We start from the raw sequence: 72089 nt of genomic DNA on the forward strand, positions 1-72089 counted from the left end.
ATTTTTATACCTAAAGTATTATGTCCCTTGAAATATATTTCAGATTATCAATTACCAGACACATTTCTCTCCTGGTTTGTTGTAATGAATTACTTGTCTGGTGAGCTTATCTATCTCCCAGTTTTTCTGTTTTAAAAGAGTAGGTATGCAGATATACTTGCTTGTCAAAATTGTAAATGGCACAAAATAATGAAGGCACCAAACATTTGTGGTGAACATGTATGAAAATATACAGGATAAATAGAACATACATTTAAGATGCTCTTTTAAATATAAATTTTTGCATTAAATTCTTCCATTTAAGTGTGTGATAGGATTGTTGGTTTTAATGTCTAAGAGAAGTTACTTGTAAATCATTAAATAATGTGGAATAAGTAATGATACCATGAAATTCATTGGCTCTATCAATTTCCTTTACTTTAAAGTAGGCAATTTCACAAATGTAATTTGACTTTTATATTTTACATAAAATTTAAAAAAGTGTTATGATCTTCATTAAATATTTTAACTATATAGTTGGTGACAGTCTGTAGCTGCCGCTCAATATATCTCACGTTCGATGACTGACATGAGATAGGAAAGTCATCGACATAGAGCCCATTTGCAACAATAAGAGGGAGTTGTTCAGTGATGGCATTAATCTTTATACTGAAAAGTGTGACACTCATAACACAGCCTGGAGAGACTCTAAGTTCCTGTAGAAAAGAACAGGAAAGTGTCGAACCCACAGGAACATCGAAACTCCTACCGATTAAAAAAGTTTCAATAAAAATGGGCAAATGGCCATGTCGCCCATATATATGGAGGTCTCACCATACCTCCATGTTGTATCATAAGCCTTCTCAATGTCAAAGAGTATTGATATAAGATGTCATTTGAGAAAGGCTTCTCTGATTGACATTTCAAGTCAAATAAGGTGGTCCATGGTGGAGCTCTGTCGTTGGAACCCACACTGGGTGGGCAAGAGGAGGTAGTTTGTTTCAAGGAACCCAGGCGAGAGATAGAGAGAACAAACAGTGATAGTACGATTCAAAGAAACACAGATGGCAACGGCCTTCAAGGGTGTGTCGAGTGGCAAAGACAGAGTGGGCACATACTGATCAACCATTAGTGTCACCCCTCCATGCACCCATCCATCACATAGCCTGTCATTTCTGTGCAAAGAAACCTGCCGAAATGTGACTGTATCACCAGGTTTCAGAAATGTTTCCTGTAAAGATATACATACAGGATGGTAGGAAGCAATCAGTGTTTCGATGTCACCCAGATTAGAACGTAAACCTTGACAGTTCCATTGTATCAAGGTGGCCATTTTTATTTATGTGTATGCAAATTGGGTGGAAAACCCTTCTGTTTATGACCACTTCTTTTTTCTTTACTGTCTTTATTTGAGGGAGGTCTATCGATCTCCATGAATCCTGTCCTGGGTCGACTGGGCAGGTCTTTGCAGTTGGAAGAGGATTCCAGAGACTGAGGACATGAAGAAATGATTGTTTTGCATCTTCGGGTTGGAGAGATATATCCGAAGAAATACCTGTACCTGTAACCAAAGGAAATGAATCTTGTGATTTGTTGAAATGTATGTAAGGGACAGAGATGGGTGTTGAAGTTGATTCATCAACTTTTTAACCATGGAGGTCAAAAGACTTTTCCTTTGTTTTGAGAACAATTCTTTTGGAGGCACAGTTTCACATAAGGTCATAACAACTGAGTTATTTGTTTCTTGTATTTTTTTCAGTTAGCTTTTGCTGTAAACAAAACACAAATTTTGTTGATAAGTGTAAACTGTTTCAGTCACAGTTGTTGCTTCATGCAACAAATGTATTCATGTTATGTGTACATATTTATCTCTGTAATTTAATCAGATCCTAGAATTGTATTCCACTTCTAAAGTCAGAATTTTTAATTAGTTTTTCATAATGTGAAGCAGTTAAATATGTTCTTTGATGCAAAATTTAAAAAGTAGAATTATCTAATGATTTTGACAACAAAAATACTAATCTTTGACTCAATAAGAACATTAATGTTAGTGTGAGAAATCATCAGATTTTAAAGTGATTATAATTTTATACCCAACTAAAAATTACTTTTATGACAAGAATATCAAATATATATTTTATGATTTGTTAGATATGCTATATTAATTTTATAATGTGTCAGGATATTTTGCTATAGAAGTAGTTGGAAATAATGGAAGAACTCAACTGGTACATTGAGGCCTCTGTGAATCAAGAAAGGCCTAGTAACACCACAGCAGAATGCCGGTAATTTATACTTGTATATGAAATTATGTAATAATCCACTGATATGGCAAGGTGGTTGGTGTGCTTGATTCACAATCTGAGAGTTGCAGGTTCGAATCCCCGTCACATCAAACATGCTCACCCTTTCAGTCGAGGGGGTGTTATGATTTCACGATCAATCCCACTATTTGTTGGTAGAAGAGTGGCCAAAGAGTTGGCGATGACTAACTGCATTCCCTCTAGTCTTAAACCACCAAATTAGGAACGGCTGAGTAGATACCCCTCGTGTAGCTTTGCGAGAAATTAAAAAACAAACAATCTACTGATATTGGACTTGTATAATAAAATCTTTGAACCAAACGTTTGTAATATATACGCGAAATTAAATATCACCAGTAGGAAACTACTGACTTCTTGATTTCTTTTTGTAAAATTACTTAACTTTATTGCTTTTGCAAAAAAAAAAAAAAATGGTACTGCTTTCAGAGCGTGAGCTGCACTACAGTACTAAGTACTATGTTTATTGTAGATATGTTGGAACATAAAGACCATTTAAAAACGTGAACTGTAACTTATGAGGGGGAGAACCCAAACAAAAGACTTGTTCCAAACTCGGAAAATTTTTATGGACAGTAACGTGCTTTCTACGTATCATGCTAGACAAATATAGCACTACAACTGAAAGCATCGTTAACAACGAGGGTACCCAGTTGATGATTTAAGACATTCTAATCATTACAGATTTTCTGTTTCTTGGTTTCTGATTTATGACATTAAGTACTTCTGCGCAGTTTGTTATGTGGTAGTCTTAGGTGCACTGATGTTCCCTAAGCGTAATTAGAACATGTTACAAAACAAATCTGGATTTTCAGGCGTTATCTGGGTGTAAAAATATAATGAAAGATACTCATACAACTTGAAACAAAATTACATAAACTTTATTCACTTTACAGAGACAATAAAAAGAGCACATTTTACAAATGACAGTATCCTTATTGGAGAGAGGATTTGGGATTTCTTTTTAATCCTTTATTTTATTTTTGTATGAGGAACATAGTAAATTAGAGGATTAGGTGATTTGTGTGATGCATTATTGTATTGTTTTTCTTTTTGTAACCATTAGTGCTATTGAATTGAAACACTGGGATAGTGTGATTTTTTACTGACTTTGATAATGTAATGTAAGTTATCTGTAATAATGCAGTAATGAAGAGAGTCACTACTGAAATAATTAGAAGAGAAGTTATTGATTTTATTTTTCGAATTTAATTCTTGAATAATTTTCTTATAGTTAAAGAGAAGAGGCCACATATAATTACTATATTTAAAACTAACTGTAGATTGTAATTATTTGATGAGAAATATTTTTTCCTGAACACTTTTGCCCCCCGCTAGTAGAGCGGTATGTCTCCGGATTTACAACGCTAAAATCAGGGGTTCAATTTCCCTCGGTGGGCTGAGCAGATAGCCCTTTGTGGCTTTGCTATACGAAAAACACACACACACACACACACACTGAACACTTTTATGAACTAAATAATGTAGAGATAAATCATCACATACTGTTTCAAATCTATTATTATTTAAAATTTTTCCTTTCTTTTTATTTAAAAAAATTAAAAGATCATTCAAAAACAGAATCTAATTCTTTACAAAAATTCTCAAAATTAATCCATTTGTTTCTGTTTTTATCAGTATCCTTCCTTTCTTCTGTTTAGTCCCCCGCTAGTGCAGCGGTATGTCTTCGGATTTACAACGCTAAAATCAGGGGTTCGATTCCCCTCGGTGGGCTCAGCAGATAGCCCCATGTGGCTTTGCTATAAGAAAACACACTTCTTCTGTTTAATTTTACAATTATTTATTCAAAATAAACGTCTAATACAGATAATTTTGATTTAACTAATTATAATCAGCACTTTTGTTTTGAAAATCCTGGTTTAGTCATAAGATTGAAGAGATTTTTTTTGAAAAGAATTATTTTCGTTCCATTAATAAATGTGTATATATACCTATATATATATTATCATGTTTAATAAGCGTTTCTGACCATTTTGGTTTTAGCCGAAAGATGGCACGAGATTGAAAAGGATGTATGAAAGGGTGACAGTTTGGAAGTAGTAAAAATAAAGGGTGTTTTTTTTCCTACTGTAAGAATTTTTTTTTTTGCTTTTTATATCTTACAATATTAAGAAAGGTGGAGGTTAAGAGTTTTATATTGTACAGACTTAGAGTGGTTTCACTCTAATTTATGATTAACTGTTTTCCTATAACTGGCTGCACACAGCGAAAATGCCTCAGGAGTTGAGACGTTGTGAGTTCAAGCACTCAACTCTCAAACCCTGACTGATTCTTCTTAGTTGATGATTAGTTTTACATCGGCGTTCGGATCTTGTCCAGTAGATGGAATATCTCCATTGCGTTTGGGTGCTATAACCGCAAACAATTTCTACCATGTCTTAAGAATAAAAACAAGGACCAGTAATTGAAGAATAATTCTGATTGTTGATGTCATTGAAGTGATATATATACAAAAAATATATATATGTGTGTGTGTATATTTTATCAAGTTCAATATTAAGATCATTTGTCTAGTATGTGTTATCATGTTTAATATTAATAGCACCTGTATAGTACGTGTGTATATATATATATATATAATATCATATTTAGTATTAAGAGCATTTATATAGTGTCTATGTATGTATGTATGTGTGTTTATGTTATCATAAATAGTATCAAAAGTACTTGTATTTTATTAAATATATATTTTATCATGTTTGAGATAATTTGTGTAGTTTATATAAGTGTTTTTATTTTTGTATTATGTTTAAGAATTGAATGTGAAGGGTTTGTCTGTGCACACCTGTTGGTTAACTACTCTTGAAGGGGTATACTATCATTGTTAACTGATGTTAACATGTTTCAATTTTTCAGTTGTTGTTGGTTTTTTCACTATAGTGTATTTAATTTTTGTACAACTTTAGTGTGTTAGCTCCCAAAGTGTATTGTTTTACAAGGCTGCTTTTATCTCTGCTCAAGTTAGTGTTGCTATATAAGTAGTTCTCCTGGGGCAAGGGCTGGTTACTTCGATTTAGCAATAAAAGTAAGATAGTATTGGGTGCAGCAGTTTAGCGAAAACACAGTAAATGGAACAGTTTGTTAGAAGTCTTGCTAATGAAAACACTAGTTTTGACTCATGAGGAATATGCTAGTTTTAACACAGTTGTGTATGATCTTTAGTTTTTCGTTATCTTCTACCAGTAAAACAGGTAAACAATACATTTTTAGAGCTACGTAAGTTTATCCAAACATCGTTAAAAAAACTAACTTCAATTAGAATAACAATTAAAGATAAAAAACATAGTGTTTATATTATACCATACCAATCATCAAAGACATTAAAACAAACAGCGTTGAAGTTATTTGAAACCAACAATAATTTTATACAAAACATAAATCGAAAGCTACTTAATTAAAAGCCTGCTTAATGTTAACACTTTTCATAGTCACGTTAAGCTGAACTGCCTCCTGTGTCTTTAAAAAGAGTTCGAGGTTCAGGTATCATCTCGACGTTGTTATAAATTTTCCTGCAAAAAGACAACGCGAAACTGAAGAGAACGCATACAGTTGTCGAATCTTCATTTTGTAATATCGCAACTTCTGATAGTATGTTCCATTTACTGTGGTTTTTCACTAACGTATTTCTATTCTTTGACCAACGCGTATTTGGACTTTTTAGGAAATTAGGGTTGCTTGTCTGACTGGCACAGATACACAAACTGACTCTTTGGATTTTTGTAAATCAATAAACTACCGTAACAGACTTACTAATTAAATGACTCAAATCGTGCCTTGTTATTTCATGATAGTTATAGTAATTACACCACGAGTTCATCTTATGACATCAATTTTCTCTCTAGTCAACGCTAATATCAACATATAAATGTGAAAAAAACAAATATAACCTTCGACAATAGCCTTATATCTACGTATATATCTAAAGTAGGGGTGTGATGAGTAAGTGTCTTCTTGATTTACTGTTAAGGTGAAATATGTCTATTTAATGATGTGCTCTTAATTTAGTGAATCGTTTGTGTATGTTTTGTTTTGTTTTTAATAAAATCGTATTTATAGATTTTATACCATAGATAACATCAGCTATGGCCGGGTCCCTGATTGGTTACTGCGGTTATTACCTCGTTTGGATAATACAGCTCATTTATAAGTTCATATAACAATAACAAAACTATGTTATTACAATACCTGCTAACAAAGCTGTATTAACCGCGTATCTCATATAACTGTTAGCCATTCTATATCCTGATACTTATATTATTCAAAAGTTATGTAATATTCCAAGCTTTATTTATCTGTAACAGTTCAGCTTTCACACCTCTAAATCTGTTTCTTCAAACTGCTAGCTTTGCGCGAAATTCAAAACAAGTTAAATTGCAACGTGCCTCCAGAAGACATCGGCTCTCGTTATCTCTTTGTTCTGATGGTATTCATACACAAAACATTAATGAAAAATGACATTTACATCTTGCTAGCTCGTCTTTTCCATACGAATACAGAAAGGTAATTTTACAGCCATGTGTTTGATTGGCTAAAGCTAGAGGAGCCTCGTTTCTTTGTTCTCTGATTGACCGTCTGTGTCTTTAGGTACTTGTAGTTGAACCAGTTTGATCCTGATAATGAAACCATTTTTCTTCATCCAGTAAAGACCAGTTCATCTATCGTTTGGTTCAGTGATACAAAATAGCCAATCAAATCGGCAGTGTTATTTCAAGTACACATGTATTGGTGTGTAACATTTTTGTTTTCACCTCATAAAATTAGTTTTTAACACTAATTAGCTAGGTATTAATGATGAAACTTATCTATATGTATCTGTACTTATAAAGACACAAAGTAACAGTTTCAAATTAAGAATGCCTGCGAAAACCTTTACCAACTTCATATATTTTAGTGTTTTAAACTTTTGAACCGTAGTACATTTTCTTTGTACTAAGGGTTTTATAGTTCAAGGTTCGAAACGAACCAAACCTATAGTTACCTAGTCACTACAACAACAAGAAGTTCGTGGGTCTAGTACTTCGAAGGATAGGTGTATAGATTTGTGGCAGACGAAAAGAGACAAGACAACGTGCAAATATAGAACAACAAATAACTCTAAACACTTTATCGTCAAGAATGCGAAATAAAAGCATGGCTGAATTGGTAACTGATCATCTAGTGGAAGCACATTGCTATTGTTTTATATGGTTAAAATTGCGTAGAAAGAAATTGTGTTCAAATAAAAATAAAATGTCATCCCTAATTTAGCAGTGTAAGACTAGAGGGAAGGTAACCAGTCATCATCACCCACCGCCAAATCTTGGGCTACTCTTTTACCAACGAATAGTGGAATTGACCGTCACATTATAACGCCCCCACGGCTGATGGTGAGCATGTTTGATGTGACGGGGATTCGAACGAACCCGCAACTCTGAGATTAGAGGTCGAATGTCTTAACCACCTGGCCATGCCGGACCTTTCTCTATAAGCATCAGAAACTGATTGGCATAAAAATGTCTTACAATCCATATTATCTTTGTAATTGACCAACCACAAAACTGAGGCACATAATCTGGAAGCATCTCTGCTCAATGTGACATTTGTTAAGCAGTCCCGAGACACAATACATAAGCAATGTGTCATATTATACAATTATCTCGTGAAGCAGTTGATAGTCTCCTTATCTTATAAGGCTTATAAAAATCTTAGTACATAAAATAACACCTAGAATTAAATTAACACATGTAATGGATTTGCTATTATACATTTATCTTAATATTTATGTTTGTTTCAGTTTAATATATATTTAGAAAAGTATGTAAATTATATTGATAACTTTGTCTTGCGAAAGTCTCATCTGTTCTCTAAATTTGTGGACGATTCTCGAGTGTAAGAATCAACAATGTATTAAGTATATGTATAATACTAGTGATTACCAGCATTACGGCTAGATGAATTTTCGAAACTCTCGCCTTATGAGTATTAAACGTAGCCATAGCAAAAGGCGAGGATCTAGTATAATGTTGTTGGGTTGCTACAGACCGTATACTATAAGTCCCGGACGCTATAATTGTAATAAACGCTTATTAATCGGAAAAACTTCAGATATTTGACCAGGAACGTTTATAACAACTTCAGTGAATTAACTTCGGACGTACTTCTTAGAGAACATTGGATATTGTCGTTACGAAAAAACCTCAGGTGTGAAGAATAGAGCTAGCTAGCATTCCCGTCAGTTGAAGTGTATCTGGGTAATTTGTGCCTCGTGAACCATTTATAAGGTATTCAGTTCCAGACCGGATAGAGGACTTAATATTGTTTGTGAAACATTTGTATATAAATTAGAATTAATTCTTTCTCCATAAACATCACTAAAATATTCAGTTCTAGACCAAATATTGTTTGTGAATTTGCAAAATTTCTATATATAAATTATTATTTGTAATAGTCGTTATTATAAATTGTATTGTTGTTTGTATATTAACATATACTTGTATTAAGAAAAAATTGCGTGTATTAATTTCTTGATATCCAATTAACTTCTAAATTCAAATTCCAGTTTACGTTTACACTGCACAACAAAGATTTTGCTTCTTGAACACTGTTGGGTGTTCCATGTAGATTTTTGGCTGCTGATCGCGAAAATCATATCAAAATTTGCCCATCACGTACCGTTTCATCGAAATCTTCAGTTTCACCAGGACATTGCTACAATGGGAAAATGATATCAGGGTAACTGGGATCCGTCAATGCTTGCTGACTACTGTTGGACACTGCAACGTGATGCACCGAACATTGAATACAAACGAAAATCAAGAGCAAAACATTTTTAATTATGTTGACCTTAATAGCTTATTAGAAACATAAACGCAGTTAAATACGTTATTGCCGGTAAACAGTTAACTGCCTATTTCTCAGGGTACCTATGTGATGAAGCAAAACCAAAACTATATTTGTCCATACCAACCACGTAACTGTCACAATCAGCAAAAACTTTTCAAAAAAGTTGTGCAGTGTAATTTGAGATCGTAATGCATAACGTACATAACATAATAAATCGGAGATTCGTCCGAGATTAATTATAATACACACACGTGACTTCTAACCAGATTTGCCACGTCTTGAATTTGAACTCTGAAATCTTTTATAATGTAAAATATTGCTATATGAGTGTGAAAAACGTGACACCGTTCATCACAAAACATCCTCTTCAAATTTCATAAATCAGCCAGCCTCATAACAGTTTTGCTTAAAGTTTTGCTCTTTAAATGACATAATTATCATAAAAAATTCATTATATTTACGAATATAATACACCAGACGTAATCCTATCCACGAAATTCTAGTTGCATACAGTGCTTTAGAGAAGTTTTGTAATGTTAGTATCATGTACTTTGAGCTCACCGTTAAGTTATCAGAGGCTTTCTTGTTACTAAAAAATAACAGACTATTTTAATTTACTTTAGTTTTATTGAAATAGGTGGCGCTAAGAGAAAAACTTAGAATCCTTTAAATTTGTTATTATAAGAATAATATACTTAAAACTTAAACCTTTATTAGTGTTCATAATAATTCGAAATTAAATTGAGTAAAAATAACATTTAATAAGATAAGTAGTATTTATGATAAACAAAGATTTTAGATACCAAATATAAGAGTTAATAATACCGTACCTTGTTGTTTTATCTTTCAGGTGGGTTGTTTGAAGTTCCTGAGGAATAACTTTTACTACTGCCTGAATGCGACGGAAGTGAAAAGCTTAAATAGCTGTGTTGATAATTTTTTAATATTCACGTTACGCAAAAGCAGTAAAACGTTTAGAGAAAATGTTTGAATATAATATCGTACTTGCGAATAAACTGTTATTTATAGGCGTTTATAAATAATCTGTAGCCTTAATTCATGTAATATGATATCCATGTTTTTAATAACGATTGGATGCTAATCAGGATTTCTGTCTGCAAGTAAAAAGTATTTTAGACAATGTTTTACAGAGTAGGGGGCAGCGTGTTCGATTTGGTCACGCCTTACAGCAAGCAGACAAAAGGCGAGGGAACTATATGTTGTCGTTGAGTTGGACTGAGGAACGTATTGTGGTGGGATAAGGTAGTATATTTCTTTTGTTGGAAGTGGAAGTTCACTCCTTCTCAGAAATTAAGTAATTTATTATTTCTATGTTAGTGTTTCGCTTTTTGTCTAGTTATTATTTGTACTTTAGGTTGCAACAAGTAAAGTTTTTATAAAGAATTAATTATTTTAGTTATAAGTAACGACTAAAATACAAAGTCGGTAACAGTATCTATATCTGTTTTTAACAGTTTGTAAGTCGATGTATGAAGTTTTCTTTTTCATTTTTTTACGTTGTGAGAAATTTAAAAATGGATGTAGTAAGTGAAAGTGTATTATTGACTACGTTAACATTGGGCGACCTCTGTTTAATTAATTTCAGTGAATATCTACAGGGTGACCCGTAAGTCCCTACCCATCCATATGTCATGTGTATCCAGTGTATGTGTGTGCTGTTTCTTATTCTCGCTGCATAATATTATGCGACGCCATTTTCTGTTAGGCATTTTCTTCAACATAGCAGGGGTTATTGTTCCAAATGCCGCTGCAACACCTGTCTTCAACTTATCATTAAATATAACTTAATAACATATGGATGGGTAGAGACGTACGGGCCACCCTGTAGATACGGAGATGCCCCAAAGACTTGGCGAAAAGTCGAGTGCGAATTTTAAATATTTATGTGGAAGTTTTCAATGAGAAAATCCTGGAGCAAGAAGAGAAAATAAGTTATTAAACTTTTTCCTGTCTTACTCTTGCAGTGAATAGTTTTAAATATGTGATTTATTTAGATAAATTAAAAAATGTGTGAAAAATTGTTCAATAAAAATGTTTGATAGAAACGGCCTAAGTTTCAAGGTCAGAATGACATTGGTTCTATGACCGGTTACGCGCCTTCTTCTTTCACGTGGTTTTCAACAGCCAAGCAACGATTATGCCCTTGATCTTTTTGGTATGACTAGAGAATCAGCTTCTCTACAATACAGACTTGTAGTGTATGCATATTTTTTCGCCATATAATATGGTAATTTTCTTGTTTTGACGTAAGTTATGAGGAATATTGGCATCACCCCCAAAAACAAAAACTTTACATCAAAAATATTTTATTCCGTATAATACACAACGACAGGGTGAAAGCTTAAAGCTCAATTTTGTTTAATTTTCGAAATATATTTCAAATTTTATTCAAATATTTCAGCATATTAATCAAACAGTTTTATCTAGTTTCTTCACCATTGCTACCTTCTGCTACAGTATTGGTATTATGGTAGTTTGGATGTGAAACAATGTACATGTCTGAAGATTAATTTTTTTACACTCTGTAAATTCATTGGTTATTAATGTATACGTTAATTTATTTAACGGAACAACAAACCATACTCCGTTCTTCATTAGTATGTGCCTTTTGTGTTCTTAAAATTGCTTCCTTCGAAGAGGTTTGAAACTACGTGTATGTAGTTCAATATTTAAGTATCTTCGAATCGTTATCCGTTGCGATACTCGTGATGAACACATCAAAGTAATTCGCGAACATTGGATCCCTTGAAATCTGGGATATTTTAACTTCTTAATTTTTAAAATTACTCTCAATATACATTGCAACCATAAAGGTTGTTTTTTATTTTAATGCAACTCTATTTTAAAACAGTGCGACTATGATGTATCACTTTTAACTTACTAAAAATTAAAGTTGACTTGTAATGATTTTTGTAATGCCGTTTAATTCTAACAGATTAGATTATTGTAACGACCCGAGTTAATCGCTGTTTATAAACCTTCACGGAATTTGGTTTTGAGATAATTCAGTTCAATATTAAAAAACTAAAAAAAACGAAAGAGGTCGTTGACTGAACTACTGTATATTGTTTTAATGATGTTTGAGAAACTGAGACAATTATAAAGTTTCTGTTGGTGGATGTGACAATACCGCAGTTATCCTACGGTAAATATCTTTAAGGGTGAAGTTCAACCAACTTTGTTTTTTAATCTGTACTAGGAACTAAATCGTCGGAGCAGGATTTGTAGTAAAGTATGTGGTTTAGAATAACTGAATAATATACTGTATCTGATATATTACAAATTATTTGACATTCATTATACGATGTAAAGTTTTTTACTAAACGACCAATGGCGAACTTAAGGTTGTGCGGGCCCTACATCACAATGTAATTTTTATATAGAATAAAATTTTAATGCCCCTCCTTAAAACCATGGTTCCTGGGGCTGAGATCCCTCTAGCCCCTACTTAAATACACCACTGTGACTTACTGTAGTAAATTGAATAATGGTGAAATGAGATGTGATGTGTTAACATCAACATTCCTTTAGGCCTGAGCGCGTTGTTGTATCTGTTGGGCAGGGATGAAACTTCCCCACTCAACTATCCCGCTTCTTCCAGTAGAATTAAAACACCAGTACTCGAACTTCATTAGTTTTGTGACCATTGTTCCAATCTTAATTTATCAGTTTAGTTCGTATAAAAAGTTGCACAGAGCTTGTGTGAAGGTTCTTATTTCGATGAGCCAATCGGTCTTGCTACTTGTTAACAAGTATGTAAACATCAATGTTCAAATTTCTAGAAATTTGAGAAACTTCCTAAAGTAAAACAAGTACGAAACGTTTGTAACAATATCTGACACGTGTATACTGTTACCCCACCTCGTCTGAAATATACAGTTGTGCCTGTTTGTCACTTCACGTCGTGACCCTGTACTGACATGCATTTACGGTCACCAGTGAGTTATTCTGGTGGTAGTTTTATGGCGGTTATATTTAGAAAAAAAAAAAAGTACTAGGTTGTTAATGTGTATAGGCAGTCCAGCATTTTAATTTGGAGTTCTGTATGTACATGTAGTCAGTATTTTTGCAAAATGTTTTTAAGTTAGTAGCTCATGGTTACTAGTAGTTTTAAATATTGAAATAGAGGTTAACTTGTTTTTTGTTTGGGAAAGTTTTACTAGAGCGCGTTCGAAGGCGACGTTTTGAAAGAATGCTCTTCAATTCATTGTCTCCTTTTTTGTACAACTAGTGTTTTTCAGCGCTTAAGAACATTTAATTTAATCTTTGACATGGGCAGTTAAAAATTATCAATCTTTAATGTAAACTGCCTAAATACATGAGCTGAACGAGATGTATGAAACCAGAAAATTTAGCAAGTTGAGAGTATTTGGAAGTGTCTTACTGTTACAGTTTATATTAGTTTTCGACTAACCGGTTTTAACAACTGTGCTCCATTTTCTGAGTCATACGTGACTCGCGGGTATCTGAAATCATGTTTATGCACAAGTGACAATTATTTTTTTAATTAGACATGTAATTAAGTCTTGTACATTAAGTCAAAGGAAATTGCTTTCAACTGGTTACACACGTACGCCCACGTTTGCTGATCTAGGTGGGATGTTCGCTGAAATTTTGTCCTCCTGTAGCAGATGACGCTGGCCAGACTACACCACAAAAATCTATCCATATAGTTTCTGACCCATGTCGAGACTGCGTAGATTAAACAATATAGCCGGGTCTAATTTTATATAGAATGGCACATCTTAAACATGGACACATTACTATAGCCACGGGCTCTGGAGTGCAGGTTACTTTTGGTGACAATCGATCCAGCACTTGTCACAATACTGTCACTAATTCACTCGCATCTTGAAGCAATTCCATATTTGTTTGCTGCGTTGATATACAACGCAAGTTGTAAGTATAAATACTTGTTACTGAAGGTTTGTCAAGAAGTTTGTGAACATTGTTATAACACATCTGCATTTGTTGGTTCTGTAGGTTAAGTAATTAGTATAACACCTAGTAACTTGTGCAAAATCCTGAACATATTCAACTTTTCTGAAGACTTTCCCCAACAAAATTCGATAATTCAAGAATAATTTTCAGTAACTAAAATCTTCTATAAAGAAAGGCCAATATTTATTGCATATATTAATGAGTAGTTACTATATATACATAAGACTATTCAAAGTTCAATCGTGACAGTCGACTAGTTTTTGTACGTGATGTTCGTGACTAGTTAAAAACAGAAGTTTAGTACATGAACTTGATATGCGCTAACAAACTTACTAGTTTTTATCCAGCATATTGACAATAGGTAGTGTAACTGAGTGGCGAAGTAAAGTATTTAATTTTAACGTATTTTGAACGAAACTGCACCAAATTCTACAATGAAATACTAAGCTAAAATAGCTTGTAAGCGTTGACGACATGAACACGAGCATTCGTGTGATTGTCATTCAACAAACGTGAAATGCGTAGAAAGTTTGAGATCCTATATGCATATGTTGATCTCCAAAATGACTCGTTAGTGTAGAACATGTAAACTAAATGCTGTTCGCCTTATTTAACCTAGTTAAGCTGAAATCGGTAGTATGACAACTCGCGCCATTGTCTGTACTCAAAACCACAAGGAAGCTAAGCACGTGGATTACAGCTGTGTACAAACAGCTTGGACTTGTTCGTTTTTACATATTAAATGACGCAACTTTAAACTCAATGCCCAAAATGTGCTGTCCAGTGTGCTATATAATAGCATGAACCTATGAGTAAAAGCAAAGGAGAACAATGTCGGTTAAGATGTCTCTACAGGCAGGACGAGATACACTGAAACTAAACATACGAGAATTCGTAGAACGCAAACTATTAATCCTAGTTTGTTACTTTTGCACCAGTGGCTGGACTGCATTCCGAAGACTACTTCAGGGAATAGTCGTAAAACCCTTCTGTAATGTAATAAATCTATTCTCGACACCACTTCTGCACGAGTTCTAAAGCTTCTAAACAGTTTTAGATATGCACTTAGTTTTATCTACTATAACGTGCAGCGCTACTTAAGCGTCTTAATGTCATTGTTATTGAATAAAAGAATTATTCGAAGTATTTTAGATATAAAATGAACGTCTAATTTATATGCAAAAACGGCTCGTTTGGGCTGAGAAAACACTTTACATAGCCCACTTTTTCTCAGCCCAAACGAGCCGTTTTTGCATATAAATTTCTCAACAAGTGGGTTTCTCGTCATCACTGAAAATGAACGTCTGTTTAAATATCATAAAACATCAGGTCTTCTCTTCCCAACATGAATACTGACTAACTCTGTATTTACTTCTAAATTTCTTTATTAGATTTACTATGAAGTTACCTTCGTTAGAAACACTTCACTGTAATCTTATTGTGATGTACGTTTTGCTGGTTATTCAACCATCATTGTATAAAGGTTCGTCTGCTTATCTATCATTAGGTTCAAAAGTATCAAATCTTGCAGGAAAAGTCATCCAAGAAGGTTTATAGTGACGAATGTGGGAGGAGTCGACTAGGTAGGATGCATAATTATCGTAAATTCTGAATCGCGCCGTTAATTAACTTTTTAATTACATCGCGTGCCAGTTCCCGTTTAGTCTCTCGATAGTTCGTCTCGTGCTCTTCACATGAGAGCTCGTGACAACACGTTGGCTGAAGCGATTTCAGAGTTGATTATCCTAAACCTTTAGTAGCAGTCCAGTTATACCTGGAATTTTCTCTATGTAACAGTTTTCTGATGTAGAATGTGCGGTTGAATGTTAACTTGTGTTTTCTGCGAATGATGCTGTTTGAGAACAATTTTGATGTACCTTATGACCCTGCAGTCGCGTTAAATAGATAAGGATCTTAACGCTGTTTTCGTGCATTTTTGTAATTTTCAGATTAGTCTACGGCATTAGTATGGATCGTGGTGATGCATACACAACACTTTGGGCATATAATTAGTTTTGAGGACAGACTTGTAGAGATCCTTATGAGTAAAATTTCAATAGTGTATACGTTCGCCTCACAACCTACGTTTAATATAGAATATTTTAATACTAAAAAAATATTGAAAAAGTGAAAGTACAAAAAGCGAGTTTAACTCTTTTGAAAGTCTACACTTGTCTGAGTCAAAGTAGGGATTTCATATAATGTACGTGTACATGTGTACATTAACAAAAGAAAAATCAGTTGTGACTTTCTATCAAAGCACTTCTGTATTGAGTTCTGAACCTAGTAATCCATCCATTCTTATGTGAAATTATGGAGTGAATTTTAATATTTAATTGACAGGATTACATTTTCACTCATTACCATAGGTAAGTCGGACTTCGAAACACGCTGATTCTGTTGTGGAAACCAGCTCTCGTATAATGGTAATACTAATAAACAAACAAAACACAACCACTAGTTTTAATGTACTTTATAACAATTGGAATAGGCTTAACAGTACCTTTTTGTTTTTGCCTGAGTTTGTTTTACTTTCCTAATTCTGACTTATCCGCTTTTACGTAACCTTTCGATTAGAGCGAATCTAAAACTCGTTTTCAGTTAATTATACTCTCATTTCTACTAAATGTTCTGGATATAGTTTCGGTTCAGTATCTCCTTTGCCTGTGACAAGTTTGAACAATAATTCGAGTAGTTACGAAATACTCTATTTCACTTGTGTAACTTTTATTTTCTTTTATGTAAATAAAAGCGCGTAGTCGCGTGCTGGCAATTTGCAAGTAATCTAGGCTATTAATTTGCTCATAAAATAACTGGAGATACTTTACAGGAAATCCTCTGTAGCAATCCGCGGTATTCCTAAAGTATTTTAAACAAAGTAATTGATACTAGGTAGTTAAACTACCTAAAATACTGGTGTTTGGTATATTCGCAAGAAATATATAAAACCTGACATCTTAGGCGCGTGGCGTCGGGTTAATACCTCCTCGTATTTCTCTCCCCCCGCGGTAAAAAAAAAAAAAAAAACTCATTAATTTTCATCAATGCATTTGATCAACTTGAAGACTTTTTTTGTGGGAAGTTAATTTAGAAAATGTAGATGGCACTCTGTAGGTGGCTTGTACACTGCATAGTGTTTAGTAGAAAGTGTCGACGCCATGCTGACCAACAGAAATGGTTCGTATTTTATAGGACAAGACTTGTGTTGGTGACTCGTAGAGAACTTGGTATTATAACACTTCCCCCTTTGAGCTATAGAAAACTTTGATGCAAACTGAAACACAAGTATTGTAGATTTATTTCGTTTGGTTAGTTAATTGTTCTGTACGTTTACCACTACTGTTGGTTTGTCTCCACCATCTGCTGGTCCTATAAACCTTTTTCCAATATTTGAATGTTTTTTGCAACTGGTTAAAAAACAAACACAATGTGGAAAGTAATATTTGTTGTTACCCTAAAACTAATGTTGGAGGTACCTTTTTAATGTTAAAGCTTGCTTTTATTGTTACCCGTAACAGTGCACATTCAGAACTTGTTTTCCTCTACAGCGGACAACTGTCGGAAAACCAGCAGTTAACTAGGGAGGAGTGTCTCCTTTATCTAACCTCCGTCTTGTAATTTTTCTACGAATCTGTTGCTCGTAGCTTACCAGCTGTCCTTCCAGAATGAAATAACTGAACGTTTGTCTAATAGACCTCAGTTACTCACCATTAAAACGTGGTAGTTCCATATTCTAGGTTTTATGGCCGAAAGCCGTATGGTCGTATGTAAAATGTTTTTTTTTTTTTAAATAAACTCTCTAAAGCGACTCATTACTTACCCAATTGTAAAACAACGAATTTAGTAGTATCAAATTGATTTGTTAAACGTGAATTTGTTTTGGGAATTAACTTCTAATAAATGAGCCATACTTCATTAGCGAAGTATACTCAGCAAGAGTTGACGTCGAGTGCTGCTGACTAATTTTTCCCTCTTAAAAAAATAGACGGATAACACGATTGTCCTCGAGCACCATTACGCGAATATTGTTAAAAGAAGCTGCTTCTAGAACCACTTTCCAACAAATTGAGTAATGTGACTCGCTGCACATTCACAGCCGTAGAATTTTTTGACTTCTACTTAGCGATTATGAGGGGGGGGGGATTTTCGACATCAGCCCTTAACTACTAGTCCGTTACATATGATCCCAAGTCCTTTGGTGAGTTAGCGTTAAGCTAAATCCTGGATCTGTTATCCGCAGTGGGCAGAGCGCATATAGCCCACTTTGTGCGTTAAGGCAACCTGCCCATAGGAAAATAGGTTGGGTACTTAAGTTACTGGAAGTCTTTAAAGAATGACATCTGTACGACTTCCACAAAAGACCCTCGTAATTAAAAGCCAAGTATTAACCTGTAGTTGCTTTCTTAATCAATGTTTTCTCGGCCTGCTTGTTTGGTAAGAATAGGTTGAATTGACTGCAACATGGCACTGATTCTGCACAACGCCGATACGCAACTAAGGAAAATATCGAGTGCATTCACTCGAAGCATTCTCAGTACAACCATCGTTCTTATTGTTTGCGGATCCATGTTAGCCAGTGACGTACTTGATTTTGCTGCCTCAGGCTCACTCGGAAGTGTCGTTCCCGCGCCATCATGTACCGGACATAGGCATGACCATAAGCTGTCAAGGAAAATAAATCGGGACAACTGGGTAGAGAAAAATGTAATCTCAAGAAGGACTGCTGGAAGAGAAGGCTAGTGAATTTAAGTTTTAACAGCCGCATCTATTTTTATCTACATTTTTACTACAGCTTTTGAGCTGTTTTATCTACCTGGGCTTACTCGACTTGTGCAGAAATTCGCGAAGAATAAAGTGCAAGTTTTCATATTCTTGAGATTTAAATGAATCTTAAAACCAGCACGTTATTTAGTGATGAACTGTAGTTTTTGCCGAGATAACTGTCGTCAGTCGAGTTTAACTTCTGATATTCCATACCTTTTTGTTTCCTTGTTCAATTCTTTAACTTCGGCACGTGTTTTGATTTCAGTTAATTAAAAAAAAAAAAAGACTCTTTACCAATGTCGGGTTATCTTTGTCAAACTTCTAAATATTGCTTAAAATGTTAACCAGCTGCAAGTTACCAATGTTTGAGGTTAAAGTAAATAGCTCTACATACTGTCTAACGGGTAGTTCTCATCTGACCTACCAGTTGTGACTAGACTGTCGTATTTGTCTCGGTAAACATATAAAATAACTAAGTGGAGTTTTGTTTCATTTCTTGGTAAACTCTGCAGATGTTTTGTAGACTCATTTCGGTACAGTCTTCTAACGAATAATTACGCATCTGGATTTCGCAATCAACATTGAAAACTGACTTGCAATTTTGAAAGATGAAGGAAAGTTTTAATTCCGTTAGATATTGATATCTGGTTCTCAAACACTAACTTAAGACTAGTTAGTTCTGTATTTTGTGTTGCGAGTGTTAAATCTAGTTTTAACTCTTGGTGCGTCTTCAACCCTGTTAATCTGTAATGTCTTCTACAGTTTCAGATATAGCATTTCGTCCATATTTTTTGTTCCTTACCACTTAAACTTAATGTTATCTTTAATTGGTTCCACAGATCTTTCACATTCCAAAATTTTCAATTTCCTGTCACGTTATTTTAACACTTCGTTTTTCCTCTTATTTTCCATTCCAGTGATCTCTAACAATTAACTTCGAATCATCAAATCTTTTAATTTTACTTGCCATAAAATTAGTGGAACTGACAGTCGGGACAAAAATCTTCATAGGAAGGAAAGGCGTTTGATACTTGGGTCTCCTTTTAATTTTGTACTGTATCATATGTAGTCTGTGTGTGTGTGTGCTCGTAAATTACGTGACACCATGATTTAGATAATGCCTTGTCACTTCAACATGAAGCCGGAACTATTTCCGTTTTTTAGTTTTGGGCGGAAGAGTACAACGGAAATAAGTCGCTTGAGCGGAAGTAAACAGTTGTGTTGGTCTGTCCTAAGTCTTGGACTCCAGAAGTTGTTTGACTTTACCAATAATTTATATTGACGGAAAATTTTCTTCTGTGAATGTATATTGATTTCACTATCTTTAACATTAGAGTAAAATAATAAACACTACGAATGCTTCACAAGCTACTTAAACTGCACGAAAAACCTTCTGCAACAAATTGGTTGTGAAGCTTCAGCAATTGCACGAAACGATTGTGAGGGTGATAAACTTGTGTGCAAAATGTTGCATCTTTTTATATTTCCCAGTTTTAATTTCTGTATTGTTCTTTAGATACAGAAGTGCTCGCTGAATGAAAGCAATTGAATGACACTAAGACGCATCTAATTACCTTAGATCTAGCATAACCAGGCGGGGTTTCAGTAATCCCTTTTTCAGGTGCTGGCTCATAGCAGTCGGAAGTGACTTCAACTTAGTTACGAATGTCATACATCGCAGGACTCTGCTATAAACTACAGGTTATTAATTAACGGGTGTTTATTAAACTCGTTGAAGAGCTAATGTCCAGTGGCATTTTTATTCCGTTACTCTTTACCCTAAAAAAAAGTGATCCGCAGTTTATAGACGTTGTTGAATATCAAATCTTATTCAACTTAATAGCTTCTGGGTGAGGATTTTATATTCTCTATAGACTGTCAAAATCAAGGACAATTGGGGCAGATGGCTTTTGGTAAGCATTGCACGAAATGCAACAAAATCCCTTTGTTGCAAAAAGTTTTTCGTGCAGTTTTTAAGTAGTTTGTGAAGTATTCGTAGTGTTAATTATTTTGCTCTACTGTATGTGAAAATAAAATCAATATACAGTTATGAACAATGTTAAAGTATTTTTGTTTTTCTTTCCAGTCTAAACGCGTACTTGAAGCTGGTATAAGAGTATCTAACATCTGTTAGGCGCTTTAAGTTAGTTTTTTTTTGTTTGTTTTAATTTCCTCCTTTTGACACTAGTTATCACTGAATAATCTCTGAAACACTTTCAGAAACTAATACAGGAATATCCGCGTTCGAATAGTAAGTGATATTTCACTGGGATTTTTAGTAATGAAACTTGCATACTGTCAAACTGTTTGATCCTCGGTTCATTCTTTCAAACCTACTCTCTTATGACATTACAAATTTCAAAATTAGTTTATTTTAATTTAAGCTACATTGGTGATATCTGTATCCTTATATCTGTAGTCTGGCGGGATGGCGGAGAACGATCATCTTGTGAAAAACAACTCGAACGTCCCGTATAAACTAACCAACTGCAACCAATTTCTAATTGCTATTTATTTCATTCGGCTATGTATTGTGTATTTGACTGCCGTTTCTGTAGGGGTCTCCACTACATAAGATATCTCGTGTGAAATGTAAATGAAGGTTATCTTTTATGCTAATAATCCCGTTCCAGATCCGGCTAAACCACTTATCGTACGCAGACTAGTATAGTAAACTGTCAGAGGGACGCTCATGAAAGCAAACCAGAAACACTTGTGTATGTGTTGACTGTTTCGTTATGTACTACCATCAGATGCCAATATTTATACTACGAATTTGTAGACAATTTCAAAGAAATGTTCTGTTACTCTGTACACGTGATCCTAATATACTACCACAAGGGGACGATTAAACAGTTTATCTAATTGAAAGTTGAGAATGTCCCTTAAATCTGAACACGAAAAGCCCACATACATGCAAACAGAAACATGATGTACTATTCCCAATGTTTAGTACGTAGTTGTAGCAAATAACTTCTGTATAGTAAAATCGTGTTCATTGAGAGAAACTAGTATTGTGGCCTACAAGGAGTGGTCACGCTTTAGTTGATCATTGGGGGTGCTGAATAAGTGTTTTTGTTGCGATTTGTAATATGGGTCACAAGTTTAAATACCTCAAGTTGACTAATCCCTAGGAAAAACAATTCTTGAAGCTTTAAAATGCCTCACCTCGGTTCAACCCCCGCAACCCCATTTTAGACAATGTTAGCTTGGTTTAGTTTTTGAAATTATAAATTTCGTCAGCTAGTTTAAACATTGCATACCTAAACATGTTCATTTATAGGTTACTTTTGCTGAATTATAATAGTTTCGTAACTGACGCACAATTCCAGTTTTCTGCGATTATTGAATCGAACTTCCTAAACTAAGCTTCTAAGTCTAAGCATTTGAAGAGTAATTATCCTTCTAAAAGGGGATAGGTATTTATCCTATATTCTGTTAGTGTAAGTACTACTACTACTTACTTTTGGATTCCGTGGCACAAACAAGACTTTAACCAAGGTTTAAGTTAAATTTGTAAGTATTGTTTGGAGTTTTTCTTACCTTCCTATTGTAAGCACTTGGCTGACAATATTTAAATATTTCTTCGTGCTTTATTCACGTACCTAAAACCACCCTATATGTTAAAATGTTGAGCACACGCGCAAATGTAAGATCAAATTCATTATTTCAAGGTTTTGGTCTCATACCACCATCAGCTTTCATCAGAGTAAATTTTTATAAAATGAGGGGGCCTGAAGAACGACCGTTTTCCACTTGATTTTTTAACACTGTGTACTTAATTTTCGTATATTTTAGGAAGGTTTAGATTCAAGTAATTTCCACTTCATTCATGTTTTAATCTTAACTGTTGTGTCGGAAGCAAGTCACTGCAGTTTCCAAAATATTTTAAGATTAAACTGATCTATTATCTTAGTACCTCGAGGTATTTTTTCGCCTGTTTTCAAATTGGGAATTTCATTACATATAAATATTTGTGTAAATCTTAGCTCTCATCTTAAGACAACCAAAAATTAGTGATGAAACTTAACATCTTCAAACCTCACTGTACAAAGAACGATTTTCAGAGATTTGACTGGATGCGTGTATTAACTCCACAGAAGCTATAGTGTCTAAAGATGTTCTTTATCTTCGAATAATCTTTTTCGTTTTCTCAGTTATCAAATTAAATGCTTTACATCATTAAAGTTGTTAAAGAAACTTCCTATTTGACATGGCCAGGTGGGTTAAGTCGTTCGACTCGTAATCCGAGGGTTGCGGGTTCGAATCCACTTCGCACCAAACATGCTCGCCCTTTCAGCTGTGGGGGCGTTATGTGACGGTTAATCCCACTTCGTTGGTAAAAGTAGCCCAAAGAATTTACTCAAAATATATGCCAGTGTTGATTGTTTTTAACATCTTTATTCAATTTAAAACCCTCGAAATTCAAACAAGGAAATATTTAACCATATATTTAAATTTCAACTTTATACTCCTATTTTTAATAAGTTACTCTTTTTAAATCTTAATTGATCTAGAACTTAATACAAGTTATTACTTTTAGAAATCTCTCGTCGTAAGAAATTTTGTGGACGAAAATGGTTGTTAGTCTACTTAAACCTTGTAAAGTACTAAAACTTGCATTATTTCTAGGAACTAACATTTTAATAGGTTTTTTCTAGAAAACATAAAAGGACTTATTTTAGTCATTGAATAATCTAAAGGTTGCGCAACATTTACCGGAAAACGTTATTATATTAATTCCTTAAGCCTACCGCGACTTCCTAACCTAATTTTCTTGTCTACTGCACACATTTCTAGTAATAAATTGCTTGTATAATAAAATTTGCTACTGTTAAGGTTGGGAATGTCTTCATTCAATCGATAATATTTATTGGAAGTTAATATTCTAGACGGTTGATCATATCATTAATATGCATTTTTTTTCTCTTAAACCATTAGTTTTTATGAATTTGTCCAATTAACTTTTTTTCGTGCAAACACATCAAATTCCTTTATGCAAGGGTCCCAAGGACACATCATTGGTAGGTTATAGCCCTCGGCTAATGACACTGCATGGTTACGTCAGAGAGCAAGATAATAGTTTTAACGTAGGCCACGCTTCTCACAATTCAGAAAGATGAGACTAAAAAATGGGATAAAAAAAATCTCTTATGAACACCAATACGGAATGTCTTTATTAAACAAGTGATAATATAAGGGAGGTGGGATGAGCGTGTGAAAATTTTTGAAAATGTTAATTTCTACTGGACTTCAGATGCCAGGTCCTACAAAAGAAATGCATTCGCAAGGGTTAAACTTGTCCCAAAACTGTTACGCAAAAACTATAGTGAGTTACCGATTCACTGGATGTATTTTGTAAATATTTTGTAGAATTAAGCTTCTTGGAACTAAATACGTGAAAAAGGCGTTAAATGAATCAACAGTTCATACCTATATAATGAATAAAACCATACAGCCTCACCGTGTTGTGTCCAAATTCCAATTACTGATCTGCATATTTATAAAGTTTCAACGAATCTCTAGAGAGCTGTTTACTAACTAGCGTTTTCTTCCACTATAATAGTTATACGCTATTTATGTTGCTCCTTTTATATGTATAAAATTTATAAATCCAAATATGAATTTTTAGTAGTAATCGAACAAAGGATTAATTTAATTTATTTCGACGCTTTTGACGGCAAATACATGAATCCTAATGTATGTTGATATAATCAAAAGTCTAAGAAATATGGGTTAAATTTAGTTTCTAAAGGATAAAATCTGGTCACATGTAAATTTCCTTGTCATAATGCCACTGTTGAATATCAAACAGGTATGCACGCTCTGCTAATCTGTTTTAGAAATATCGCCGTTTTTAAACGTAACCTCGTAATTAACTTGGGTAAGAAATTTACTTCGAACTTAACATTCAGTTCTTAACTGTCTTCAGTTTTATTTTTTTGCCATCAACTTTTTAAACTGGAATTAGTGTTGTAAATTCTTAATGAAATCCAACTTGTCAAAGGTGTTTAATGTCATGCCATTTATGATGTCCTATAAAACATAGCAATGCTTCAAGAATTCAATATGTTCGAAAAAGTGCTATTTTTCAAAGATGGTGTTCTTGAAACCGGTGTTATTCAGTTGTTAAATGCGTCGGTTGTAACTGATTCAAATAAATTAAGCAATTAAAATTTTCTGAAAGATGCTTAATAAACAAAGCCCAGTTATTAAACTGCTTTACAGATACGAATGAAATGTAAATAGTATATGCTTCTACCGATTTTTCCATCAGCACCAAGTGGCATGAACGTTTATATAAGGCCTAAATTTGTATAAATGTGAGACGCTATGATTATTAATTGAAAAACAACTTACAATTTCAGCATGACTTGACGGTTAACCAAACTAAAATTGAATATTTTACTTGTGAAATAAATTACTGGTACCAAGCTCGTTTTAATTTTAATTTTTTACTATAATTACCTTTAGATTTTTCTGTTGAGTTCGATCGATAGCCATGTCTAGCCCAAAAAAGGAAGATCTCCCAACTGTTCCCTCAGCCATGAAGGACGAACTTGCTAATTTTGATTCTGCAAAAATGAAACACGCACATACAGTAGAGAAGAAAGTACTCCCCTCTAATGAAGGTGAGTTTTAGTAACTTGTATTTAGAAAAATCTTAATGGTTGTTCTGGATGAGCGTAGGTCATCCCGTCATAATCGTCTAGATGGTTACTGATATTTCGAAAAAAACTATGCATATATAAATGGTTTTTTGCTATGCTCGACCAATTGAGGAAAGTATCAAACATGTTTTTGGTAAGGAAAAGGCTTAAAAACTTAGACTAAGGAAGTGTGTATTTGTGGCTAGGTTTGAAATGGTAACTTTGGTTGCGACATAACGGCTATTAGAATGACTTCAAGTATAGACTTTTTTAGCTTGTAGCTCCATAATCTGACCAGTTTATGTAATTACAATTGTAGATTCAAGAGGTCAAACCCTCTTTAGTGGTTTTTATCATGCCCAAGATATCGTAGATTAATTTATTGTTATTCTGCCTAAAAGGACTTCACATTGAGGGTAGGCTGGTAGACCATATGTACATTGAATCGGATATGTGTGCCTTGCGTTTGGTATTGCTGGTTCACAAAAATGTTGTCTTGTAGATTAATTTACTCTAATTCTGGTTAAAAGAACTTAGCACCGTTGCTACTGAGGTTCCCCATTTCTTTAATCTCGGATGAAATGATTGCCGTTAGTGATATCGTTAACAATCTTTTGAATGTTAGAAACTGAAATGCCATTGGATATTTAAGAGTGAAAGTTTTGAAGTCAATACTCAAAATGAAATTGTAAATAGTTTGCACAATAAAACTGAAGATTAACAATCGAGGAACTTTAATTCAGGCGTAATGGTTTCAAATATTACGTAGTTAACGTGTTATTGTTAGTAATAATAAATATAAATAGCCCATAAACTATAACTACTTTCGAGGGAAAATCTTAGGTTGGATGTATACTAAACTGAATTAAATTCTAAGTACGATTGACTTTAAATTAGATTTTACTGAAACTTAAACCCTATAGACAATTTAAATTTCGATTTTAATTATTACCTTAAAAATAAAAAGGAATAGTTTAATACATGGAAACGAGTGAGGGGGGGGATATCCTATCAGTAACTTAAGCACCATTTTACAGAACTTAAAGCTATGTGAACTTGTTATATAAGCTTGATTTGATTATTCTTGGTAACTTGAACTTCTGAGGATTCTGCTATTTGAAATCAAGCGTTAATTTAAACTAACTAAATGTCGCAATTGTAATCGCACGTAGGCTACTCCTTCTGAAGTGTCAGCATTTGGAGCTCTGGCATTTCAAACCAACGTTTCGGAACTGGCTTAACTATAATTCGTAATCTTTTAACAAGATACATTCTACAAACATTTATAAATTGTTAGGAATATCTTTTGTAAAAGGATGTGATTATTAAACGTAAATAATAAACTACATGGTAATGTGAGCCTTCAGCAGGCGTCTCCTAACGGTTGTCAATTTTCAGTCAAGTACTTGTGTTAACTTAACCCGACTGTTTAGAATGTTAATAAAGTAGGAACGTATTCAGTTTTGACAAGCACTATTAGAAACCCGCGCTTATTTTTGTCAAGCTTGTGGCCAGGGATTTCCTCTGATTTAAATGTTAAATTTTCTAGCCAATAGTTTTTCTGCTTGGGTATAATGTAATAACTTTAGAAATAGTCAATAACTAAAGTGTTTTGAAAATATGCTTAAAACATTTAAAGAATTGCGGAAAATAACAATACACTTTTTTAATATCTGCGTTAGTATAGCTTTAGTTTTTGTAGTAAGTTTACATTGTCCAGTTTACGTTACCCTAGTGGTTAAGAAAACCTTGTGTAGGGTATAGATCCAACAGAAGATTCACTGTAATGTTTATCTGTGGCCCGGTAAACACCATTGATACAAGTCAAATCTCATATTACATATACATTGTATTTATTTGTGTTAACTTTTAGATTGCTGGAAAATTAACTTTCATAGGACAGTAACTGAAATCTTCAATGATTATAAAGAGCTGTGTATAGTCTAACTGTGCACTTTGCTAGATGAATCTTTACAGTTGAGCAGGCACTACTGAGTTTGAATTTAAGTGATTATTGGATGCCTTTTAATGTTTGACTTGTGTGGGGTAATGTTTCATGGTGGCAGCGTGGCTTAATGTGGAATGTTCAAGTTTTAATTCAGTAAGTTAGGGTTAAAAAGTAATGCTATATGTAGAATTAGGCATATCGTTACTTTGATTAAACTGGAACTAGCAGCCGATGAAATAAAACGTTTTCATGTGTTATGAAATAAACTCGATAAAGGGTGTAAAGAACTTTAAATACGAAGTTATAACAGGCTAAAATACTGAGTCCTACCAAAATTAGTTTTGTACGAATATGCAACGTTAAACAATTACTTTCTATAAACAATTAGTACACTTTAGCATTGCTTTATTTTTTGTTAGAAACTTCAAACGTGAGATCCCAGCCAAATCGACTAGATTCTCTAGAATATTATAAAGGAACAGATTTTCTTAACGCTGAAATTTAATGAGTCTTAAAATCCTAACTTGTGCTCTACTCGACAAAGAGAGCATAGCCTGATACTCAATGTTTATGTTGACATTCAACAGGACAGGGTGCGTCAAAATTTGATTTAACTGGTAGAACAGTAACATTTCGGCCAACACTCAGTAATAATAAAACCTTCCGAAGGTTGAAAATGTAGTCCACCAGTTGTACTGCGACTGATTTAGTTTTTGCTGAACAGGCTGTAGGGGAATTGTTTTAATGCTAATTGGTTTATTAGCAGCAATTTTACCATTGTTACTGCAGCTTTAAATTGCAGGTTACCCTCATTAAATACTTAAAGCATGTTGGTATCAGTAATTGGAAAATTAGCTTCTCATCGTAAGTATACGAGAATGGCTAGGCTGCTATTCTTTACTGATTTTTTCCAAAAGAACTTGTGCGTAACTATATAAAATGGTCAATCGTAGTATGTAAGTACTAGCTCTTACACTTCCAGTTAAGTTTTTTGTCTCAAGTAAGATAAACTTCATTTGTTATATTTTATCTTTAGTTGCTACTTCAGTTGAATTTAACCGTGAAAAAGTTTTAATAGCAGTATCAGAACTTTTGCGAAGAGTTTTAGGTACAATGGTTGTATAGTCGGTAGGAATATCTGTATTAAACACGACGAAATTGCATTAATATGGCTGTAATTTCAACAATTCTATTTGGGTTGCTTGTTTTTCTAAGCCCCACTTCTATTGCTCTTTGTAACTATTTCAACTTAACGTCTTGTTTACTTTGCGCCATAACACCACACCAACTAACTTGTTTACTTTCTTGGTACCAAGCGTGTATGTGTGTATTGATGTAACGTACCTTTATGATATGATGTACATTCATCTGTAATTAGTATTAAGTGCATTTTAGTCGTTAGCTTAATATGCTATTTATCACAGCAGGAAGTTTGACAGTTTGTCTATGTATTCATAAATACTATTCTTATTTGCATCTTCCGTATAGTTGTACAAACAACGTACACTTGTTTGCCGAATGAATATATAAATTGGTTTAAGTAGGTAGTTTTTCTCACTTTAATTTCGGGTATCAAACGAGATAAAATTTACCAGAAACTGGTTACGGGTGTTTTACATTTTAATTGAAATATTGTAAGTCTAACAGAACATATCGTGCTTCCTACAAAAGGTATGATTAAACAAACGAATATTTTAATTAATGAAATACTGCAGAAATAATAGCAAGATTTTTAATTAATGAAATACTGCAGAAATAATAGCAAGATTTTGTGCCTGATATTAATTCTAGTGACTTTTGTTCGCGTTGAATTAACTTCGCCTTTTTGCATACTAAATTAATCCATTTTAACACTGAAATACAAAATATTTTATTGTAGAGGCGGAACTGTTATTAAAAGTAGTAACTCGTATCCCATAACTAGGACAGTGACGTATTAGTAAACCTATGCAAGTCGCAAACCTGGTTGTAATGTTTTGTCTAACTTTCTTAACTAGCAAGGTTTTGACTAAATTTTCTTTTGAGCAGAAATTAAACAAGAGAAGGAACAACAGCAGCTTTTGCAAGGCATCAAATCCTATGATCCCTCTAAGCTCAGACACGCAGAGACGCAGGAAAAAAACGAACTTCCCACTAAGGAAAGTAAGTAGTATTCTAAAATAATCAGGAAGTTAATCTTAACCACGTACTAATCTTACAAAATTGTACTGTTGATTGTTTTTAATTCTGTATTTAACGAATTTGACAAAACACTTTCTTAGTCATTGGATGTTAAGATGTTTAATTTACAAAGCCTTTATAATTCAAACAATTTTAATAAATTCTTCACGTAAGTTTTTTGCTCTGAAAACTATTTATAAAACTTAAGGAATAAATTAAACATTTCAAACCAGTTTAAAATTGAAGTTGTGATGTCTTGATGCCAGTTGAATGTATCGAGTATATTTTGTATCCATGATTGGTTTATCAGTGAAAACATTTACTCTAAATTTGAATTAAGCTGTGTTTCAGCGAGGAATACCCAAGTTGTTTGGAAATATTAAAGTATCTATTTCCAATACATAACCTGTGGTTTAATTTACTTATGAAATGCTAAATGTATGATAAAACTAAACTGGCTCTGTAATTTGACATCTAACCTGTGACAGTTTACATACATTTGACTCAAGTTGTAAAACTTAATTATTTTGATGAAATAATTCTTTATTCCACTGAAGGTACAATGAAATATTTACACCAATTTTGTTTACCCCATTTCAGCTATTGCCCTAGAAAAAGGTGCAGCCTGAGAAATTCCCTGCTTTCTGATTGGTGTTCAAGTTATTACATCAGTGTTTTGTGCATGCTATGTGTTGTTCAGTCATAACTTAAAGCTTTTGTGGTGCTGACAAGTCCTAACAAGTTTTTTTTTTTTTGTTTAAACAAAAAGGTTTTCTTAGTTACCAAACCAAAATTAATTTTTCTGGATAGATTTCTTACCAAATGTGGTTGTCATTTAGTTGTTCTCATTTAGTGTGATAACCTTAAAAAATTAAAGTAACTCGGCACACATTCAAATTTTTAATTACTTTGCAATAGTCTGTTTACTGGTAGAATTTTGTGAATTGGTGAGAAATCTGTTGTAAAATAAGTGTAATTTTAATATTAGAGAATCACTTTTTTATGCATTAAGTTATTACACTAAACATTAAGGATTATAATCGTATTTCTACTTCTAATCTTGTAGGGTAAACTGCAATTGAGCTCAATAGAATGTTTTTGCAAATGTCCTCTTGTATGTCTTGAACATCATATTCTTTATGTAAAGCTGTTCCAGTTCAAACACAAGTGGAAACCATTCCTTCAGTGTTTTTTGTAAGCCACTGGTCTTAATTTCACATTACTAACACTAGTTATGTCACTAAGTCACAATTATAATTGCTTGATTTTGAAGGTACTTATTTGATGTTTAATTTTTGTACATTCTTGTGCTTTCAATAAATTGCTCACATCAATCCTGACTTGATTATCTTGTGCAGTGATTTACCAGAACATTTTTAAGGTTCTAACAGTTTGCTTCCAACAATCAGTCATCTAGTTTGTCTGCTTGTTTTTACATCCACAAGTTAAAAGCATAATGTTAATGTGATTCATTGGATAACTTCATTTCAAAAATATGTGGTCCAAGAAGAATAAAATTTAACTTTTTGTCTTACAGTTAAGGAACAAGTAATTTTAAATATTGTATGCAAGTTGTTCATTTCTTAGGTTTGTTATTATGGGCAATGGTTTCATTTTCTTATTTAAAACTTTTAAATATTTACGCTTTTTTAGGCTTCATTCATTAAATTGCAATATTTTCTGCATTTTTGTGTAATGGGTACTTTAACACCAACTATCCAGTGCATCCAGAATAAATACTATAGGTGTTTAATACCCTTGTAAATTGCCAGGTTGCTTTCCATTTAGTGAATGCATTTTAAATTTGAATTGGTGATTTATGCACTTTGAATTTCATGAAAGCGCTCCATATTTGTTTAGATATTTTCCTGACCTGCATACCTAGGTCAATTATTTCAAGTCTTAAATTTCTTCTGCAGCTTATCTACTGTGCAATTTAATCTGAAGTCATAGAATCACTCGAGTTTAATTTGTGAACAAGTTAAGGTTATCCATTTTATTTTTTATAAACTATTAAGAATTTGTAATCTTCATAATTTGACTTAGTGTAAAAAAAAAACTTCATAGTAAAATGTCCTCATTACAACTTCATTGTGTTTATCAGCTTCTAACACAAGTACATTTTATCACTCACTATTTATGAAAGTGACAGACATCATTCTATAATGAAATGGTACTTGTCATAAGGCACATGGTTACACATGCATTGGGGTTTGTAATGGTTAAGAACAAAATGTTAAATTGGAAATTCTTTAATGGTTAGAAATTTGTAAATCAGCATATTTGGAAAAATGTTCTTCTGACCTCTATGAAGCTGGAAAACATTTGAGGATATTTACTACCATAAATACAGGTTATATTTTATTAACAGTTAATCACTTCAAAGTACTGAAAGTGCAAGTGTTACCTTCTCTTAAATAAGAAGGAAGGGATGTCATTTCTAAGAACGAAAGAACTTTGTAGGATGTGAACTTTACCAAATGTGAAGGTAAGAAAATGCAAATTGAGTAAATTCTGATAAACTTGTACATCTACATATTGGTGTCTTGATACTTTTCAAGTTAAGATGAACTTTTTGAAATACATCAATGTAATTGTTGCATATTGTATACCAGTAATCTTACACAAGTTTCTATTGCAGATGAAATAAAATTAGTAAAGTTGCACTACAATCACTAGTAATAAGAGTAACTTGCACTTAATTTTAAGTTACATGTTCATTGTAATGTAACATGTATAAAGCAGTATTTAATTTCTTTTCAATACTTTTTAGTACAAATAACCTTGGTGTTAAGGTTCTATTATGATAGATGCTTAACAATACAAGGAGTTGAATTCGAGTGAACAAAAATTATGGGAGTTTGTGTACAGTAGAATATTGAATGTCTAATAGGTTGTCACAAGGTGTAAGAACTTTTCTAAAATTTAAACACAATAAAACAACTGCAATAGGTGAGAGTAAACTTGAGTGACCAAAACTGACATGCCACTCGCAATAAAAGAATGTTGAATTCATCTGATGTGGGTTGTCAGTTTTAGTATCTTAAACAGTAGACCAATGTAGCAGAAACTGGTAGTCTTAATACTATAGGTATACTGCAAGAAGCAGGTCTTGGGAATTGTTTGCTAAACCAAAAACTAAATTGCAACACTTTTGATTGGGATTTCAGAGAAAACTTAATGCAGGTACAACACCAATCTCAAACAATGCGTTTTTCAGTTTTGTCCTCGTGGGACACAGCATACAATTAATATCAGTACCAACATTTAAATTTCAAATAGTCTTAAAAACAGATATCTAGGACTTCTAATAAAGGTTCTGATATGCAAGCCACCAAAAAACATTAGCTGAGAAATGATCCATGGTTGACAATTATCATTGTATGCACTCGTCTTCAAATGTTTGTTGGTCAACATCACCCACTGCCAACTCTTGGGCTATTCTGATTGAATATTGAGATTGACTTGCATTTTAATGCTCTTACAGCTGAACTATGTTCAATGATGGAAATCGATAAAAAGTGTGCATTATTTAGATTTTCGAGTTTGTTAGAGCTGAGAAGATGAAACAAGAGTTGATGCACGTGTAAAAGAGGCCACATGTGTTTCAACTTCACAGAATTAATTCCTGTATGGCATAATCTTCTTTTACGTTGTAGACCGCTTTTTAGTTTGTTAAAATGTGTTTCGACGATTGACTTCATTGTTATTCATCCTACAATATAGGTCGACAAATGTTAGATTCACTATTTCCATGAATGAATTTACTCCATGGTGAAACGTTGACGGTACCGAAATTTTTGATCTAACAGGTTATCCCACGAGTAGTGTCCGAAAATTTATTACAGAAAGTGGATCATCCATTTGTCTTTGTAAAAGGCTTTAATGACTCAAATGTGTAGTAGGACGTGTATAAAAATGCTCGGACAAATAAAAGAAACTAACTCAACTGCACTTTTTCAGATCATTAATCAAATAAACCTTTATGAAGATGGATGTGTCTGAGGAGCACATTAGGCATATAATTCGTTATGAATTTTAAAAAGGCAATAGTGCAGCAGAAACAACATGAAACATTCAAGATGTTTACGGTATGAAAGAAAATATTGGAGATGGTTTCAAAAGTTCAGATTAGGTGACCACAGCTTAAGTGATGCGCCATGTTCAGGTTGTCCTGTTGAGTTTAATGATGACTTGGTGCTGGCTGCACTTGAGAAAGATTGTGCTGTAATAGTTGAAAAACTAGCACAGAAACTTAATTCAACTCATTCAACAGTTCACCGCCATCTGCAACAGCTTGGAAGTGTCAAAACGTGGGAAATAGGTTCTCCATGATTTGACAAAAGCCAACCTTAGAGCAACTCTCGTGAACGTAACTCACCTTTTCTGAACAGTTTAGTGTCTGGAGATGAAAAATGGATGTTTTATAAAAATGTTATACGCTACAGACAATGGCTCATCGCAGGTAAACCAAAATGGACCTCCACACTAGGAAAGTCTTAAGCGTTTGGTTGCTGCCACTCAACGTAACGATTACGTCAGACTTCTATTGTCAACAGTTAGAGCGCTTGAATGTTGCACTGAAAGAAAAGAGACCTGCTTTGATCAATCGTAAAAATGTTGTGTTACACCAGGATAATGCATGGTCCCATCTGCGAAGATTGAAGAGTTACTGGAAAAAATGTACAAATTCTTCTTATTCTTCAGACCTTGCTCCCATCTGACTATCATCTATTCCGAAGTTTGCAGAAATATCTTGATGGAAAAGAGCTTGGAACACATGAAAATGTCTCGACATTTTTTTTCCTCCAAACCCCAAGAATTTTATAGAAGTAGCATTCAGAAGCTTGTGAATCGTTGACAGGAAGTAATTAATAATGGTTTGTTTTGTTTTTCGAATTTCGCGCAAAGCTACTCGAGGGCTATCTGCGCTAGCTGTCTCTAATTTTGCAGTGCTAGACTAGAGGGAAGGCAGCTAGTCATCACCCACCGCCAACTCTTGGGCTACTCTTTTACCAACGAATAGTGGGATTGACCGTCATATTATAACGCCCCCACGGCTGAAAGGGGGAGCATGTCTGGTACGACCGGGATTCGAACCCACGACCTTCAGATTAAGAGTCGAACGCCTTAGCTCATCTGGCCATGTCGGGCCAAAAATAATGGAACATACATTACTGGTTAACTAACATTAAATGTGTTTGAAATCCTTTCTCTTTTTCTGAACCTAAAATCGGACATTTCTGATAATTTGAGTCTAACCCACATCTTTCTTCGAACTGTCGGAAAGCAGTCACGTCTCGGATGTTCTAAACGATCATTAAGTATTCTTCAAATAAAAGAAAAAGTAGCATAACGATAGTAGTATCCGCTAGTAACAGGATCACCAGAAAAATGTTATTTAACAACTTGTACGTCAATGGTTATTAAACAAATTGTTTAACATCACCTGTCTATGCGACCTATATGATTGGCCAATAACGATAAATATATTCAAATAACGCGTTTTATTGGCTGATGAGACCCGCTCCTAATATTATTACCACGTAAAATTTGTTTCGTTATTCAACAGAATGGAAAATGAAAAAATTTAACAGAAGTTTAAAATTATGTATTTTTATTTAATTGTCTGTTTAATATGTAAACGTGTGTGAGTATACGCTTTTTCAAAACCATCAAATTTGATGTATTTGAGAACCAGCATTTTTTTTTTTAAATTCCAGTCCTATGCTTAACCTACAAACTTACGTAATCATGTTAGCCTTGTGTTTCTAAACCTAATGTTATATGGCAAAAAAATTAACTTTTGGCATCGCACATAAACATTACGATTTCATGACTATTTATTGATGCTCGGCTTACAAAGATTTACCAAGTCAATCTTAGGCCTGAAAACAAAAATCAGATGTAACCTAACCTGGTTAGTAATACTCTAACAATAGTTATTTAGAAGTTCAGTAAAGACTAACTTTCACAAACAAAAATTATGAGATTTCCAGATAGTTAAGAATGTAAAAACAAGAAGTTACGATGATAATTTAACCGTGGAGAACAAAATAACGCATTTTTTCATCTATTCTTGGGGCATAAGAGATAATTAGTTAAACGTGTGTAGTATTATTATGCCTAATGCACAAGTGAGTTAATTTGAAAGTGTCATTTGTCACTTTGTTATTATATGATAAACTTTTAACTGCTATGGTTTCGTTTGAACATTTACGTTATTATAAAGCCTATTGATGTGCATTCCAAGAAATGCCTTAATGTTTTGTTATTTTCAAAGAGAACGGCAAGTTTTTGTATGTCAGGGCCAAACGGCCAAGTTACAGGACCCTAGGGTTTAGATATAATTGTTCTATCGACTGACCAAAAGGGAGCCAGCCAGTCAATAACAGCTGTAGTCCAGGTGTAGCCTGAATAACTGGATCAACTGTCACTCGCTTTCATGGTAAACACACACAACAACTGAGGGCCCTAAGCGTGTTCAGCGGTGCGAACTCCAGTTTCAGCAATACACATCTCGGCACACTAACCACATTAGTTATGTCCTCCCTTCAGTTATGGTTTCCTATACATCCTGTTTATGTTTTGTGTGTTTTTATTATAGCAAAGCCACATCGAGCTATCTCCTGTGTCCACCAAGGAGAATAGAACCCCTGATTTTAGCGTTGTAAATCCTTAGATTTACTGCTGTCTGAGCGAGGGACTTGCATTCTGTTTAAACGCACATATTTATCGTGTAATCAAGACAAACTGTGAAAAATAATACAAGTTTTAGTTACTCTAATAAAGGGAAGATATATTTTAATTCTCAATATTAAATCGTAATGTAGTGTATTACTTATTTTTGTAGAGTTTCGTCCGTTTTTGTTGACCTTGCTCAGAGAAATAGAAAAAAATATCAGTTTTGTATTTTAGACTTCACGCATTCTTCAACAGTGCTATCTTTTACTTCGTAATGATTAAGTGACCAACACTTATATTCTTGGCCTTTACGTATTAATTGTTAATTACAAAGGAGCCAACACTTATGTCCGTGTTCTGTATGTGTTAATTGTTATTGATGTGAGTGACCAACACTTATATTCGTGGCCTGTATGTATTAATTTTAATTGCTAAGGGGCCAACACTTATGTCCGTGGTCTGTATGTGTTAATTTTTGATGAATAAGTGACCAGCACTTATACTTGTGGTCTTTATGTACTAATTGTTAATGACTAGGTGACCAATATTTATATTCGTGGCCTGTATGTATTAATTTTAATTACTAAGGGGCCAACACTTATGTCCGTATTCTGTATGTATTAATGGTTAATGACTAAGTGACTAACAATTATATCCGTATTCTGCATGAATTAATTCTTAATGATTAAGTGACCAACAGGTATGTATTAATTGTTAATGACTAAGTGACTAACACTTATATCCGTATTCTGCATGAATTAATTCTTAATGATTAAGTGACCAACAGGTATGTATTAATTGTTAATGACTAAGTGACTAACACTTATATCCGTATACTGCATGAATTAATTCTTAAAGACGTAAGTGACCAACACTTATATTTTTAGCCTTTATGTATTAATTGTTAATTACTAAGGGGCTAACACTTATGTCCGTGGTCTGTATGTGTTAATTGTTATTGATGTTAGTGACCAACACTTATATTCGTGACCTGTATGTATTAATTGTTATTGATGTAAGTGACCAACACTTATATTCGTGGCCTGTATGTATCAATTGTTAATGACTAAGTGATCAATACTTATATCCGTATTCTGTATGAATTAATTCTTAATAAATAAGTGACCAATACTTATTCGTGACCTGTACGTATTAATTGTTAAAGACGTAAGTGACCAACACTTATATTCTTGGCCTTTATGTACTAATTGTTAATTACTAAGGGGCAAACACTTATGTCCGTGGTTTGTATGTGTTAATTGTTAATGACTAAGTGACCAATACTTATATTCGTAGCCTGTATGTATTAATTTTAATTACTAAGGGGCTAACACTTATGTCCGTGGTCTGTATGTGTTAATTGTTATTGATGTTAGTGACCAACACTTATATTCGTGACCTGTATGTATTAATTGTTATTGATGTAAGTGACCAACACTTATATTCGTGGCCTGTATGTATCAATTGTTAATGACTAAGTGATCAATACTTATATCCGTATTCTGTATGAATTAATTCTTAATAAATAAGTGACCAATACTTATTCGTGACCTGTACGTATTAATTGTTAAAGACGTAAGTGACCAACACTTATATTCTTGGCCTTTATGTACTAATTGTTAATTACTAAGGGGCTAACACTTATGTCCGTGGTTTGTATGTGTTAATTGTTAATGACTAAGTGACCAATACTTATATTCGTAGCCTGTATGTATTAATTTTAATTACTAAGGGGCCAACACTTGTATCCGTGGTCTGTATGTGTTAATTTTTAATGAATAAGCGACCAACACTTATATTCTTGGCCTGTATGTATTAATTGTTAATGACTAAGTGACTAACACTTCTATTCGTATTCTGTATGAATTAATTCTTAATGAATAAGTGACCAACACTTATATCCGTGGCCTGTATTTATTAATTGTTAAATACGTAAATGATCATCTTTTATATTTGTATTCTGTATTTCTTACTTGTCAATGACATAAGTGACCAACATATATATTCGTATTTTTTTATGTATCAATTGTTAGTGAAGTAAGTGACCAACACTTATATTCGTTGCCTGTACGTATTAATTGTTAAAGACGTAAGTGATCAACACTGATATTCGTTGCCTGTATGTGTTAATTGTTAATGAAGTAAGTGTCCAACACTTATATTTGTATTCTGTATGTATAAATTGTTAATGAAGTAAGTGACCAACACTTATTCGTCGTCTGTATGTATTAATTTTTAATGACTGAGTGACCAACACTTATATCCGTGTTATATTATATTATATCCGAATTAATTCTTAATGAATAAGTGACCAACACTTATACTTGTGACCTTTATGTATTAATTGTTAATGACTAAGTGACCAATACTTATATTCGTGGCCTGTATGTATTAATTTTAATTACTAAGGGGCCAACACTTATGTCCGTGGTCTGTATGTGTTAATTTTTAATGAATAAGTGACCAACACTTATATTCTTGGCCTGTATGTATTAATTGTTAATGACTAAGTGACTAACACTTATATCCGTATTCTGTATGAATTAATTCTTAATGAATAAGTGACCAACACTTGTATTTGTGGCCTGTATTTATTAATTGTTAATGCGTAAGTGATCAACTTTTATATTTGCATTCTGTATTTGTTAATTGTTAATGACTTCGTGACCAGCACTTATATTCGTGGAATCTATGTCTTAATTGTTGATAACATAAGTGACCAACACTTATATTCGTCGTCTGTATGTATTAATTTTAATGATTAAGTGTCCAACATTTATATTCGTGGCCTGTATATATTAATTATTAACGACTAATTGACCAACACTTATATTCGTAGTTTTTATGTATCAATTGTTAGTGAAGTAAGTGACCAACGCTTATATTCGTGGTCTGTATGTAGTAATTGTTAAAGACGTAAGTGACCAACACTTATATTCGTTGCCTGTATGTGTTAATTGTTAATGAAGTAAGTGATCAACACTTATATTTGTATTCTGTATGTGTTAATTGTTAATGACGTAAGTGACCAACACTTATATTCATGGCCTTTATGTATTCATATGTGGGGCCTAATTCTTTCTTTGGAAGCTTGCTTCAAAGCAAAGCCCCACAATAGGGGTATCCGCACTCAGACTACTGCCGAGAATCGAGCCCCATATTTTAGCCCCTCTCCCAAGTGACACAGTTGTATGTCTGTGGATTTATACGCTTGAGACCTGGTTTCTATATCCGTGATGAGCAAAACACTGATAGCCCATTGTGTAGCTTTGTGCGTTACTGCATAGAAACCATATTTACGGCTGAACTACTAAGGGAACTTTTTCGTGAGAACATGACACTGTTCTGTAGTAAGGTTCTCACAGGACCAACATATATGACAACTAGCTGAAAGGCCCCTTATTTTTAATAAGTATATTATATTACTAGTTTATTAAATAAATTTTAAGAAAATCGATTTCAGAAATTAGTTTACTTTTACAATTCACTCTTCAGGTGTCGCCATCAGCGTGTATCCAACCGATAAGCTAGATAACCTAGCTTTCATCAAAATCTATAACAGCTATAATATATACCACGTGACAAGAGACCGGATACCGTCTGTATTTGTTTTGCTTTTTTGAGCGTATTCCAGCTACTACTTCCTCTTATCGATTAATGTTGTACATATACTAGTTGATACATGTAAGCTTAGGTAATAATGCATTATTCTAATATGTTGTTTCGCAAAAAAATAATAATAATGGCCTTTATTTATGATGCATGCATAAATACATCCATATATGCGAATACTGTAAATATGAACTCGCTGCGATGCATTAAATCGATATATTCGGCTACACCACACACTCATATATACACGGGGATAATGAAACAGACTCCATTTTACGATCGATCAACGTTTATCCAGCAAAAGAAATGAAAGTCAAGTAACCATTAGTCACTTTTAGGGCTCAAATGCTAAAGTTGACCATTTAAAAAATCTCATTGGTGCGTCTTATTTTCCCTAACTAATCATATGCACTTATAAAAAAAAAAAAAGAATGTTATCTTATCATACCAGATAATATGCTACTACCATGTAGTTTTTTTAAAGAGAGAGGCAGAAAATCAATATCAAATATGATTTGAGACACTATCTATCGCAAAATCTTAATAGAAAAGTTTGGCGCGTATTTTTAGGTTCATCTAAATATATATATATAACTTTGAATGTAAGACTTTTTAAATGAAAATAAAAAATGACAACAAAAAGGGTACCGTATAAAAATAAATTTGACTGTAATAAGACAGGACATTATTTTAAAGTTCAAATTGCTGTCTATTTATTTATTTATTTACTTTAAGTTGACCAGAAAACTTGATTTAAAAAGAAGTTTGTTAGTTAACCAACAAGTAGTACGAGGCTAAAAGTAGTCCCGGATTTAAGACTTGCATGTGGAAGATGCAAACGAAATTGGAATTAACAAACAGTCATTTATATAAAAAATGTTTTTGTTTTGTTTTTTCATTTACATTATTGATGGCAAATACAGTAGTTATTCACAATAATACCGAGCAAATCCTTACCTGTTAACACTTAACTCGTATTTTGATCAATGATGCATGTATGTTTATAACACTGTTTGATGAAATAAAATAATCATAAGCCACATATATATGATAGAAATCACGTTAGACTCCCTGTTGGCTCTTACGTCTTGTCTTAATTGTTGAAGAACAAAAAATATATTTAAAAATTTGGTTTTAACACATTTGTTTGCAAATCCTTAATGTGTGTGTTTGTGTTTTATAGCAAAGCCACATCAGGGAGCTCTGCTGTTTTTACTGGGAAGAATCAAACTCTTGATTTTTAGAGTTGTAAATTCGTGTAGACTTACTTGTTCCATCGGGAGACTTACATTCTTAACGAAAGCGTCAATTGGAGTGAATTATACTACTGCAAATAACCTACTGGAAAGTGAGCTGCGAGTGGTATTTCAACCTTAATGGCATATTATGCAAAATATAGGTAAAATAGGTAAAACAGTCAGGTCGGAAGTAATAAATCTTTGTTGCATCTCCTGATAAGAATTGATAAAACCAACTGTATTAACTCTAGCACATATTTGTTAAATTACACAGAACAAAACTACAATTTCTCAACTTGTATACTGAATGTAAACATAAAGTATTATCTGCATTACTTAGGCCAAACAGTTTTGTGGTAACAACTATAATATTGGCTTGTTAACACTGTATTAATTGTCATTCACACTTACTTCAGTGGTCCATTTCACAACAAAGCGTGGTACAGGACGGTACCATATGTTTGCAACATTTTACTTAATAATTGCAAGTTTCTTCGAAGTTTCTGTTTTCAGCAGATTTGGTTAACATGAAAAGTCGATCAAGTAAGCAGTTTTATTTCTGTTTACTGTATTTGAGCCGTAATGACTTTTATTGGTCATTAAGGGTGTTTTCTTATAGGAAGATAGCTGTAACAGCACTATGTATTATTTCCCAAAACAGACAGCTGTCTTAGCGAATTGTACAATAGCTTGAGGTTTCTTCGACCCGCTGAGGAAGAAAGAGTGTGAGACGTCTTGTTTCGTTTATGAGTAGTTTGTTTTGTATTCAAGGCCAGATTCTGCTTCCATTATTTAGGTTTTTGTAAATATTCTAGAAAATCTGTTCAGAAGAAGATTACTTAACGAAATACATTGTTTTCTGACTTTAGCATTTCTCATTTAAAGATCTGAATTTGTATCGTAACTTAGGGATTTCTGTGTTTTCGTTTTAACCGTTTATTTCACACTGAACTGTCGAGGGAGAAATATTAAAAGTTCTCTTACATTCGTTCTCTGTCTCCAGTTCCACAAACACATTCGTGAGAAACATTTGTCCGAGTTTTATGAAAGTTTTGATGGCGCTTATACATAAATATTGTGAGTTCTGTAATTTTGTGTGCATTCTATTTCTTGACGACTTACTGACAGAGAAACAAATCATGATAAACTATCGATCGATCCTCAAGTTGTGCTGGGCATACCCATTTATTCGAAGGGAAACCAGTGTATCAAAGAATGCCACAAAAATAATAAAATGAAACTAAAGCGTTTGTTTTACCAAATTACGTTTAAATATGACATTCTCAAATCCAATAAATCAATGATTATGGCGTTGACTGTGAACAAATAGTGATAGTAGTTGGTAGTCAGTCTCTTATTTCTTTTAATGTAAACTTGACCGTCTAACGGTACACTTCGACTGATATGTTTTATTCAGATGTCGTAGGTTTTCGTTGTGAACACATTATTATGGTTTGTGCTGAAGCATGGTGCAAGAGACACGCTTTTAACAGTATTTGGGGTTGTGTTGCTGTTTTTTAACATACAAATAAGTGGTTGCAACAGTCACTTCAGAGATTGGGCTTATGTTGTGAAACACGTAGAGTGAACGTTAAACACACAAATTTGGTTTGGTTGTTGTTGCTTTTTTTTTTTTTCTGTCGCAAATAACGGTGAAAACTTTTAATACACTTATCATGTGGTCAGAAACGTCTTTCTTATTTTATGGCCAGTTTGTGTGAAAGTTCCAGTTATGAAGTGTGAAGAAATGTAATCATGTAAACAAACCATTTTCTCTATTTGTTTCAGAATTTTTACACCAAACTACACAAATGACTGTCTGCGCATAATAGTCCTGAATTGTAAATTCACAGACTAGTGAGAAGTCGGCTGGTCAACGGCACACACCGCCGCTTCTTGGGCTATTCTCGTTGTCTGAAGTCACTGCTATAGTTCACTGTCGACCCTAAAATTCGGAGAACATTTTAGAGGTAACAAAATATGAACCATCGAATCCACACTTGTTCTCAACAACGTTTTATTCACCTTTTTCACAACTGATGATTAAATCAGCAGAATATGACATAGCTGAAATAAAAAAACAAATAATCTTATAAAATCTGTCTCCTTAACAAGATTCTAACTCACATAAACTATGTTCGGAGACGGATTTCGGATTAATTCTTCTGAATAAAATTCACACCTATAGTTATTCAAATCACGATATTACCTCAGTATAACAAGTTTCATTATAACATCTTAGTTGCACCGGTTTATTTTATTTCTTTGTGTGAATATTTAAAAATGACATTGAATAGTAGAAAGTGACTAAGATAACAGGAGGATATACCTTGTGGTGTTGGTGTATTTTTATTCACATGTTGCCAAATACTTAAAAAAAAAGGCTTTTTTCTTTTTATTTGTGGATGGCCACAAATCTATACAATGGGTTGTCTGTGATCTGTTTACCAGGAGTATCGAAACCCGGACTCTAGCGTTAAAAGTTTGCAGAAATACCCCTGTGCCACTAGAGGGGAATAATAGGCATCCAGTAAGAATTTGCAGTAACGTGATAAATCATACGTATTATATGCAATGCATTCATTTTAAATTCTCATTTCTTTTATATTAGTCCGACATGACCAGGTGGTCAGGGCGCTCGATTCTTAATATGAGGATCGCGAGTTCGAATCCCCGCTATATCAAACACGCTTGCCCTTTCAGCCGTGGGGGCGTTATAACTTACTATCAATTCCACTATTCGTTGGTAAAAAAGTATTCCAAGTGTTGGCGATGGGTCGTGATGACCAGCTGCTTTCCTTCTAGTCTTAAACTTCTAAATTACGGACGGCTAGCGCAGATAGCCCTCGTGTAGCTTTGCGCGAAATTAAAAACAAACAAATCTATTATACTAGAGCATTGATTCAATCGCTTGACACATTACAGGTGGTCCTTCTCACTTTGCTGTGACACATTATAGACTGTCTTTGTTATTTCGATGTGACACATTAAAGATTCTCACTGACATTTTATAGATATAGATAAACCGTCTGATGAAATTTATTATGTGTGCTCATATATTATTGGTATTAGGGTGTGTATTAAGTACACATGGTTGTACATTAAATACAAATGTCAACTTTCTTACATACTCGTATTGTAACGGATTTACTATTATATATTCATGTTTGTTTCAGTTTAATATATATTTAAAAATGTATGTAACTTACTGTTAAATGTGTATTGTGAAAGTCCCGTCCATTCTCTTAATTTGTAAAAGATTCTCGAGTGTAAGAATCAACAACATACTATGTGTCTAAGTAAAATATTATTGCCAATTGAACGGCAAAAAATGGCGACTATGTTTGGTGGGACAGGGATTTGAACCTGCGACCCTCAGATTACAAATCGAACGCCTTAACCACCTAATCATACTGGGCCAGTAGACTAAAGTACAACCATTGCTTTGATGTCTGTCAGTTTAACACATTTCTCTGGTCACTAGTATCATAGACATAATTTGAACAATAATTTAATGGATGAATAATTACATTCACTTCAGGCCTTGGTTTGCGAATTAATACTTAATCTTTGATATGAACACTTTTTTTTTACCCTAATACTTAGGCAAGATGTTAAACGTAAATAAGTATATTACTATATCACACATTCATATGGTGTTGTCCGGTGTAACAAATTTGTTGCTACTAGAAAATTTTGCACGTTCCTCTACACATGCTGTTTAGTCATCTAGAACTGCCTGTAGGGTATTTAAATTTATAAACTACCTTTGATATTATTAAGGAGGATATTCTTTATCAAATTAAAGAAATGTTTTGAAATTACACGTAAATTCAATTGGTGATTAGTTTCACGATTTGTTTGTTTCTAAATTTCGTACAAAGTTACACGAAGGCTATCTACGGTAGCTGTCTCTAATTTAGCAGTGTAAGACTAGAGGGAAGGCAGCTAGTCATAATCACCCACCGCCAACTCTTAGGCTACTATTTTACCAACGAATAGTGGGATTGAACATCACATTATAACGCCCCCATGGCTGAACTTAACCCACTTGGTCATGCCGGGCCTACACGTAGAACTGCCAGACCGTGATTCATCGCTGGAACTCTTAAGTCCTCTACGCTATGTTTGAGTCACAGAGTTAGAATGAACTGCATTATTAGTATTTCTACTGTTTGGATTCATCTGTTGCCGAGGTGCTTTTACGTCAACTAACAGCTGTTGGCATTAAATATGGCAAAAAGAAACATTTAACATAAGATCATTAATTTTTCACATAAAGGAGCTAAGAGGCATTTCTTCTTGAGTTCTAAAACATAACTAACCAAATAACATAAAAAAAAAACTGTAAAATTTGTCAAGAAAATGATTTTAATATAGACAGGCAATCAACGTTCAGAAACATAGTTTTCACACAGACTTAAAACGATATTATACCTTTATTTTGTCACATTACTCTGTTAGACTGTTTGTTTTTTGGAATTTCGCACAAAGCTACTCGAGGGCTATCTGTGCTAGCCGTCCCTAATTTAGCAGTGTAAGACTAGAGGGAAGGCAACTAGTCATCACCACCCACCGCCAACTCTTGGGCTACTCTTTTACCAACGAATAGTGGGATTGACCGTAACATTATACACCCCCACGGCTGGGAGGGCGAGCATGTTTAGCGCGACGCGGGCGCGAACCCGCAACCCTCGGATTACGAGTCGCACGCCTTACTCTGTTAGAAGATGTTTGTAGTAACACTTGATAAAAATCATAGTTGACGAAATTAAAAATAAAACGGTTGAATAAGTTATCCAATTTGTTAGTTTGGCAGTCAAGAAGAGCATTATTATTTAAAATCTCCTTTATATTATTAAAAAGAAATATTAACTGAGTCATCCACTCACTTAATATAACAATGCTGTTTTGTTTTAATTCTATTGTACTTGTATTTTAGTGGCATACTGTTTATTGTAAGATATCAATCATTTGTAATTTTCTAATAGTGTAATTACAAATCATCGTAGATAAATAAAGCACGTTATAACAGTAAACTGGTTTTTAGAAATAATGTGCATTTTACTCTTAATACGTCGAGAGGTAATGAAGTTGTACCAACAAAAGTGAATGAAGATAGAATGAAGAAGGCAAATTGCAAATGATTAATACACAGCGTGTGATTATAAATTTGTGTCAACGCGGTATTTCTTGCATAATTTATATATGATTGCATAACCAGTTGTTGCTTGCATAATTAAAGCCATAATTTTTTGACTTAGTAAACTCAAATTTAGGTCAGAATTACCAGCTTTATAATTCTGACTTTGTTTTATTCATTTTTTTTTTTCATTTTTTTGCAAATAATTGCTAGCTGGACAATCTGTTTAATGCCTGCCAAAAGATTTCTGAAGAGTAACTTATTAATATTTAACTTATTAGAAACAAAGAATAAGGAAACATTTCGAAGCAAAAAAATAATCGTACTTTCTTAAAGTTTCTTAATTTATCTTCTATTAAGTTTCTTTCCACTTACCTTTTCGAAAATGCAACAACTTTGCCCTCTAAGCCTATCTGCCTGCCACCTCTTCATTTCTTCATTTTCAGAATTCCGAGTAGTCACCTCTCAAGAACTTTAAAAATCCTGACTTCAATTGATTTTAAAGCCTTGTCATTGTTTGTTACGAAATATTAAGCACAGTTTAAGTAACAGCAATAAAACAATTACATGCTATTAAACATGTTCTCTTTCAACGTATGTGTTTTCAGATGTAATACAAAACTACAAAATGTAGCAAAAACATTTAGAAACCCATATTTTACTAATACGTCATATGATGTTTATAACGATCTTTAATATTTTCTATGTTTTGTTTAGTTATTCACATACATTATCAACACGTTTCTTCCAGAAGAAATATACAGACGAGTAAACTTCATCACTTTGTGTTTGCCAAGTTTTGAACACTTTACATTCTTGAATGAAACTTCTCTTAAAATCGCATAAGAAATATCATTGTTTAACATATAACGGATTTATTTAAGCACCAATATTGAAGCTATGATCCAAATCATATCAGTTTATACTAAATGTACTGAATTCACCGAGACTTTATTTTTCTCTTTTTTTCTTTTTAGTATCAGAAGAGCAAAAAAGAAAGTCAGTCAGATGCACTAAGATTATCCATATAAAATTTATCGTAATATTATTGTTTTGAATTAAGCGCAAAGCTATACAATGGGTTCTCTATGCTCTGCGCACGACGAATATCAAAACCTGGATTTTAGCGTTGTAAGTCACCAGACATACCGCTGTGCCACTGGGGATCTTATCGTAATATATTAAATTGTTCAAATTGTTTTTTAGCCATGCACAATATATGCAGTGTATACATTTAACAGCAGAGAATGCATTAGCAAAGGTGGTTAAATTACTTACAATATATTATACTGGGCTATCCTCCTTTAGTGCCATATTGACAGTCTTTCACGATTTGCTTTGGAATGGAAAACATTGACCGAGTAACACATGCGCAATGAGAAAGGCTGTCTGTCTGTCTGTTTTGGAATTTCGCACAAAGCTACTCGAGGGCTATCTGTGTTAGCCGTCCCTAATTTAGCAGTGTAAGACTAGAGGGAAGGCAGCTAGTCATCACTACCCATCGCCAACTCTTGGGCTACTCTTTTACCAACGAATAGTGGGATGGACCGTCACATTATACACCCCCACGGCTGGGAGGGCGAACATGTTTAGCGCGACGCGGGCGCGAACCCGCGACCCTCGGATTACGAGTCGCACGCCTTACGCGCTTGGCCATGACAGGCCATATGAGAAAGGTGATTCTTTTGTGCTTCGTATATAGCAATTTTGTTCTCTCTGTAACAATCTGGATAGTCTTTGGCAGAATATCTTGAGAACCACATAGAAAATTCAGTACTCTCGTTCTACGAGCAGAATACACTGTCATAAAGTGCAGTCGCCTAATTTGTTCAATAAAGAAGAATTACTTTACCCTATGTTTGTATTAAGAAGAGTCTCTTCTCGATTTATGTTGAACCTGTTTTTGTTTCTAGTTGCTACTCTTATCTGGACGAGAAATCTAAGAGAATTACACAACAGCTGTAATTTCAAAGCACCTGCATAGAAAACAAATGTGCTTTTGGCGAGTCTATTACGAGCTGTTCACTTTCATAAAGTGGTGAGTTTTGTTTTGGTTTGAATTTCGCGCAAACCTACACGAGGGCTATCTGCGCTAGCCGTCCTTAATTTAGCAGTGTAAGACTAGAGGGAGGCAGCTAGTCATCACCACCCACCACCAACTTTTGGGCTACTCTTTTACCAACGATTAATGGGATTTACCGTCACATTATATCACCTCCATGGCTTAAGTCGAGTGCCTTAACCACCTGGCCATGCCGGGCCCAAAGGGGTAAGTACCTTAACATATGTATGTAGTTAATTTTCGAATGTCAAAAATATAGTGATGCATACCTAACACTTAATTTTATGATGCTTTATATAAATTATCTCATTGATAACAATAAAAAACATCTTATGGATGAAGTAATTATGAAAAATATATAATAAATAAAAGTCCATAGATACAGCTTTTGAGTGGGTTATTTATTCTTATTTAACTTTTGTACGATGTTTCTGCTACTCGAGTGGCCATCATTAAGTAACTCTTTTTATTTTGTGAAATACTGCGCGAACATTTTGTTCCAGGTTAGTAAACATGTATGGTGACACCTGTATTTTGATTTTAGTTACGTTTTAGCTCACGAATAATTAATGCTTCTTTGATTTTTCTTCTATTAATGTTGTTCTCATTGCATAATATTTTGAGGTTGTTAATGGTAATTAGATGTTGCTTCATTGTGTTGTGTTCATAAATGTTATGTTCATTGATCCTAACGTTTATGTTTCTCCAGTTTCTCCTGTGTTAGTGTTATCGCATTGATCACGTTCACGTAAGTAGATGTTTCCATTGTTAAAGTTGTCAGAATAAACCTGTCTTAGATGGCCTTTGTTGTTCGTGCTCGGCTTTTAAATAAAAGTAACTTTGGTGTGCATTTCGCGTTTTTCTTCTTCTTTCTGTATGTTTATTATATATATTATAGCTATTATATGGTAAGACATCTATTAATGTGTCCATGTTTTCTTCATGGAGTTTATGGTGTTTCCCTGTGCTTTTTTTTTTCTGTTATTGAGTTGGTTTTTATACTTGGTGAAGGTTCTAGTGACAATGTGTTTCGGAAAGTGACACTTGTTAATAAATATGTCAGTTATTGATTCTAATTTATATTGCAAATTACTGCTACTACATATGTTAAATTCTCTGTTGTAAATGCATGATAATCTGGTAATATTTTTGTTAAGTTGAGTTGGCTGAGTTCCACTTTATGTAGTTATCATCACGAAATTTTGGAAGTTTTTGTGTTAAAACTGTTGGAGTTTCTTTCTCTTGCTAGGTTCATGTTTTCCTTCTCCTCTTCATGAGTGAACTTGATGTTGTTTACGTCTTTTGAAATGTTTTATTTTTAACTTTATTTATAAAAAAGTGTTATTAGTATGCCATATTATAGTTATTTTGCTTCACCATTGGAAGAACTCAGAACAATCAAAGATTCAGCAAATTGTTGAAAAGTTTGCATAAGTGAACTCATTACATGAAATCTGTTATTTTGTTTACGTTCTCAACTAAAAGATCGGTTATCTTCTTTACTGACATGTAAAAGCAGAGTTAAAATTAAGAGGTGTGGAAACGCGAGTAATATTTTGAAATTCTAACCAATTAACTTATTAAATTAGTTTGGTTTGGTTTGGTTTGTATTTCGCGCAAAACGTATAATATATTTATAAAAAAAACAAACAATATGTATGATCAATCTTAATGTTCAGTTGTATGTTATTTTACCTAACAACAGTTAAAATGTTAAATTTTCGAAAATAGTTCTTAATTATATCGCTTAACGAAACGTTACATTCGTGTTTTCCTAAAACAAATACATTGGGTTTTGTTTGTTTGGAAATTTCGCACAAAGCTACTCGAGGGCTATCTGTGCTAGCCGTCCCTAATTTAGCAGTGTAAGACTAGAGGGAAGGCAGCTAGTCATCACCACCCACCGCCAACTCTTGGGCTTCTCTTTACCAACGAATAGTGGGATTGACCGTCACATTATACACCCCCACGGTTGGGAGGGCGAGCATGTTTAGCGCGACGCGGGCGCGAACTCGCGACCCTCGGATTACGAGTCGCACGCCTTACGCGCTAGGCCATGCCGGGCCGAATACATTGGGAGTAGGGCTTGCAGAATGTCACTATCGTATATCATTTTATCACAAAGCAGATTTAAAAAGGATATATTTATCAGCTTATATTATATATAAGTCATCAGCACCCACCGTCAACTCTTGGGCTACTCTTTTACCAACGAATAGTGGGATTGATCGCAATATTATAACGCCCTCACGGCTGAAAGGGCGAGCATGTTACAATTTGGAATTCACTTCTTTTTTTAAATTTTTAGTTTTAGACTTCTTATTATTAAAAGAAAACATAGGCAATGAACAAATATTTACTCTTCTGTATTTTACTTGTTTTCATTTTTATAATTGCTTTGCTTTCTTGTTTCTTCATTCCTCAAGTGGCACAGCGACATGTCTTCGGACTTACTATGCTAGAATCCGGGTTTCGATCCTCGTAGTGAGCAGAGCATAGGTAGTTCGTTCTGTAGCTTTGTGCTTAATTACAAACAACAACGACCATCCTATTTTTTATGGCCCATTTACATCGAATACTCGTTAGCCTTTCAACGCAAAGTGTGATAGTTTCTTCTATACCAAATTTTTATTTATAATTCAATCTTCATCTTTTCATTACTTCTTGAAACAAGTTGTCGACTGTTATTGTTTTTTAGGTTCTTCATTTCTACGTTCATTGATCGCGTCAATCTATTTAATTGTCTTCCACTCGTTCGGAGGCCCGTCACGGTAAGGTGGTTAGGATGTTCGCCTCGTAACATAAAGGATCAGGGGTTCGATTCCATGTCACACCAAACATATTCACCCTTTCAGCCGTGGAAGCATTATAATGTGACGGTCAATCCATCTCACTATTCATTGGTAAGAGATTAGTGGTGATGATTAGCTGTCTTTCCTCTAATTTTTCACACATTGCTAAATTATGGACAGCCAACGCAGATAGCCCTCATGTAGCTTTGCGCGAAATTAAAAACAACAACAAAAAACAAGCCACTCGTTTGATAGTCGTTTGTGGATTCCTTCTTCTCCTCTTCTGTTCTCATCTTTGACTATCGCTACTCCGTCTAGATGGGACGTGTAGTTTACACAGGCACTCTAGGCTAATTAAGTATAGTTCTCTTGTAATTAAAACAAGTTCAAGCTTGCTTCCATACCATTCTAGAGCGCTGCTTATGTGTTGTTCATTCACTGTTGTGAGAGACGTTGAAACCTTGCCCTTGCTCGGAAGAGAAATCACCTTCAACATCAGCACTGCTGTGGGACAAATTGAGAGGTTCATCAAAACAATTCTGCTTCTAAAATAATTTCTCCAAGAGTTACCATTATGACCATTTTGGGTTCTACTAAAACCTTTCTCAAGTTGCAAAATCCTGCATTTAGGTTAAATCTCGTCCAGGAAGGACATGATATGGTAGAAATTTATTATGACAATGTTATAGCTGTCCTTAAATTTTTACTCTTCGCAATAAATATAGTGGAAATGCTTCAAGTGATGCTTTAAGCTGGTTTGTGTTCTCTGAATAGTTTGTTTGTAAGCAGATGTACAGCGTCTTTAGTTGCTTGAGAAATATATGTTGGTTCCTCCCACTTCTTTTATCAACTTCCTTCTTCACTTGAGCACTGCGTTCTATTTGTTTCAATGGATGTAAATTATTTTTTTAATGTTCTGCATCCAAATTTAGTGAGTTCTATGTACTTGCAGTTCAAGTGCACTACGAAAATTTGTTTTGATGTTTCCAGCTTACTGTACAATATGATTCAGTTTACATTGTGAGGCTTTTAGTAAATTCTCGTAGAATCCTGTATTTCGTTCCCTGGTGGCACAGCGACATATCTACTGATTCACACTGCTAGAAACTCTATTTCGATACCCATGGTGGATTGAGTACAGACAGCCCATTGTGCAGCTTTGTGCTTAATTCCAAACAATCAAGCAATAATACACTTGTATTTATTACGTGTCATTAAACGTATCCTTTCAAGAAATGAGAAACGATTATACCCTACTCTTTTAACAGCTTTCTTCAGAAGAGTTGAGAGATAACCAACATGTTTGATAAAATGGTATCGTGATATTTTTAAATATTCAAGAGGATAATTGAATATTCTTCCCATTAGACGGATAATAAATAGTCAGCAAATACTGAGAAGTCTCTTCACTCAATTTTGTCATCTCGTTTACATAAATAACGTGTATCATATGCAAGTAACGATATAAATTAACCTCAGTTTTTGCACCAAGCGAGTTCTTTTTACAGTCAATATATATATTTTCGTTGTTGTTGATATTTGACATATAACTTCAGGTAATTATCAAATTCTCCAAGATTAACTATACAATTTTCATGATCAACTATATGCTGTCGCACAAGTCAATTGCTTTACAAAAAGAAACTCTACAAACAATCGCATTACGATTTCAACCTTACTGTACGTCCAATGAAATAAATAAATAAATAAGTAAAGTAAAATATTGTTCGTAAAATCTCTCTTTATTATTACGAAATATTTTTAGTTACCGCCCTTCTTCAGGCCTGACAGAAGAGTGTTGAAAGTTTGAAAATAACTACCAGTCTATGTTCTGTTCTGTTCTGACTTTAAGTGTTGTAAGTCCAAAGACTTATCACTGAGTCATCAGGGGATATTACATTAAAAACGTTTGTTCTTCGGAAAGCGCGAGGTCACACAATGGGTTATCTGTAAAGTATCCATCACGAGTATCGAAACGTGGTTTTAATTTTAGTGGTGTGAGCTCTTAAGTTTACCACTGAGTCACTGGGATAACGTGGGTTGGTGGACGGGAGACAAAAAGCATCTCGAGAACTGATGTCTTAAACAATCTTATAAAGGCTGGAAAACTCAATACAGTAGACTGAATCTAGCCAAACCTCACATCCTTGTTTTCACATAGAATTAGTTTACAATATACATTCTTATTAATGTAAGTTACTCACACACTATGAGATATAGAGCTTTCTACACAATGAGTAGCATCCAAATTTCCTCTTGCTTGAACACCTGATGTCCACCTGCTGGATAGGTCAATCATCTTTATTTCCTCATCTCTGGAAGCAATTTTCCACCTTTCATTGTCAAATCGAGTTAAACAATTGTAGTCAAAGAGCTGGCATAATGCAAAATTTTGTGACATTTGCATTTCATTTACAGGCATTAATCAATAATTCATATTCATGAGGTACAAATATTTGTTGTTTTTACTCAGAGATGGTTTGTTTATTTTGAATTTCATGCAAAGCTACTCAAAGGTTCTCTTCACCAGCCATCCCTAATTTAGCAGTGTAAGACTAGAGGGAAGGCAGCTAGTCGTCACCACCCACCGCCAACTCTTGGGCTACTCTTTTACCAACGACTAGTGGGATTGACCGTAACATTATAACATCCACACGTCTGAAGGGACGAGCATGTTTGGTGCGACTGGGATTCGAACCCGCGACCCTCAGATTACGAGTCGAACGCCTTAACCCACCTGGCCATGCCGAGCTTGTTTGAATAGAAATGACTTGTCATGCAAGTAGTGTTAGTAATTCTGAGAAATCTGGCATTACCGATTAGGTTAAGTAACGTGAGATATGCCAGTATGGAACATCATCTAAAGTTAGTCTGTCAGTTTGGAAGTAAATCTTAAAGAAGTAAGTTAGCATGATCAATTCATTCTTCAGTAAAAGCAATGTTCCGTTGTCCATAAGTTAAATTAAACGGTATGTTGATTTATCTTGTGCTAGATTCAGATTGTTTTAATTGTATGACATTTTATATTCAATTCATTTATTTCAAGGCAAAAACTCACTTAGTTTTAGTGGAACTCCCGCTATAAAACAGACCTACTTAATTTATTCTTTCAAGAAATTAATTTACCTGAAAATATCACAATCATGTTATCTAACAACACTCCCAAAATAACGTATACAGAAAATCACTAATAACAAAAACGAGGCTATAAAGTTTGTTTAAAATTTTGTCGAAATGTTTGTTGTTTTCAGAATAAGCATAATAAAGTATCTTTGATGTATTAATTTGTTAGTTTACTGAAAGTAGTAGTGCATATTTTTATTAATTTGTTTTACTTATATATACATTGTAAGGAATGTTTCCTCGTATAAGCTTAAACTAAACTAACTCTCCAGACAGACTTTGTATATTTGGAATTAATTGCATTGAATTTGAAGTTGTGCCCGATAGAATAATAACGCTTAGAGTTAGATATTGTTACATATTGCAACTAATCCCAGACGAGTCTCCTATTCATTATGTTGCGTACGTTACGTATTACAATTTCAAATAGACACAAATTTTAATTTTAATTTAGAAGTTAATTAAATGTCAATATGTGTCAAACTGATATTTGCCAAGAAGATTGATACACACAATTTTCTTTCTTAACACAAATATATTTTAATATACAAACAACAGTACAATTTATGGTAATGGTTATTACAAATAATTATTTATATACAAAAATTTTACAAACTTACAAACAACACTGAATCTTCTATCTAGTCTGGAATTGGATATTTTATCGACGATTTACGGAGAGCGAATTAATTCTAAATTATATGCACAAGTTTTACAACTTACAAACAATGTTAAGCAGAACGCATTTAAAAATATAAGTTACATACATTTCAAAATATATATTATACTGAAACAAACATAGAAATTAAAATACGATTAAATCCGTTACAAAATAAACTGTAGTGTTTGGATGTAGTTTACGGTGTTATAATTAGGGCTTCCAAGTTTTGATTTTAACATATAAAGTCAGATGAAAACATCATCGATACATAAAAAAAATAAAAAAATAAAATCGTTATATCCACTAAACACCTGAAATCAATGGAAATGATTACTTACTTTACATCAACAACACTATCTAGCACAGGGGTCACAAAACTTTTTCACAGGGGGGCAGATTACTTGGGGAATGAGAAGCGCGACCCGTATGATCATTATGGTCAATACTAATAAGCTAAAGGTGGCCCGGCATGGCCAAACGTGTTAAGGCGTGCGACTCGTAATCCCCGTCGTGCCAAACATGCTCGCCCCTTTCAGCCGTGGGGGCGTTATAATGTGACGGTCAATCCCACTATTCGTTGGTAAAAGATAGCCCAAGAGTTGGCGTAGGGTGGTGATGACTAGCTGCCTTCCCTCTTGTCTTACACTGGTAAATTAGGGACGGCTAGCATAGATAGCCCTCGAGTAGCTTTGTGCGAAATTCCAAAACAAACAAACACACATATAATAAAAACCAAAGAGAAATTCAACCAATATTTTTATTTATCAAAAGGTTATCAAAGAAGGTGACATTAGCAAAAACAATTGTCACATCGTACATAGTAAGTACACATCTGAATTTCACTAAGCCGCAAAAAAGTTAGTGAGATTTATGAAACTGGCGTTTGGCTTTCAAAATATCTTCAATGTTCGGTTTTGAATTGCTGAATCCAATCATTAGAATTGGTTTCAAATGTTCATCAGTCAACCTTGATCAATGTACCGACTTCAAATACTTTATTTTTTGAAATGCTTGTTCACAGACATAAGTTGTTCCGAACACTGATGCCATACCAGATGCAAAGTGCTTCAGCTTTGAAAAATCATCTTCAAGTATGCAGCTGTAAAATTCAATAAGTTGCTTCTCTCTGTGTTTTGCTTTCAACAAGTCATTTCCTTGCAAATCGATGACCTCCAGCTGAAGTTCCACTGGCACGTCATTAATGACACAATCAAAAGGATTCTGAAAAAGGAGAATGTCACTTTCGATTCTGTCGAGATCCGAAAATCTCTCTAAAAATGCTTATTTAAATCGCCAGTAATTTTTCTCTGAAACTCCAGGTTGACATCTTCTGTGATTCGAGCATGAAAATCATTTAAACACTGAAAATGGGAGAGGTTTCCTCCTTCGAAATGTGCTTCAAACAATGACAGCTTTCTCCGAAATCCTTTAATGATTCTATAGAGATCACAGACAAGGTTATTCTTCTCCTGAAGTTTCAGGTTCAATTCATTCATGTGAGATGTAATGTCAACCAAAAATAACAACTTTGACAACCAGGTTGGATCCGACAGTGGTGGATCGGCTCTATATTTCTCGATAAGAAATGTATCTATTTCTCTTCTCAGCTTATAAAAACGAGACAAGACTTTACCGCAGCTGAGCCACCTCACTGCCGTGTGATAAGGTAAGTCACAGAAATCCGAATCAATTTCTTCAAGAAACGCCTTGAACTGGCGATGATTAAGTGCATGACCCCGAATGAAGTTCACTGCAAAAATGAGTGGTTTTAGTACGCAAGAAATGTCTAAGTCTTTTTCACAGAGTGCTTGCTGATGTATGATGCAGTGTATGAACAGAGCGCTTGGGAGTTGAAGATCTTCCAACTGTTTCCTGATCAGCCCCACCAGACCCTTCTTTAATCCAGCCATGTTCTTTCCTCCATCAACTGTTACACCTCTAAGCTGATTCCACTGAAGGTTATAGTCTTGCAAAGTTTTATGTACTTTCATGAAAATGTCTTCTCCAGTTTTTCTTCCGTGCATGCTGCAAACTGATGTCAACTCTTCCGTGATCTGAAAGTCCAAATTAACTCCACGAATGAACACGAGAAGTTGTGACGTACTCGAGAGATCAGTAGACTCATCCAGTGTCAGAAAATACCATAGGAAGTTTCTAGCTTTTTGGCGTATCTGTAATGCGATGTTCTCTCTAAGTTCTTCTGCTCTCCGTACAATTGAAGTTGCTGAAAGGCTGATACTTTCAAACAAATTGGCTTTTTCACGACACAGCTCATTTGCTGCTTCCATCATACACTCTTTGATAAAGTTGCCGTCAGTAAACTGTTTTCCTCGCTCTGCACTATTTTGTAACTTGTACGAGTAACAGAGTCATTTTCAGCAAACTTTCTCGTGAAGAGATTATTTTGAGATTCAAAAACACGTTTTATGGATTCAAATTTCTCAGAACGGAACTTTCCTGAAAATTTCAAATATAATGACAGATGTTTTGTTTCATAGCGACGCCGAAGATTCTACTCTTTCAAAACGGCAACACTTTCGGTGCATATCACACAAGTAGCTTTCTGGTTCTTTGGGGAGAAAAGTACTTCTTTGTGGAAACATTCTTCATTGAAAGAACGACACTCAGAGTCCACTTTTCTTTTAAAAGCAGTCATAACGATGGGTGAAAAAAAAAAACAGGATCGGAAAATGAAAAACACAGAACGCTGTGAGAAAAGTATTGTACTGGTCCAAGTACGCACAACGAAAATATATTGAAACGTATGTTTGCCACGACACTTACCTAAGAAAGAGTTACGAAAAGCGCATAACCCGACAACTGAGAGAAATGAGCTTGCCAAAGCGGTAACCCTAGACCGCTGAATTTACAAGACGAGTCAATAGGACGAGGGTCAAGTGTGTACTTGTTTTCGAAATCCTAAGGCTTTTATAGATACGTGCCTCGATATGAATAAACGGGCAGCAAGGACGAAAGAAGAATTTTCCTATTGGTTAAAAATGCGCGTGACAGCCTTGTTTCTTGTTATCATAACGTCTTGTGTTTGCCAGCTTAAAGCGACCATCGGTGTGATTTATTTTGTTATGACAGTCGGACATTTGATGAAATGTCACTTTTATTTCCAAGCGGCTGGCTGCTGGCGGGCCGTAGTTTGGTGACCCCTGATTATAACACTCACACGGCTGAAAGGGCGAGCATGTTTGGCGCGAGGGAGATGCGAACCCGCGACCCTCAGATTACGAGTCGCACGCCTTAACACGCTTGGCCATGCATAGTGTGGCGTGAAGCTGGTGTTTGTGCTATTAGTCACTAAAGTTTTGTATTACTTAGATCTAAAGCTGCAACAACTTCAGCTATATTCTTCTTAACAAATTCACTATCAGAATATGGGCATTTAGCACGAGCAATATTCCAGGATATAACAAAACTAGCTTCATTCGTTGTATCAACTTTCTTACTGAACGTTGTCAAAGGTGTCTACTGGCTATTTAGTGATGATTTTAACAGTTAACTTGTTTTTCCATAATTGTGATTTAGGTGGATAATCAGACGAAAAGTTTTTGTGACTTGCTTCATAGTGGTGTTTCAAGTTGCTGGCTTTGTAATGACTGAGTAACACATTGCAGATAAGACACAAAGATAAAACACAGATTTTTTCTCCTTTAACGGTAAATGCAAAATCTTTCTCCCACTCTGGCTTAAAATTTATGTTTTCATCCTCATACTTTCGCTTCTTACAATTTGTTGACGCCCTCTTCCTTCACAAAACTTTCACAGACACTTTTAAAATATTAAAGTGAAAAAAACAACAACAATAAGCTCCAACACGTGGAACGCAACCAAACTCTACAGCGCCCTCTATCATACTAGCACTCCGCTAAATTCACTGCCAGTCTCCCAGTAGCTCAGCAGTATGTCTGCAGACTTACAACGCTAAAAACCGGGTTTCGATACCCGTGATCGGCAGAGCACAGATATTTCATTTATAGCTTTGTGGTTAATTCAAAACAACAATTCACTGCCCGTAACATAGCCACATACGCTTGGCCCGGCATGGCCAGGTGGGTTAAGGCGTTCGATTCGTAATTCGAGGGTCGCGGGTTCGAATCCCGATCACACCAAACATGCTCGTTCTTTCAGCCGTGTGGGCGTTATAATGTAACTGTCAATTCCACTATTCGTCGGTAAAAGAGTAGCCCGAGAGTTGGCGGTGGGTGGTGATGACTAGCTGCCTTCACTCTAGTCTTACACTGCTAAATTAGGGACGGCTAGCGCAGATAGCCCTCGGGTAGCTTTGTGCGAAATTCAAAAAACAAACAAGCCACGCACGCCAAAATCACGCCATCGCAAGCCGCACCCACTAAAACTAACATTATCAGCACCGGCTTTTACGATTAGTGATTCTCCAGTACAATTCCTTTGTAATTCTTCCTGATACCAAATTTCTTTAACCCCTGACTCAAATCTAGCATTAAAATTAGGATTTAAATGCTTAAATATATATATATTTACTCACCATGAACATTAAATTTACGTTCTAATCCAGTGGACTCTCAGATTATACTCGGTAATTATAAAGCTTGAATTTTTTTTATTTACCTTTTATATTAAATGTGATGCAAAAAGGAGCTCAGTCAACATATTTCCGCAAGCCCGCATATTATATGTCAAAGAGCCGCAGTTTAGTCAACCCAGATATAAAAAGTAAACGCTTGAGGGGAAATGTAATTAAAGAGCCACTGATTTAATACATATTGTTAAAATGTAAAAAGGTATGCAGACGTGTACTTTTTATATGCATTTCTTTCCTTTGTTACAAAAGGAGTTTATAAATTCTATAAATAGTTACATATTGTACATGAAAATTCCTTTCGCGTTCGTGTCGTTCGTTATGTATTTATAACATTAAGTCATACATACATCTCAAAGTCATATGAGCTCACACAATCGCGAGACCTAATCACAAGTGCTCGGTTTATTTAGAGGAACTATTTACATGAAGGAACTTCCTTGTCTATTAAATACTTGGTTAAAATGTTTGGAACAGCCAGCCAATCAAAACATGCTTTCCAATACCGGATAAATGGTTTGACAGTTCTCTCGAGAGCAGAAATGTGGTGTACACAAAGTATTGATGATGAAAGATATTGAAACATAAAAGTAAATTTATAATGATTTAAGTAATTGAAACAACTCATAATAATACTATCTGTTAGTTTCACTTTCAGTGCAAAACTAACGAAGGCAAATGATTGCACTGGAAATTTTGCCCCACAGGTATCCACAAAGTCTTGAGAAAAGAATCTATGCAGCTCCTGGACCAAGTGAAAAGGGTCAACATTTGTGTAGGAGGATATTTTCAAACTGTAAGTATATCTCCTTGCAGAAGTTATCTTGAGAAATTTTCAGAGCTAGAAACCATAGGTTAAAATGAATATTACATTGTATCCTAACTCGGGCAGGTACTGAGCATTATCTTCGATATTTATTTGTATGTTTATATGCTTTTTACGATGTGAAAATAAATTTCTATGCATAGTGAGAATGTCAGCACCTTTCCTATTACTCAGGATTAGTAAAATAATATATAATGTTATCTCAGATGCTCATAAAAGTTATACTAAAATTTTGCCTAATGATGGCAAAATCTACAACATATTGTAGCGTCTATTATTATACATAAAAAGTGGTGTATGTCTTTAGTTTTGCGGTTTTGCAGCTCTCGAGCATTGTTTTGTTTGTTTGTTTGTTTTGGAATTTCGCACAAAGCTACTCGAGGGCTATCTGTGCTAGCCGTCCCTAATTTAGCAGTGTAAGACTAGAGGGAAGGCAGCTAGTCATCACCACCCACCGCCAACTCTTGGGCTACTCTTTTACCAACGAATAGTGGGATTGACCGTCACATTATACACCCCCACGGCTGGGAGGGCGAGCATGTTTAGCGCGACGGGGGCGCGAACCCGCGACCCTCGGATTACGAGTCGCACGCCTTACGCGCTAGGCCATGCCGGGCCAGCTCTCGAGCAATTGCATGCAAAGCTCTAACTGTACAAAATTCAAATTACAATTGTACATTGAACTTCTAGAGCAGGGATTCTTAACCAGGGGTGCGAAGATGATTCCCAAGGGGTGCGAGGATGCCCATGAATAATTAAAGCAAATCTATATTTTTACATAAGAGTATGCTTTATATTTCTCCTAAGAAGAAACATTGAAATTAATTTTTCATTATGTACCCTGAATTTTTGTCTTGAAAAAAGGTATGCTGTATGTATGAAGATTAAAAAAAAATTTTTGATTACATCAACTTTGTATTTTTAGCTTTTTTTATATTTAAGTTTCCAGGGGTTGCGAGAAATGATTACTGATTTGAAAGGGGTGCAAACACTGAAAAAGGTTAAGAACCACTGTTCTAGAGCTACATAAAATTGTCTGAATTTCACATTAAACTAGCTCTTGCCTTCATTTTTGTATCATTGACGATCCAGCATAGGACATAATTAGTGTATGCCCTCCATCTAAACAACAACAACAACAAAAAAAAAAAAACACATTAAATAAGGTTGTGTGGGAACGAAATTATTTGATCACTTGACTTCCAATTGCACTGCCTTGCCATTCTGAAAATATTGGACCTGCTGTAAAGTACCTAACATATAGGGCAGAAGGATATGTAACCTCTTTCCAATTTTTACAGCATGTGTACCCACATTTTTTCTTTTTTTCACAACTCCACTTTGCAATAAATTTAGGCAATCATACATTATGTATTTTTGTGATTTTGCTGAGCCACACCAATTGTTAACGTAATCATGTTTGGTTTCCTTGTCAGAATAATTCTTCATCACATCCAATATAATGTTAATGTTATTTGCAGACTTCTGCATTTTAACTAGTGAATTATGTAACGTAATGCTAGTCAGCTAAAGCAAATGGATTTAAAATTAATTTCAAAATCTGTCATTTGTAATGCACAAGCACATAATGTAATAGCCTACTATATGTTTCAAACAGAAGCATAAACAGATACGTACAAAAGTGTTGTTGCTATGTTCTATAACTGACAGTTAGTTATGTGTTGAGAGAAATGTATGGGTTATTATAGACTGTTTTTATTGAATAACTCACTGTAATAATTTTTTTATGTATTCTTTCAGATGTGTATTTATAAGTATGATATCTATTTTATGGTCAATAATCTGGAGATATATAAGGTAGTTGAGTTCTTCAAGATTTATATGTAATTTTTAAAACTTGTAGCTGTAATTTTAATAAAGTTTAAATTGCTTAAAGAAATTAATTACAACTTTTTGAACTTTTTAAATGTTTTTTCATTGCATGCAGGTAATCATGACACAGCATTTAAAGCATATCTTCTGGTAGTTATGTGTCTAAACCTTACCTTCTACAACCTAATTACAGCCTATTCTCGACAAATAACTAACGGTCCTCGGTATTTCACTACAACAGTTGTTTTCTTGGCAGAGCTTTCCAAACTTGCAGTATCTCTCATTATGCTACTGTATTCCTGTGAATGGCACATGTGGAAATTGAAAATACTTCTAGAGACAGAAATGGTGCAGAAACCAATGGAATTTGTTAAATTAGTCATACCAGCTGGACTTTATGCTCTCCAGAACAATTTGGTTTATATTGCCCTCTCTAATCTTGATCCTGCTACATATCAGGTATGGATGACAACTATAGTAAGCCATATTAAAGTCTTTCAGTCAAGAAAAATAGAAATAAAATACACAAATACACTTTCTAAAGTTTTTACAGTCGTGATTACACTATGAGTCAGATTTAAAAAGACTATTAAACAGTGTTAGGTTTTATATTGTACATAAAGAAGGCAGAAAAACTAGATGACATAATTTTACAATATTGAAAGCTCAAACATGATACCAGTTAAAGCAGTGTTAATTTTATAATAGGATGGTAAACTTATGGAATAGTTTACTTTTTACTAAGGCTTTATAAGTATTTTAGAGATCTGGACTGTACTTATGAAAAGGGATTTCTAAATGTAGCTTGGAGTAGGGTGGTAGGAGGAAATTGTACTTTGTTGTGTGTGTTTGAAATTAAATAAAATTTCTTTTCCAAATCATATTACACATTGCAAAAATCAGAAATAAAACTTATTTTGTATACAATAGATGTTGCTACACAATAGATAATGTTCTCTTTTAGAAATATTGTAAATCTTGAACCATCTCGCACATTAAAAATAATTCTCTTTTAAATTTGCAAATAAACTTGTATCATGCTATATGTATTGTAGAAGTCCAATAAACAAATTTTATAGGTGTATGAACTGACACATAGGAAGGTTTGTAGTAAACTGAAATATAGTGATCTTAAATGGCATAACAACTTGTAGCATTTTTTTTCTGTTGTTTTATAGTATTCTTATACAGAATGCTTGAATATTTGTACATAATCTTATAGAAATTTTCTGCACTAATCTTATAAGATACACTGCCCTATAAGCTTTATCTATACTATTTTACAGTGGTTGTATATATACATATATATGTAAAAAAATCACAGTTCCTGTATCATATTATAGAATGAATGGAAACACTGAGCTTTTAGGTAGTTTTAGTGAAGAAACTTTAACATTCTAATAAGTTTCTAGAGGACTGCTTTAAGCTAGAAATGTCTTATAAGATCACTTTATACTGTGTTGTATAATTTTCATCCATTTTATATGATGATCCTATAATGTTCTTGCAAGTTTTATTGGATTAACTTCTTTTAAGGTCATGAAGAATATTTACAGAATCTTAGTCTGAACTTTACAATTCTAATAAAATATTGTAAGATATGTTTGAAACCTTTCAAAATGTTTTACAATTTTAGTTTTTCTTATACATCTCTTGCATCGTTTTATGGGGCAATTGGTCTAAACTACAGCTGGAATATTTAATGCAATTCTTCACATAAACTAAGAAAGATCCTATTAAATTATTTAGGATGCACTGCAAGACCTTACAGAACATTTTTGTGTGGATAATTCACTTCTAAATATCTTAAATATCTGATTAACCTTCAAACTTAACCCATGCTACATGTCATGAATAATTATGTCCTTTCAATAATCCTCACTAAATTTAAGCATGAAAACTCCATTATTTCTGTATGTTGGTATCTTGTTAAATGTAGGCATGCGATACTACACTCTTTTTTTGTAGACATCTAATCAAACTTATATCATGTTAAAGAAGTATATGGACATCTCTTAGACATTTCTTTAAACACAGATCATATTTACATGGGCTCTAACATGACATTTAATTAAACATTATAAATCTTGGAGACTTCTTGTATACCAAAAGGACAATAAGGGACATATTGGTCTTTCTAGGCTGTTTCATCTACTAAACTAAAACTATTTTTGAAAGAAAGATCAACCCTCACAGCCAGGCCTTATCATTCATACATGTAACAAGCTTTTTCTTAAACTCGCTTAAATTTACTGCCTCCACAACGTTTGAAGGCTACCCATTTCAGAGACCAACCACCCTGTTAGAAAAATAAAACTATCTTAGCTGAAGGTGACTCCTACCTTGCTAAAATGTATATTTGTGGCTCCTCTCATTGTTAAATATGAAAAAGATGATGCATCAGCATTATCATTCCCTTTAACAATCTTAATCACTTCATCAGATTACTTTTAACTTTTTTCTATTTTCAAAAGAAAACAATATCGAAGATCTTTTCATATGATAACCTTTTCATCTCAGCTATGGAACTCTGAACACTTCCAAACAATTCAATGCCCTTCCTAAGGGGGTAGCCCAAAACGGAATACAATACTCCAAATGTGGCCTAACCAGTGACCTATACAACGAAATTATAATCTCTTTGGACTTGTCTTCAATATTTCTGTTGATACAACCTTAGGGTAAACAGGATTTATCACTAGTAGCAGTACAATGTTTGGATGGCTTAAGAAACTGATTAACCACTAAATCAAGGTACCTTTCTTTCATGACACTGTTAACAGCTTTGTGCTCTCTTTCATCCAGCCACTCTTCTACTCAATTTGATAACTTATCTCCCATGCCTATAAAGATAGTATTTTTCACAAGCCATTTATGTAGCACCTTGTCAAATACTTTCTGAAAATCTAGATACACCAAATCTGTGCCTTTATCCTCATCTACATGAGTAGTAGCATTTTCAAAAAAATGTCAAAACATTTGTAAGGCAAGATTTTCCTTTACCGAAACCACATTGACTATCCAATGAAATCCTAAACTTTATTAAATGACTTTGCAAAGCATTTGTTATCAGACTTTTCAAAACTTTTCCCACAACTGATATAAGACTAATAGGCCTATGATTACAGGGACAATTTTTACCACCTCCCTTGACATTAGTAACATTAGACTAATTCCATTCCTCTGGCACTAACTTGCTGTATAAGGACTAACAAAATTAGTAGCAAGTGACTCTCATATTTAATCCTTAACATCCTTCAACACCCCTGAAGAAGTATTATCTAACCCAGGAGTCTTATCATCTTTTTAAATTTCAAACTTTTTCTTAAGTCCAGAATTAATGTGATTAGCTTGTTCATTCTTGTTACTTGTTTTACAGCCTGTGCCAGAGTTGTTTCCTGAAACTGAAAAAAAAGTTTTATGTAACACAAAGTTACAAATTTCAGATGTTGCACACAGTGTTGTTACTGTTGTTCAATTTTTTATAAGGTAATAGTAAAATTTATTGATATATATTTCTCTGGTTTAATGCACAGGATTTTCCATAATTATGTGCTTATTCAAATAAAATTAATATATGAATTTGAATTGAAAGTATCCAAACTAACATACAGTAGTTCCATGTTAGAGGATTATAGTAAAAGTTTTGTTGATGAAATATCTGTTATTTTGTTTATCTTTCCAGTTCACTAAACGTGGTATTATACAAGGATTGTTTAAGAATCTCGCCAAAGTATAAAATGTAATTGACTCAGACACATGATTTTGAGAGATTACATATTTGTACACAGGTTAACAAAAACTTCTGTAAAATTGAGAATCTTGAATTTAAAAAATGTAAAGCAATGTTTTTGTATAAAAATAATATTGTAATTTTTTATTCCAGGTTACCAGTAATTTAAAACTGGTGACAACTGTCATTTTCATGCGTGTTATTCTTCATCGACAATTCAAATACTTCCAGTGGACTGCAGTACTCATGCTGTTTGTTGGCATTGTCTTGGTTCAAATTCATGCAGAGATGTTTTCAGTTTCAAACAGTGGACATTACCTGTGGGGCTTAATATCCACCCTAGTTATTGCTGTATGTGCTGGGTTTGCTGGTATGAATGATAATGTATTTTGCTCATATTAGTAAAGTGAAAAGTATTATATATATTTGTACTATAATTTCAGTAACTATTAAACTTCAGATGTAGAAGCATAAAGATTTATGTAACTACTGTTTATAAATATGAAGCTAAAGTCTGTAATAGTCAGGGCTAGCATACAAGGAAAATACTGAAAACCAAACAAATAGAAATGGCTCTAGAAATGTGCTTTAATTGCATGAAGGAGACTATAAAGCGAATGCTATATAAAAATGTAATAAAAAATAGAGTAGAATAGTGTGTAAAAAACATTTTTACAATAATTTACTTAGAGAATGAATTGACATGGGTCACCTTTTTCTAATCAGAAACTTTTGGGAAGCATAGCTATGCTCTGAGGATTATTTTGAAATTGTTGTCCAAAGCTCTTATTGTATACATGGTCAGTTAATAAACAGAAACATTTTTTATTGGTTTCTTGTTTTGCCTTTGATAAGTACAGTTGGCAAAGGACTTGTAAATATAAATGATTGATTTTATGCATAGATTATAGGCACAGCTATATATCATGTATTTATTTCACAATTGTAGTAAATTTTGTAATGGTGTTTGATTCATAGGGTTAACTTTTGCTTGATGTTTATGTTAGTGTAACTATCACTAACTGTATTAGTCACTTGTGCAAATCTCAAGAGTTGTACGTTTAATCTAAATTTTCTTAACCATTAAGTATAACCATTTAAAAACACTAATTTTGAGCTTTATAATAACTTTGTTTTGATTATAAGCTGTTAAGAACTGTTGCAAACAGATATATATATATCTTTTAATTTAAACAATTAAAAATTGTTTGAAGCTGTAGAACTTTCAATTTTCAATCAAGACTCCTTGATTTTTAAAATGTTTTATTGTTGTAATTTGTAATATAAAACATAATAGTACCATTAAATGAAAAAGAACTTGTGTCTACTTGAGAAGATAATTTAAGATCTAATTAATGTCATAGTTAACTCATTTGTAAAGAAAAATGTAAGCATGAACATTGGTAGTTGAATAAGTAAAATGTATATAAGACAAATTAACTTATCTAAAGACATTGAGCTTCATGCACTGAATAACAATCTTTGTAATAAACCTATCTAGAGAGTTGGTATTCAAAATGTGGACATTGGTTGATTCATGGTTTAGGTTTTGTTAATTTAAGCTGATATTGTATAATCCATTCTAGAAAACCAAATTATTAGTGCAAGATTTCAGCCATTATTTTTCTGTTTAAAAAAGTTTGCATTGAAATGTTATATGTAATGCTTGATATAAAGCTTCCCTCACCTTCCAAAGTTTAGCACATACCCCTCTAAGAAAGCTAGTTTCTGAAATAAGCTTGCTTTTTTTTTTTTTTTAAGAAACTAAGGCTTCATTTGTTCTAACTCTGTCTTTCCTTCTTATAAGCTCGAGCTGTTATGTGGCTATTATACATTATTGCTGTCAGTTAACTGTAGACCTGTAATGATGGACTTAAAGGTATATTTCTTGGCCCAGCCCATTACTGAATAGTTTAATTTGAAAGACTTTCTTGTTTAACATTGTACTACATAATCCTGAGTCCTATTTCTTGAGCTATGCAAATGCTCTCCTTGTAGCAGTTTTGCTATTTAATGGACTAATTCTAGAAAATTTTGATATTTTTATTTATTTAACATTGTTATAACCACTGTTGCTTAAATATGATGCTTTATTTCAATTGACTGTATTATGATTGTGCCACCCAAGTTGTTATTTTTTCCCAGCTCTATCTATGAGTTGTAATGTATACCTTGTACAGTTTATTATATGCAAAATGCATCACACAGTAAACCTAAAAAAAAAAGAAATTTTATCTTTGTTTCAAGTGTAAGCAAGAATCTGATCTCCAAAAAGGTTTTTGCTAGATTTTGTGTTCCAAATTAAAAAGTGGATTCAAAATTTTGCTCTGTTATTTGTCTACCATTAAAAGATTTAAAATATTCTTGTTAACGTTAAGCTTGCAAACAATTTCTGTATCAGCTGCCAATGCTGAGTTGATCTAAACAATTTTATGATGTTTTTTCCAATCCAATATTTAAGAAAATCAGATTGGTAAGTTTTTGTTTACTTATGAAAATATGCAATACAGTCATTTATCTTTGTAATGGAGAAAGCACAATGTATCTTAAAATGAGGTTAGTTATGGAGAAACGAGAAAAGGTATCAGTGACTACCAGTTTAGGTTATGTTCTGATATATAGTAATTGCTTCTTTATTTTTTTTTTACAAATATAAATGTACTTTCAACATAGTTTTATTTGCCAGGAACTATTCTAGTATTACTCAAAAAGTGCCTTTATTTTTGGTATTCATAATTATAACTAGATTCAAACTCTCCTTTCCTGTTTTTATTGCAGGGAGGTTCATTATGTAGGATTTACATAAATAAAAAATATTAAGGGGACATAATTTACAATATTTTGCAGTTGACTTCATGTCTTTGGACCAACATTCTATTAGCAGTTATTTGTATGTCATGTCTGCAGTTTTTTCACTCATTAGCCTAATAAAGAAGTATATTATATGAATACACCAATGTAGTCAAATAAACCTACACAGTGCTCAAAATATGCATAATCAGTGGAAAGCATTGGAGAGCATTTGAGGGTTAAGGGATCGTCTTGAGTGAGGGTACATTTGATGATAGTGAGATAAGAGTTGTTTGTCTTCACTGTAGCAAAAGGATTGTGCATGAAATAAAAATCATTGTAGCTGTAATGCAGAGTCATTTGGAAAATCTTTGGTCTTGTAGACTGTCTCAGAGATGAGCAGTTGTGTACCAACACTTACCATATTCAGGCAAGATACTCTGTGTCTTTAATTTTACGTTGAATATTCATTTTTGCTCATATATCATACATCTTCTGTGTGTAAAATGTAAATAATCATCAATGTTTATTTATGAGTATACAAATAAAATGCTCCTTTCATAATTCCCAGTGAAAATGTTCCCTTATTTGGTAAAGTTTTACAAGCAAGAACAAGGATGAAAATGGAATGTATATGATTTCTTGACCAAAAATTTATATAAGAAGCATAACACAAAATAATTGTTACTATTTCTATTGATATCTCACATGAACTTTTGCTGTGTTTGATCTTCAAATTTGTACAATAATATTAAAAATTGTTAATTTCAGAAGAGGGAATAGGGATCTTTAAAAAAAATACAAAAGCAAAGTAGGTAACTGAAAGCAAAAATGCAACTGCAAAAAGAAAAGTAAATAAACAATCTTAAGATTTAAGACATAGTGTTTACATTATTTTCTCAAGCTACAAGTCCCTATTTTGACTTTCCAAAATATTACAACTTTTAGGCAGGGAGTCAAAATAGATGATTTCGACTTTTGTTATGGGAGACAGCCTATATGTGTGTATAATGTTTTAGACATTTGTGTAGTATGGTTGAAATTGATCATGCAGTGGTAACAAAACTGTGATCTTGTCAGCAGCAATGTGTCTAAAAGGGCAGGAACCCATTATGTAAACAAATAATACATGATATCAATACAGATGCAACAGTAAATTAATAATCAGGATGGTAAATGTGTTATGCCTTTCAAATAGCTGTAATACATCTCACTTGCATAAATACATGAGTGAATGTAGGGATTGCCCTAGGTCATCCTAAGTTTCATTGTAATTATCTGCTACATTTCCAGGGGGCAAACCAGTATCTGGTGAATATATCAATCAGGTTGTAGGCTTACCTAAAACACTATTTTTAGATACATGCCCTTCATTTATGATAATTAGGTTCGTTAGATTTAATTTCCAAGGTTAAACAAAGGTTACTCAGAAAAATATGTTTTTGTAATTATAGTTCCTGTACTTTTTTAGGTGTATACTTTGAAAAACTACTGAAACATAGCAGTGTTCCTTTTTGGGTCAGAAACTTGGAAATGTACCTCTGGGGCCTCCTGTCATCTGGTATTGGTATTGTCAGCTATGACTTAGGCAGTATTAAACAACATGGCTTTTTCCATGGTTATACTTCAACTGTCTGGTTTATAGTGGGTAAGATTTTACTTATTGAGAACATCTGTTTAAAAGGAAACTAGCTGTATAGATCAAAAGTAAAACCATTTGGAAAATACATATGTTAATGAAATAATATGATATATAAAAGTGACTATATGTATTTTAAGAGTAAATTTAATGTTATGATGTAATGCTTTTAAAACTGTTAAACACTGTTTAACAGTTTGTCCAGAAACAAATCCTGAAAATTTATCATTGGTATATCTGACAAAAACATAGTCTTTTATTAACAGTATTTCTGATTTTATAATTAATGAAGTGTATTCATGGAAGTATTGGCTATAATGGAGCCCATTGGACTACCCATACTTATTTTGTAATCTGATTATAGAACTCACCATCAAAATGAAATGCAAGGAAAAAAAATTTTATTCTCAGGTTTTTATCTTTCATTAGGCAAGAAGAGCTCATTTGTTGGTACTTGTGTGAATAATGACACAACATCAAAACTAAAAAAAACAAACTTTGAAGATAAAGTGTACTCATTGAGCTACTGTTCTGTATTTTTAACATCTTCTTTCTTGTAAATATTCAAATGAAAAATTTAATCAAGTTATAATTAAAAGCTCCCCTGGTTAAGACAATAGCTCTAAGAGGTGTACTATATGTATCTTTTAGTAGATTTTTATTATGTAACATATTATAGAAACTAGTTTAATTCTTTTTCTATGCTTTGGTAGTGTTGTTATCCAGATGTTTATATTGTATTTGATTAGTTAATAATTCATACATTTTACAATAATAATAAAAAATATTGTAGATTCTTGCAGAAAAGCATATTTGTTATATGTTTCACATTTTATCACTGTACTTAAGTCCTACAGTATTTATTTTTTAAGTTTACTTACTGAAGATATGATAAGACCATTATGAATATATATTTTGTTATCTGGATGATGCCTGTTGTTACTCACTATGCTAAGACTTCTGCCTCTTGAATCAGGACATTACATATTTGTTATGCTAATATTGTGTGAACCTATTTCTAAAGATCAAGACTGATTAGTATAGTAATTGTTTGCACATCTGTATTAATTATTAGTATTTGACTTATAAGTCCTCTATCAGTGTTGAAAGAAAGTAAGTAATTAATGTGTATTACTTGTGTGCATAAAAAAATGTGTTTAGTGCCTAAAAGTGTTAGTGTATGATTATGTTTGGAGAATTGTCATATATTATTTAAAGTTGAAATATAGTGTGTAGACCATAATTTCATCCCATGGGGAAGCTACTTTTTATATGATGTGTAAAGTGAAATTGATTGATTTTTTTTTCTTTGGCTATCATGTAAAACTATTATGGTGGTAAGCCATAGCTAACTTGCTGTTTATATTTTTAAGGTATGTCTGGTGCAGGTGGACTGTATGCCTCATTGGTCATGAAATACCTAGATAACATCCTCAAAAATTTCTCATCTTGCACAGCAATAATTTTGACAGCTATTGGTTCTAACATCATTTTTAATACAGATACTGGAGTTTTTTTTGTTTTTGGTAGTTTTCTTGTTTGTTTTTCTGTATTCTTATACAGCATAAGAAATTCCACATGATGATCCATTTTATTAAAGTTATACTTTGTTTTTTTTACCACATGCTACTTTTAGAGTAACATCTATAACTCATATGAATGTAAGCTTGAAGACGACTTTTAAAAATTTGGTTCAGGAGGAAACATGTAATACTTCTTCATTGAGAACATTATTTACTCTGTGCTACAGACTGTA

General features: G+C 33.6%; 2 protein-coding genes and 1 long non-coding RNA gene across 12 annotated transcripts in view; 2 read left to right on the forward strand and 1 right to left on the reverse strand.

Annotated features, from left to right (window-relative positions):
• Nucleotides 1-3164: 3164 nt before the first annotated feature.
• Nucleotides 3165-9075, reverse strand: LOC143239431 (uncharacterized). Its single transcript, XR_013021178.1, has 2 exons — nucleotides 8973-9075; nucleotides 3165-4060 (listed from the first exon to the last, which is right to left on the reverse strand). It is a non-coding gene; the product is annotated as an uncharacterized LOC143239431 (long non-coding RNA).
• A 1202-nt stretch (nucleotides 9076-10277) lies between these two features.
• LOC143239430 (uncharacterized) lies at nucleotides 10278-30967 on the forward strand. 6 transcript variants are annotated; one of them, XM_076480468.1, is made up of 5 exons: nucleotides 10378-10406; nucleotides 15613-15688; nucleotides 25344-25501; nucleotides 29496-29609; nucleotides 30228-30967. In XM_076480468.1, the coding sequence occupies exons 3-5, from the start codon at nucleotides 25372-25374 to the stop codon at nucleotides 30254-30256; spliced, it is 273 nt and encodes a 90-aa protein (XP_076336583.1). In that variant the 5' UTR covers nucleotides 10378-10406; nucleotides 15613-15688; nucleotides 25344-25371; the 3' UTR covers nucleotides 30257-30967. The 6 variants fall into 6 exon arrangements, with proteins under 6 accessions (XP_076336580.1, XP_076336582.1, XP_076336581.1 ...); XM_076480465.1 differs by lacking the exon at nucleotides 15613-15688 and having other exon boundaries at nucleotides 10278-10406; XM_076480467.1 differs by lacking the exon at nucleotides 15613-15688 and having other exon boundaries at nucleotides 10318-10454.
• Nucleotides 30968-59936: 28969 nt separating this feature from the next.
• Nucleotides 59937-72089, forward strand: part of LOC143237448 (CMP-sialic acid transporter-like) — a 19444-nt gene continuing 7291 nt past the window's right edge. Inside the window, exons 1-5 of one of the 5 annotated variants that reach the window (XM_076476707.1) lie at nucleotides 59937-60308; nucleotides 62365-62630; nucleotides 66058-66274; nucleotides 70166-70342; nucleotides 71707-72089. The exon at nucleotides 71707-72089 is cut by the window's right edge and continues 7291 nt beyond it. In XM_076476707.1, the coding sequence (XP_076332822.1) occupies nucleotides 60191-60308; nucleotides 62365-62630; nucleotides 66058-66274; nucleotides 70166-70342; nucleotides 71707-71915 (987 nt within the window). In that variant the 5' untranslated portion in view covers nucleotides 59937-60190 and the 3' untranslated portion in view covers nucleotides 71916-72089. Of the gene's footprint in view, nucleotides 60309-62286; nucleotides 62631-66057; nucleotides 66275-70165; nucleotides 70343-70762 lie in introns of all 5 variants that reach the window. The other 4 variants (XM_076476706.1, XM_076476710.1, XM_076476705.1 and 1 more) reach the window with 4 other exon arrangements.

The sequence above is a fragment of the Tachypleus tridentatus genome, chromosome 13 (assembly GCF_004210375.1).
Source record: "Tachypleus tridentatus isolate NWPU-2018 chromosome 13, ASM421037v1, whole genome shotgun sequence".
Taxonomy (NCBI): Eukaryota; Metazoa; Arthropoda; class Merostomata; order Xiphosura; family Limulidae; genus Tachypleus; species Tachypleus tridentatus.

Bases quoted from the DNA above. Each gene is read 5' to 3' on its own strand.
- LOC143239430 (XM_076480465.1), top strand. From the start codon at position 25,372: ATGTCTAGCCCAAAAAAGGAAGATCTCCCAACTGTTCCCTCAGCCATG. The intron at 25,502-29,495 runs GTGAGTTTTAGT...TCTTTTGAGCAG, and splicing joins AGTACTCCCCTCTAATGAAG to AAATTAAACAAGAGAAGGAA. The intron at 29,610-30,227 runs GTAAGTAGTATT...ACCCCATTTCAG, and splicing joins CGAACTTCCCACTAAGGAAA to CTATTGCCCTAGAAAAAGGT.